At 45.1% G+C, this 72,089-nt stretch overlaps 1 protein-coding gene across 1 annotated transcript; it reads left to right on the top strand.

Annotated features, from left to right (window-relative positions):
* Positions 1-51,431: 51,431 nt before the first annotated feature.
* Positions 51,432-54,302, top strand: LOC119363177 (U-box domain-containing protein 4-like). The gene is made up of 2 exons (XM_037628488.1): positions 51,432-52,939; positions 53,702-54,302. The coding sequence occupies exons 1-2, from the start codon at positions 51,659-51,661 to the stop codon at positions 53,795-53,797; spliced, it is 1,377 nt and encodes a 458-aa protein (XP_037484385.1). The 5' UTR covers positions 51,432-51,658; the 3' UTR covers positions 53,798-54,302.
* Positions 54,303-72,089: the final 17,787 nt, after the last annotated feature.

Below are 72,089 nucleotides of genomic sequence, written 5' to 3'. Positions count from 1 at the left end.
GACAGAGACGAAGTTCTTCTGGTCGTTGAGGAATTTGTTCTGACTGAGGAATTAGGAATTCGCCGGTGCGGATTGCCTACAAAGTGAGGAACATGATAGCCCTGAGGAATTTGAGAGCCAAATTTCCGACCGTTGCTGTGCTACGCGCCAGCTGTCCCAAAATATCTTATCCACATAACGGTCATATCATTGAAGGGCATTTATGTCTTATCATGTCGGGCTGCTCCCTTGGCTATAAATAGCCGCCCCCTACAACCACTAGCTGGTTGGCTGCTCCGAGAGAAACTAACACTTGTCATTTGAGAGCAACCCATCCTCCGAGGACTTTGAGCGAAAATCATCGAGTGAGGAAAAACCCAAACCCAAACACCCACAAACCCAAAGTGATTGAGCATCACTGAAGAGATTGATCCTGCGTGGATCCGACGCTTGTTACCTTTGAAGACTGTGCTTCTTCCAGATGGTTAGGCGTCATGGTCTAGAGCATCCAAGAGGAATTGTGGATCGCCGAGTGACCGAAGTCTGTGAAGGTTTGGAAGTCGCATGAAGACTTACCACGAGTGATTGGACGAGGTCTGTGTGACCTTAGTTCAAGGAGAATACGGTGAGGACTTGGTGTCCTGAGCTGCATGCTCAGCGACTGGGTGTCCGGGACTGTGTGTCCTCGAGTTTAAATACTCAGCCGCTCCAACCAGACGTACAACTGAGACAGGAGTTGGAACTGGTCTACCAAATCATTGTCTTCACCAACCTTACTGGTTCTATTTCCTCAACTCTTTCATTTCTTCATTACTGTGTTGAGTGATTGTTCATATCTGTGTTTGAAGACTTTGACTGAAGACTTTCTCAATTTCCTCAGTTCAATTTCTTCAGTCTGTTTGTCTTCATCTTGTGTTATCATGTGTTTATGCTTTCTGTACTCTGTGTTTGTCTTCATTTCATCATGATGTCTACGTGTGTATTCTGTCATGCTTACTTCTGAGTACTTATTCCGCTGCAAGTAGTTTTTCGCTAAGGAATTTCCTCACCGACAAATTCCTCAGTGAAGATTTCATAAAAATCGCCTATTCACCCCCCCCCTCTAGTCGATATAATGCACTTTCACTTATGTGCAGTTCTATCTCCAGCGTGGTGTCCTCCATATGGTTCAGAGTGACACTTGCATAGGATCTGTTCCTGTTCATGCTCAGGTACACAACGTCTAATAACACCATCTACTCCTTCTTTATAAAGGTGTGGGTCATCCCAGAAGTAATGTCTTAAATCATAAAAGAACTTTTTCTTTTGTTGGTATGTGAAACTAGGTGGTATAAATTTAGCAACAATGTAATTGTCATAATCAGCATACCATGGAGCAGTACGAGAAGCATTAATGACCGCTAATTGTTCATTAGGAAAGCTATCATCAATAGGTAGTGGGTCATCAAGAACATTCTCTAACATAGACAAGTTGTGTGTAACGGGGTTCTCAGCTCCCTTTATATCAATAATATGCAAATCAAATTCTTGAAGCAAGAGAACCCATCTAATAAGTCTAGGTTTAGCATCTTTCTTTTCCATAAGATATTTAATAGCAGCATGATCAGTGTGAATAGTAACTTTAGAATCAACAATATAAGGTCTGAACTTATCACAAGCAAATACAACTGCTAAGAATTCTTTTTCACTGGTAGCATAATTTCTTTGAGCAGTGTCTAGAGTTTTACTAGCATACTGGATAACATTTAATTTCTTATCAACTCTTTGCCCTAGAACAACACCTAAAGCATAATCACTAGCATCACACATAATTTCAAAGGGTAAATTCCAATCAGGTGGCTGAACAATAGGTGCAGTGATCAAAGCTTTCTTAAGTATTTCAAATGCTTTTACACAATCATCATCAAAGACAAAAGGAATATTTTTTTTGCAATAGATTAGTCAGAGGCCTAGAGATTTTAGAAAAGTCCTTAATGAACCTCCTATAAAAACTGGCATGACAAGGAAACTTCGTATACCTTTAATGTCATTGGGACACGGCATATGTGAATAGCATCAACTTTAGCTTTATCAACTTCAATACCTCTTTCAGATATTTTATGCCCCAAGACAATGCCTTCATTAACCATAAAGTGACACTTTTCCCAATTCAAGACGAGACTAGTGTCTTCACATCTCTGCAAAACTCGATCAAGGTTGCTCAAGCAATCATCAAAAGAGGATCCATAAACGGAGAAGTCATCCATGAATACCTCACAAATCTTTTCACAGAAGTCAGAGAATATAGCCATCATGCATCTTTGAAAGGTAGCAGGTGCATTACATAAACCAAAAGGCATGTGTCTATAAGCAAAGGTACCGAAAGGGCAAGTAAAAGTAGTCCTTGATTGATCGTCCGCTGACACAGGTATTTGAGAGAAACCAGAATAACCATCTAGAAAGCAAAAATGTGTATGTTTGGATAACCTTTCTAGCATTTGATCAATAAAAGGTAAAGGGTAATGATCTTTCTTAGTAGCTTTATTTAATTTATGAAAATCAATTACCATCCTATAACCTGTAATAATTCTTTGCGGAATCAATTCATCTTTATCATTAGGAACAACAGTAATACCTCCCTTCTTAGGGACACAATGGACAGGACTTACCTAATCACTATCAGCAATGGGATAAATTATACCTGCCTCAACGAAATTTAGCAAAATTAAACTCATGAGACATATCTCCCAAGCCAATCGTAACAACATCCTTTTTGCAATCTATCCTAGCATTGACAGTATTCAAGAAGGGTCTACCAAATATAATGGGACAAAAGCTATCTTGTGGGGAACCAAGAACAAGAAAATCAGCAGGATATTTAACTTTCCCACACAAGACTTAACATATCTAACAATCCCAAATGGTGTAATAGTATCTCTATTGGCAAGCTTAATGGTAACATCAATATCTTCTATTTCAGCAGGTGCGATATCATGCATAATTTCTTCATATAAGGAAAAAGGTATTGCACTAGCACTAGCACCCATATCACATAAGCCATGATAACAATGATCTCCTATTTTAAAAGAAATAACAGGCATGCCTACAACAGGTCTATGTTTCTTAGCATCAGGTCTAGCAATTCTAGCAGCTGCATCACAGAAATAAATAACATGCCCATCAATATTATCAGCCAAGAGATCTTTAACCATAGCAATACTAGGCTCAACTTTAATTTTCTCAGGAGGTGTATATGTTCTAGTATTACTCTTACGAACCACAGTTGAAGCTTTAGCATGATCCTTTGTCCTAACAGGGAAAGGTGGTTTCTCAACATAAGTAGTAGGAACAATAGGATCATTATAAGTGATAGTCTTTTCTTCAACTTTAATAGGTGTTGGTACTTTTACTTCAGTGGGAGGATTATATTTAAACCACTTCTCCTTAGGGAGGTCAACATGAGTAGCAAATGATTCACAGAAGGAAGCTACTATCTCAGAGTCAAGTCCATATTTAGCGCTAAATCCACGAAAAGCATCGATATCCATAAAAGATTTAACACAATCAAACTTAGGTGTCATACCTGACTCCTTACCATCGTCAGAACCCCAATCTTCGGAGTTGCGTTTAATTCTTTCCAATAAGTCCCACTTGAATTCAATAGTCTTCAGCATATAAGAACCAGCATAGGAAGTATCGAGCATGGTGCGATCATTGAGAGAAAGCCGAGCATAAATTTTTTGAATAATCATATCTCTTAAGAGCTCATGATTGGGGCATGAATATAACATTGACTTAAGCCTCCCCCAAGCTTGAGCGATGCTTTCTCCTTCGCGAGGCCAAAATTATATATGTAATTACGATCATGATGAACAAGATGCATATGATAGAACTTCTGGTGAAATTCCAGTTTCAATCGTTTATAGTTCCAGGATCCCGTATCATCACATAGCCTATACCATGTCAATGCATCTCCCTTCAAAGATAAAGGGAAGACCTTCCTCTTAACAACATCATCGGGAATACCTGCAAGCTTAAATAATCCACAAACTTCATCCACATAGATAAGGTGTAAATCGGGATGCAATGTTCCATCTCCTGCAAAGTGATTAGCTAGCAGTTTCTCTATCATACCCGAAGGAATTTCAAAGTAAACATTTTCAGTAGGTTCAGTAGGTTGAGGAGCAACTCTTTGCTCTACTGGTCGGCGTGAAGATGCCCGGACAAGCCCCTCAAAGGATTAGTTTCCGTAGTAACAAGTGACAGAAAATTTCAGCACACTATATAAATGTTTCCTTACCAAGTTCCACTCACCAAAGGCGCTTCACTCCCCGGCAATGACACCAGAAAAGAGTCTTGATGACCCACAAGTATAGGGGCTCTATCGTAGTCCTTTAGATAAGTAAGAGTGTCGAACCCAATGAGGAGCAGAAGGAAATGACAAGCGGTTTTTGACGAAGTCATGTACCTAGGGTAGGGTCATGGACCTGTCCAAGGTACCCTCCCCAAGGACATCTTTATAGGAAGCTGCCTTCCAGTCGACCAAGAGGGATTCCACTCGACGGAATCGAAAACACTCGACCATGAAGACTCACTCGACCACTAGGAGATCAAGAGCCACTCTGTATCCAAACGGTCTGTAATTAAGTAGTCTTTATGGCCATGATGACACTTTATGTAAGGCGTTACAGGTAACGCCTGGCCTTAATGTACTTTAAACCCTACGCTGCGTGGGCTGGCTGGGGTCCTGGCAGACACTATATAAGACACCCCCTCCACTGGCAGAAGGGTTCGCACCCCGGTAACTCATACGCTTATAATCCAGTCGACCGCCTCCGGGCTCCGAGATGTAGGGCTGTTACTTCCTCCGAGAAGGGCCTGAACTCGCAAATCCCTTGCGCATACAACTACTCCATAGCTAGGATCTTGCCTCTCCATACCTACCCCCATTCTACTGTCAATCTTAGTACCACGACAGTTGGCGCCCACCTTGGGGCAGGTGTCTTAGCGACTTATTGGAGAAGTTGCATTTGTTCCGATCGCCTTCATCATGGTTTCTGGCAGAGTTCTGGTCGAGGGCCGCGAGATCCGTCTCGGCGCGCTCACGTTCATCGCCGACGACTCCGCTTGGCTCCAGGAGGCTCCGCTCGACATCGATGCACTTCCCGTCTGCGGGGCAACGCACTTTCGTGCGTGTGTTCGCGGCGTCCTGCTGCGGCAACCATCGGCTCCGTATCGGTCGACTCCTGTGTCGTCCTTCCTCCCTGTCTCCCGCCAGCGCAAGCGCTCTGGTCGGTCGAGGCTCCAGCGGTGGGTGAGACACGCAGTGGCTCGCCAATCGGCCACCACCCAAGTCGCGGCAATCGAGCCCGACGAATCTCTCTACGGCCTGTTCGATCTGTCGATTGGCTTCGTAGAGACTGCATCCGAGTGCGACAACAGTGATCCAGCGGCGGAGGTTCTGATGGTCAATGGGCCTCATAGTCCTCCCGGCTTCCCCCGCACTGACGGGATGGACGGTGGAGGCGACCCCGCTCAGGTCCACGAGGAATATCAACCCGAGCTACTCACTTCTCTACAAAGGGAAGATCTTCGCCGCTGGAACATGGATGCTCTGCATACTCCCATCACAGGAGAAACTCCCGAGGCTCGTGCTTTGGAGGAGGCGTGTTTGGCCAACTTGGCTGATCGCACTCGACTGGAGAACCTCCAGCGAGCACTCAACGAACGCGCGCGGCAACGAGTACCCGACTCCAGTCGACGTTAACTCTTTCTGCAACCAACTCAGGTATATCGAACCCCGATTCAGAATCTAGCAGCTACAGCCCGCATAGCAGAGTCAATCCAGCCCTCTCAGTCGGAGGCTGGCAGAGGCTTGATGTAGATCCGAGATTTGCTCCGGGCAGCAGGAGATCAGAATTCAGCTGTGTCACAGTCATGCAATAGGATTCACAGTCGATCTGTCGCTGCGAATACGGTCCAGTCGGCTCATGGCCCAAGATCGCCTCTGCGGCGTGAGGGACGTGGAGGTCGACGTGACCAGTATGATGACTGATTCGATCGTGATGATCGGCGTCGAGTGCCCACTCCTCACCCAAGGGGTGGGTCTTACGCCCCTCGGCAGCAAGATGACAGGCGCCAGCTCAGTGTTGGACTGAGAGCTCCGGTCAATCCTAGGGAGCCAGGCTTTGACGCGAGATCCATCATCGTGCAAGGTTTGGTCGACCGGAATAGAGCTCATCGAGAAGGCCACGACAGAGATGCGCCCACCAGCAGCCGAGTCCATGTTTCAGGTCCAGAATGTTTTAGCAGAGCCATCAGAGCCGTGGTGATTCCTCCCAACTTCAGGTTGGCGACTGGAGTAAGTAAGTTCACTAGTGAGTCCAAGCCCGAAACCTGGCTCGAAGACTATCGAGTGGCTGTATAGATTGGCGGTGGCAATGATGAGGTGGCCATGAAACACCTACCACTCATGTTGGAGGGTTCGGCCAGGGCCTGGTTGAATCAGTTAGCTCCTAGCAGCATTTACACTTGGGAAGATCTTTCCCGAGTGTTCGTCAGGACATTTGAGGGAACTTGCAAGCGACCAGCAGGACTGACAGAGCTGTAGGTCTACGTGCAAAAGTCGAATGAGACCCTGAGAGATTACATCCAGAGATGGATCACCTTGCATCATACCGTGGAGAATGTATCTGATCATCAAGCAGTCTGTGCCTTCAAGGATGGTGTTAAGAACAGAGAGTTGAGTTTGAAGTTTGGTTGGACCGGGGATACGACCCTGAGTCGAATGATAGAGATTGCCACCAAATACACCAATGGTGAAAAAGAGGATCGACTCTAGAGTGGCAAGTACAAGCCGAGTCAGTCGGAAAAAGGAAACTCCAGTCGGAAGCAGAAGCGGAAAGCCGAGCCAGCTGCTCCTGGAGAGGCTCTTACCGTGACTCAGGGCAAATTCAAAGGGAAGCCCAAAGGATCGTGGAATCCCAAGAAGGTAAAGGATAAGGAAGGAAACGACGTGATGGATCTGCCGTGTCACATCCACACGAAGAAAGACGAAGAGGGTAACTTCATCTACCCGAAACATACCACTCGCCAGTGCCGACTCTTAATCCAGCAGTTTCAAGGAAAACAGCCCAAGGACAAGGAAAAGGAGTCGGACAAGGCTGAGGACAAAGAGGACAGTGATGAAGGATACCCTCATGTCAATTCCACCCTGATGATTTTTGCTGATGTGGAGAGCAAAAGTTGATTGAAAGTTATCAACCGTGAGGTAAATATGGTCGCTCCAGCGACACCAAGCTATCTGAGATGGTCTCAGACTGCCATTACGTTCGACCAGTCCGATCATCCGACTCACATAGCCACCCCTGGGAGGCAAGCTTTGGTGGTCGACCCAGTCGTCGAAGGCACTCGACTGACTAAGGTGCTGATGGATGGTGGCAGTGGACTGAATATATTGTATGCGGAGACGCTAAAGGGAATGGCCATTCCGATGTCCAGACTCAGCTCCAGCAACATGAGTTTTCATGGAGTCATTCCTGGAAAGAAGGCTGAGTCACTCGGCCAAATAGCTCTAGATGTGGTGTTCAGCGACTCGAAGCATTTCCACAAAGAGAAGCTGACATTTGAAGTTGTGGATTTCCAAAGCGCTTATCACGCTATTTTGGGGAGGCCAGCTTATGCACGGTTCATGGCTCGACCATGTTACGTGTACCTGAAACTGAAGATGCCTGGCCCCAAAGGTGTGATCACCATCACTGGCAATCAGAAAAAGGCAGAAGAGTGTTTTCAGAAAGGCTTAAAGATTGCCGATTCCCAGATAACAGTGGTAGAGCTGGAGGAATATAAGAAAAATGCAGATCCGAGTGATTTATTGCGGGCCAAGAAGCCCGCCACAGAGTCAGCGTTCCAGTCGTCTGGTGAGACGAAGCCCGTTCACATTCACCCGACCGACCCCAGCGCGGCTTCGGCTCATATTTCCACAACACTTGACTCTAAATAGGAAGAAGCGCTCATCCAGTTCCTCCGTGAGAACTGGGACATCTTTGCATGGAAGCCTGCTGACATGCCGGGTGTTCCCAGGGGGCTGGCTGAGCATCGTTTACGGGTCAACCCAAAAGCAAAACCCGTCAAAGAACATCTTCGACGGTGCGCCGTACAGAAGAGAAAGGCCATTGGTGAGGAGGTGGCTCAGCTCCTGGCAGCAGAGTTTATCCGAGAGATATACCACTCCGAGTGGCTCGCCAATGTGGTTATGGTCCCCAAGAAGGACAAGTCACTTCGCATGTGCATTGATTTCAAACATATCAATCAGGCCTGCCTGAAAGATCATTTTCCTCTCCCTCGCATCGACCAAATTGTCGACTCGACTGCGGGATTTGAGAGATTGTCTTTTTTAGACGCCTATTCCGGGTACCATCAGATCCGTCTGTATGGACCTGACAAGATCAAAACAGCTTTCATCACTCCATTCGGGTGCTTCTGCTATGTCACCATGCCATTCGGTCTCAAGAACGCCGGAGCCACGTTCATGAGGATGATTCAAAAGTGTTTACTCACTCAAATCAGTCGGAACGTGGAAGCGTACATGGATGATATTGTGGTCAAGTCACGAAAGGGTTCCGACCTGCTGACTGACCTTGCTGAAACATTTGCCAATCTCAGGAGGTATGATATCAAGCTTAATCCATCAAAGTGCACATTCGGAGTTCCTGGTGGAAAGTTACTCGGTTTTCTCGTTTCAGAACGAGGAATCGACGCTAACCCAGAAAAAGTTGGCACCATACTCCGAATGAAACGCCCTGTGCGTGTGCACGATGTCCAGAAACTTACTGGATGCTTGGTCGCGTTAAGTCGATTCATCTCTCTCCTCGGTGAAAAGGCATTGCCTCTTTACCGACTGATGAAGAAGTCAGACAAGTTCGAGTGGACCCCAGAAGCTGATGCAACGTTTGCCGAGCTAAAAGCTCTGCTCTCCACCCAGCCGGTGCTTGCTGCGCCAATCAGCAAAGAGCCTTTGTTGCTTTACATTGCAGCCATAGGACAAGTGGTCAGTACAGTACTTACGGTCGAGCGGGAAGAAGAAGGGAAAGCCTTCGAAGTTCAGCGCCCAGTGTACTATCTTTCCGAAGTTTTGACCCCATCGAAGCAAAGATACCCTCATTATCAGAAGCTTGTGTATGGGATCAACATGACCATGAAGAAGGTTGCTCATTATTTCTCTGATCATTCCATTACAGTCGTCAGCGACGCCCTACTGTCAGAGATTCTGCACAAGAGAGATGCAACTGGTCGAGTGGCTAAATGGGCGATTGAACTCCTTCCCCTTGATATCAAGTTTGAGGCAAAGAAAGCCATTAAGTCCCAAGCAATAGCAGATTTCCTTGCCGAGTGGATTGAACAACAGCAGCTGACTCAAGTTCACTCAAAACACTGGAGCATGTTCTTTGACGGCTCTAAGATGTTAAATGGTTCCGGTGCTGGGGTAGTTTTGGTTTCCCCCAGAGGAGATAAGCTCAGATATGTGGTCCAGATTCACTTTGATTCCTCCAATAATGAAGTAGAATACGAGGCACTTTTATATGGATTGCGCATGGCCATTTCACTCGGCGTCCGTCGCCTTATGGTTTATGGCGACTCAGATTTGGTGGTCAATCAGGTGATGAAGGAGTGGGACGTTAGAAGCCCAGCCATGACTGGATACTGCAATGCAGTGAGAAAGCTTGAAAAGAAATTCGAAGGGTTAGAGCTCCATCATACACCCCGACTGAAGAACCAAGCGGCTCATGATTTGGCGAAGTTAGGTTCCAAGAGAGAAGCCATTCCCGGTGATGTGTTCCTGGAGCATATCCATACCACATCAGTTAAGGAAGATCCTTTTACCGAAGAAGCTCCGCAGCCTAAAAGTGTCACGGATCCGACTGTAGTCGAAGTTCCAGCAGTGGTCGACCTGATCGTAGAAGTGTTGGTGATCACTCCCGATTGGACAGTGCCGTATATCGATCTTAAGGAAAGAACTCCCAGAGGATGAAGAAGAGGCTCGACAGATCATCCGCCGATCTAAAGCCTTTACCGTGTTAAGGGGACAGTTGTACAGAGAAAGCGCGACTGGAGTTGGTCAGAAATGCATAACGCCAGAAGAAGGTCGAATAATCCTTGACGACATCCACTCGGGGACCTGTGGCCATCATGCGTCCTCTCGGACCATTGTAGCCAAAGCATACCGAGCCGGATTTTACTGGCCAAGAGAGAATGAAATGGCAAAGGAGATAGTCGACAAGTGTGAAGGATGTCAATTTTACTCCAATATGTCACACAAGCCCGCCTCAGCCTTAAAGACCATACCACTCGTCTGGCCTTTCGCTGTATGGGGATTGGATATGGTTGGACCTCTGAGAACAGGCAGAAGCGGTTTCACCCATGTGCTGGTAGCAGTCGACAAGTTCACCAAGTGGATTGAGGCTAAACCCATCAAGAATCTTGATGCCGGCACTGCTGTCAGCTTCATCAGAGAGTTAATTTTCAGATAAGGAGTCCCACACAGCATCATCACTGACAACGGGTCAAACTTTAATTCCGAGGAATTCAGAGCGTTCTGCACATCTCAGGGCACACGAGTCGACTATGCTTCAGTCGCTCACCCTCAGTCGAATGGACAGGCAGAACGAGCAAATGGCTTGATTCTCAAAGGGTTGAAACCCCGATTGATGCGTGATCTCAAGCATGCAGCTGGTGCATGGGTGGACGAGCTTCCATCAGTGCTTTGGGGATTAAGGACCACACCTAACCGGTCGACTGGGAGAACTCCGTTCTTCTTGGTCTACGGAGCTGAAGCGGTCTTGCCGAGTGACCTGCTTCACAACGCTCCCCGAGTCGAGCTCTACACCGAAGCTGAAGCAGAACAAGCCCGGCAGGACGCAGTCGACCTTCTAGAGGAAGAAAGGGAGATGGCCTTGATCCGATCGACCATTTACCAGCAGGACTTGCGTCGCTTCCACGCCAAAAACGTGAGGAGTCGAGCCTTCCAGGAAGGAGATTTGGTTCTCCGAGTGGATCAGCAGAAACCACACAAGCTCGCTCCTTCTTGGGAAGGCCCCTTCTGTTGGGAACGTAGTACTTTCAAAAAAATTCCTACGCACACGCAAGATCATGGTGATGGCATAGCAACGAGAGGGGAGAGTGTTGTCCACGTCCCCTCGTAGACCGTAAGCGGAAGCGTTAGCACAACGCGGTTGATGTAGTCGTACGTCTTCACGATCCGACCGATCCAAGCACCGAACATACGGCACCTCCAAGTTCAGCACACATTCAGCTCGCTGACGATCCCCAGGCTCCGATCCAGCAAAGCTTCGGGGATGAGTTCCTTCAGCATGACGGCGTGGTGACGATGATAATGTTCTACCGGCGCAGAGCTTCACCTAAACTCCGCGACGATATGACCGAGGTGGAATATGGTGGAGGGGGGCACCGCACACGGCTAAGGAACGATCCGTAAATCAACTTGTGTGTTCTAGGGTGCCCCCCTGCCCCCGTATATAAAGGAGCAAGGGGGAGGGGGCGGCCGGCCTAGGAGGAGGCGCGCCAAGGGGAGTCCTACTCCCACCGGGAGTAGAACTCCCTCCTTCCTTGTTGGAGTAGGAGAAGGGGGAAAGAGGGGGAGAGGAGGAAGGAAAAGGGGGCCGCACCCCTTGTCCAATTCGGACCAGAGGGGGGCTGCGCGCCTCCTTCCTTTAGGCCTCTTTCCTCTATTCCCGTATGGCCCAATAAGGCCCATATACTCCCCGGCGAATTCCCGTAACTCTTCGGTACTCCGAAAAATACCCGAATCACTCGGAACCTTTCCGAACTCCGAATATAGTCGTCCAATATATCGATCTTTACATCTCGACCATTTCGAGACTCCTCGTCATGTCCCCGATCTCATCCGGGACTCCGAACTCCTTCGGTACATCAAAACTTATAAACTCATAATATAACTGTCATCGAAACCTTAAGTGTGCGGACCCTACGGGTTCGAGAACTATGTAGACATGACCTAGAACTATTCTCGGTCAATAACCAATAGTGGAACCTGGATGCCCATATTGGTTCCTACATATTCTATGAAGATCTTTATCGGTCAAACCGCATAACAACATACGTTGTTCCATTTGTCATCGGTATGTTACTTGCCCGAGATTTGATCGTCGGTATCCAATACCTAGTTCAATCTCGTTACCGGCAAGTCTCTTTACTCGTTCCGTAATACATCATCCCGCAACTAACTCATTAGTTACAATGCTTGCAAGGGTTTAAGTGATGTGCATTACCGAGAGGGCCCAGAGATACCTCTCCGACAATTGGAGTGACAAAACCTAATCTTGAAATACGCCAACTCAACATGTACCTTTGGAGACACCTGTAGTACTCCTTTATAATCACCCAGTTACGTTGTGACGTTTGGTAGCACCCAAAGTGCTCCTCCGGTAAACGGGAGTTGCATAATCTCATAGTTACATGAACATGTATAAGTCATGAAGAAAGCAATAGCAACATACTAAACGATCAAGTGCTAGGCTAACGGAATGGGTCATGTCAATCACATCATTCTCCTAATGATGTGATCCCGTTAATTAAATGACAACTCTTTTGTCCATGGCTAGGAAACATAACCATCTTTGATTAATGAGCTAGTCAAGTAGAGGCATACTAGTGACGTTATGTTTGTCTATGTATTCACACATGTATCATGTTTCCGGTTAATACAATTCTAGCATGAATAATAAACATTTATCATGAAATAAGGAAATAAATAATAACTTTATTATTGCCTCTAGGGCATATTTCCTTCAGTCTCCCACTTGCACTAGAGTCAATAATCTAGTTCACATCACCATGTGATTTAACACCAATATTCATATCTGTATATGATTAACACTCATAGTTCACATCGTCATGTGACAAACACCCAAAGGGTTTACTAGAGTCAATAATCTAGTTCACATCGCTTATGTGATTAACACCCAAAGAGTACTAAGGTGTGATCATGTTTTGCTCGTGAGAGAAGCTTAGTCAACGGGTCCGTCACATTTAGAGCCGTATGTATTTTGCAAATATTCTATGTCTACAATGCTCTGTACGAAGCTACTTTAGCTAATTGCTCCCACTTTCAATATGTATCCAGATTGAGACTTAGAGTCATCTGGATTGGTGTAAAAGCTTGTATCGCTGTAACTTTTTACGACGGGCTCTTTTATCACCTCCATAATCGAGAAACATCTCCTTAGTCCTCACTAAGGATATTCTTGACCGCTGTCCATTGATCTACTCTTAGATCAAAATTGTATTCCTTTGTCAATACTCAGAGCAAGGTATACAATAGGTCTGGTTCACAGCATAGCATACTTTATAGAACATATGACTGAGGCATAGGGAATGACTTTTCATTCTTCTTTCTATTTTCTGCCATGGTCGGGTCTTGAGTCTTACTCAACTTCACACCTTGCAACACAGGCAAGAACTCCTTCTTTGACTGTTCCATTTTGAACTATTTCAAAATTTATCAAGGTATTCATTGAAAAATCTTATCAAGCATCTTGATCTATCTATATAGATCTTGATGCTCAATGTGTAAGTAGCTTCACCGAGGTCTTGCTTTGAAAAACTCTTTATTCAAGTATCCTTTCATGCTATCCAGAATTTCTATATCATTTCCAATCAACAATATGTCATCCACATATAATATTAGAAATGCTACAGAGCTCCCACTCACTTTCTTGTAAATACAGGCTTCTCAAAAAGTCTGTATAAAACCATATGCTTTGATCAACTCATCAAAGCGTTCCAACTCCGAGATGCTTGCACCAGTCCATAAATGGATCGCTGGAGCATGCACACTTTGTTAGCACCTTTAGGATTGACAAAACCTTTTGGTTGCATCATATACAACTCTTCTTTAATAAATCCATTAAGGAATGTAGTTTTTGACATCCATTTGCCAGATTTCATAAATTGTGGCAATTGCTAACATGATTCGGACAGACTTAAGCATCGCTACAGTTGAGAAAATCTCATTGTAGTCAACACCTTGAACTTGTCAAAAACCTTTTTGCGACAAGTCGAGCTTTGTAGATAGTAACACTACTATTAATGTCCGTCTTCCTCTTGAAGATCCATTTATTTTCTATGGTTTGCCAATCATTGGGCAAGTCCACCAAAGTCCACACTTTGTTCTCATACATGGATCCTATCTCAGATTTCATGGCCTCCAGCCATTTTGCGGAATCTGGGCTCATCATCGCTTCCTCATAGTTCGTGGGTTTATCATGGTCTAGTAACATGACTTTCAAAACAGGATTACCGTACCACTCTGGTGCGGACCGTACTCTGGAAGACCTACAAGGTTCTGTAGTAACTTGATCTGAAGTTTCATGATTATCATCATTAGCTTCCTCACTAATTGGTGTAGGAATCACTGGAATTGATTTCAGTGATGAACTATTTTCCAATTAGGGAGAAGGTACAGTTACCTCATCAAGTTCTACTTTCCTCCCACTCACTTGTTTCGAGAGAAAGTCCTTCTCTAGAAATGATCCATTCTTAGCAACGAATGTTTTGCCTTCGGATCTGTGATAGAAGGTGTACCCAACAGTTTCCTTTGGGTATTCTATGAAGACGCACTTCTCCGATTTGGGTTCGAGCTTATCAAGTTGAAAACCTTTTTCATATAAGCATTGCAACTCCAAACTTTAAGAAATGACAGCTTAGGTTTACTGCTAAACCATAGTTCATACGGTGTCGTCTCAACGGATTTCGATGGTGCCCTATTAAACGTGAATGCAGCTGTCTCTAATGCATAACCCCAAAATGATAGTGGTAAACTGATAAGAGATATCATAGATCGCACCATATCTAGTAAAGTATGATTACGATGTTCGGACACACCATTACATTGTGGTGTTCCAGGTGGCGTGAGTTTGTGAAACTATTCCACATTGTTTTAATTGAAGACCAAACTCGTAACTCAAATATTCTCCTCCACGATCAGATCGTAGAAACTTTATTTTCTTGTTACGATGATTTTCAACTTCAATCTGAAATTCTTTGAACCTTTCAAATGTTTCAGATTTATGTTTCATTAAGTAGATATACCCATATCTGCTCAAATCATCTGTGAAGGTCAGAAAATAACGATACCCGCCACGAGCCTTAATACTCATTGGTCTGCATACGTCAGTATGTATTATTTCCAACAAGTTTGTTGCTCGTTCCATTGTTCCAAAGAACGAAGTTTTAGTCATCTCGCCCAAAGGCACGGTTCGCAAGCATCAAATGATTCATAACCAAGTGATTCCGAAAATCCATCTTTATGGAGTTTCTTCATGCGCTTTACACCGATATGACCCAAACGGCAGTGCCACAAATAAGTTGCACCATCATTATTAACTTTGCATCTTTTGGCATCAATATTATGAATATGTGTATCACTACGATCGAGATCCAACAAACTATTTTCATTGGGTGTATGACCATTGAAGGTTTTATTCATGTAAACAGAACAACAATTATTCTCTGACTTTAAATGAATAACCATATTGCAATAAACATGATCAAATCATATTCATGCTCAACGCAAACGCTAAATAACATTTATTTAGGTTTAACACTAATCCCGAAAGTATAGGGAGTGTGCGATGATGATCATATCAATCTTGGAACTATTTCCAACACTCATCGTCACTTCCCCTTCAACTAGTCTCTGTTTATTCTGTAACTCCTGTTTCGAGTTACTAATCATTGCAACTGAACAAGTATCAAATACTCAAGGGCTACTATAAACACTAGTAAGGCACACATTAATAACCTGTATATCAAATATACCCTTGTTCACTTTGCCATCCTTCTTATCCACCAAATATTCAGGGCATTTCCGCTTCCAGTGACCATTTTCTTTGTAGTGTAAGCACTCAGTTTCAGGCTTTGGTCCAGCTTGGAGCTTCTTCGCGGGAGTGACAACTTGCTTGTCATTCTACTTGAAGTTCCCTTTCTTTCCCTTTGCCCTTTTCTTGAAACTAGTGGTCTTGTCAATCATCAACACTTGATGCTCTTTCTTGATTTCTACCTTCGTCGATTTCAACATCACGAAGAGCTCGGGAATCATTTTCGTCATCCCTTGCATACTATAGTTCATCACAAAGTTCTACTAACTTTGTGATGGTGACTAGAGAATTATGTCAATCACTATCTTATCTGGAAGATTAACTCCCACTTGATTCAAGCGATTGAAGTACCCAGACAATCTGAGCACATGCTCACTAGTTGAGCGATTCTCCTCCATCTTTTAGCTATAGAACTTGTTTGAGACTTCATATCTCTCAACTCGGGTATTTGCTTGAAATATTAACTTCAATTCCTGGAACATCTCATATGGTCCATGACGTTCAAAATGTCTTTGAAGTCCCGATTCTAAGCCGTTAGCATGGTGCACTAAACTATCAAGTAGTCATCATAATGAGCTTAGCCAAATGTTCATAACGTCTGCATCTACTCCTGCAATAGGTCTGTCACCTAGCGGTGCATTAAGAACATAATTCTTCTATGCAGCAATGAGGATAAACCTCAGATCACGGATCCAATCCGCATCATTGCTACTAACATCTTTCAACACAGTTTCTCTAGGAACATATCAAAATAAACATATGAAAGCAACAACGCAAGCTATTGATCTTACAACATAATTTGCAAAATACTACCAGGACTAAGTTCATGATAAATTTAAGTTCAATTAATCATATTACTTAAGAACTCCCACTTAGACAGACATCTCTCTAGTCATCTAAGTGATCACGTGATCCAAATCAACTAAACCATAACCGATCATCACATGAGATGGATTAGTTTTCAATGGTGAACATCACTATGTTGATCATATCTACTATATGATTCACGCTCGACCTTTCGGTCTCCGTGTTCCGAGGCCATATCTGCATATGCTAGGCTGGTCAAGTTTAACCTGAGTATTCCGCGTGTGCAAAACTGGCTTGCACCCGTTGTAGATGGACGTAGAGCTTATCACACCCGATCATCACGTGGTGTCTGGGCACGACGAACTTTGGCAACGGTGCATACTCAGGGAGAACACTTCTTGATAATTTTAGTGAGAGATCATCTTAAAATGCTACCGTCAATCAAAGCAAGATAAGATGCATAAAGGATAAACATCGCATGCAATCAATATAAGTGATATGATATGGCCATCATCATCTTGTGCTTGTGATCTCCATCTCCGAAGCACCGTCGTGATCACCATCGTCACCGGCGCGACACCTTGATCTCCATCGTAGCATCGTTGTCGTTACGCCATCTATTGCTTCTACGACTATCACTACTGCTTAGTGATAAAGTAAAGCAATTACAGGGCGTTTGCATTTCATACAATAAAGCGACAACCATATGGCTCCTGCCAGTTGCCGATAACTTCGGTTACAAAACATGATCATCTCATACAATAAAATATAGCATCACGTATTGACCATATCACATCACAACATGCCCTGCAAAAACAAGTTAGACATCCTCTACTTTGTTGTTGCAAGTTTTACGTGGCTGCTACGGGCTTAGCAAGAACCATTCTTACCTACGCATCAAAAACCACAACGATAGTTCGTCAAGTTGGTGCTGTTTTAACCTTCGCAAGGACCGGGCGTAGCCATGCTCGATTCAGCTAAAGTGAGAGAGACAGACACCCGCCAGCCACCTTTAAGCACGAGTGCTCGTAACGGTGAGACCAGTCTAGCGCAAGCGTACGCGTAATGTCAGTCCGGGCCGCTTCATCTCACAATACCGCCGAACCAAAGTATGACATGCTGGTAAGCAGTATGACTTGTATCGCCCACAACTCACTTGTGTTCTACTCGTGCATATAACATCAACGCATGAAACCTGGCTCGGATGCCACTGTTGGGGAACGTAGTAATTTCAAAAAATTTCCTACGCACACGCAAGATCATGGTGATGGCATAGCAACGAGAGGGGAGAGTGTTGTCCACGTACCCTCGTAGACTGTAAGCGGAAGCGTTAGCACAACGCGGTTGATGTAGTCGTACGTCTTCACGATCCGACCGATCCAACCACCGAACGTACGGCACCTCCGAGTTCAGCACACGTTCAGCTCGATGACGATCCCCGGGCTCCGATCCAGCAAAGCTTCGGGGATGAGTTCCGTCAGCACGACGGCGTGGTGACGATGATGATGTTCTACCGGCGCAGGGCTTCGCCTAAACTCCGCGATGATATGACCGAGGTGGAATATGGTGGAGGGGGGCACCGCACACGGCTAAGGAACGATCCGTAAATCAACTTGTGTGTTCTAGGGTGCCCTCCTGCCCCCGTATATAAAGGAGCAAGGGGGAAGGGGCGGCCGGCCTAGGAGGAGGCGCGCCAAGGGGAGTCCTACTCCCACCGGGAGTAGAACTCCCTCCTTCCTTGTTGGAGTAGGAGAAGGGGGAAAGAGGGGGAGAGGAGGAAGGAAAAGGGGGCCGCACCCCTTGTCCAATTCGGACCAGAGGGGGACTGCGCGCCTCCTTCCTTTCGGCCTCTTTCCTCTATTCCCGTATGGCCCAATAAGGCCCATATACTCCCCGGCGAATTCCCGTAACTCTTCGGTACTCCGAAAAATACCCGAATCACTCGGAACCTTTCCGAACTCCGAATATAGTCGTCCAATATATCGATCTTTACATCTCGACCATTTCGAGACTCCTCGTCATGTCCCGATCTCATCCGGGACTCCGAACTCCTTCCGTACATCAAAACTCATAAACTCATAATATAACTGTCATCGAAACCTTAAGCGTGCGGACCCTACGGGTTCGAGAACTATGTAGACATGACCTAGAACTATTCTCGGTCAATAACCAATAGCCGAACCTGGATGCCTATATTGGTTCCTACATATTCTATGAAGATCTTTATCGGTCAAACCGCATAACAATATACGTTGTTCCCTTTGTCATCGGTATGTTACTTGCCCGAGATTTGATCGTCGGTATCCAATACCTAGTTCAATCTCGTTACCGACAAGTCTCTTTAATCGTTCCGTAATACATCATCCCGCAACTAACTCATTAGTTAAAATGCTTGCAATGATTTAAGTGATGTGCATTACCGAGAGGGCCCAGAGATACCTCTCCGACAATCGGAGTGACAAAACCTAATCTTGAAATACGCCAACTCAACATGTACCTTTGGAGACACCTGTAGTACTCCTTTATAATCACCCAGTTACGTTGTGACGTTTGGTAGCACCCAAAGTGTTCCTCCGGTAAACGGGAGTTGCATAATCTCATAGTTACAGGAACATGTATAAGTCATAAAGAAAGCAATAGCAACACACTAAATGATCAAGTGCTAGGCTAACGGAATGGGTCATGTCAATCACATCATTCTCCTAATGATGTGATCCCGTTAATCAAATGACAACTCTTTTGTCCATGGCTAGGAAACATAACCATCTTTGATTAATGAGCTAGTCAAGTAGAGGCATACTAGTGACGTTATGTTTGTCTATGTATTCACACATGTATCATGTTTCCGGTTAATACAATTCTAGCATGAATAATAAACATTTATCATGAAATAAGGAAATAAATAATAACTTTATTATTGCCTCTAGGGCATATTTCCTTCACCTTCATCGTCACCAAGGTTCTCCACAATGGAGCATACCGTCTTTACAATGTCGAGCACCAGATCGACGAGCCCCAAGCTTGGAACGCGGAGCTGCTCCGCCCCTTTTACACTTAAGTATGCACTCGGAAATGTAATAAAAGTACTTCTGTAGTTCATTTTTCAAAGACAATAGTGTTATAATTTTCCTAGTGATTGTTGTTACTTTTGTTGGTTCAATAAAATCCCCCCCAGTGGGTGGCTTAGCTGCGAATCCATTTCACCTAAGTTTGTAAAAATCCTACCGAGTGGTGAGCCAGCCTCTCACTCGGAGGCTTAGCTACGAATCCGTTTCGCCTAAGTTCAATAAAATCCTACCAAGTGGCGAGCCAGCCTCCCACTTGGGGGCTTAGCTACAGTCCAAGTACTCGCCTAAGTTTAAATAAAATCCTACCGAGTGGTGAGCCAGCCTCCCACTCGGAGGCTTAGCTGCAGTCCAAGTACTCACCTATGTTTCAACGAAATCCTACCGAGTGGTGAGCCAGCCTCCCACTCGGGGGCTTAGCTGCAGCATAGCGCTCGCCTAAGTTCAAGTATAACGTGCGCTCCGGAAGGAAGATGAGGTGCAGGTCGACTGCTGCCCTCCTCTTCTGAGCTACGCCACAAGTATAATGTGCTCTCCGCAAAGAGGACGAGGTACCGGTCGACTGCTGCCCTCCTCTTCCCAGCTACGCCACAAGTATAATGTGCTCTCCGCAAAGAGGATGAGGTACAGGTCGACTGCCACTTCTCCTTCCGAGCTACGCCACAAGTATAATGTGCGCTCCGTAAGGAAGACGAGGTGCAGGTCGATTGATGCCTTCTTCTTCAGAGGTACGCCGCAAATATCCTTCCGAGTGGAGAGCAGACCTCCCACTCGGAGGCTTAGCTGCAGCCCAGTGCTCGCCTAAGTTTTTTGAAAATCCTACTGAGTGGAGAGCAGACCTCCCACTCGGGGGCTTAGCTGCAGCCCAGTGCTCGCCTAAGTTTTTAAAAATCCTACCGAGTGGAGAGCAGACCTCCCACTCGGGGGCTTAGCTGCAGCCCAGTGCTCGCCTAAGTTTTTGAAAATCCTACCGAGTGGAGAGCAGACCTCCCACTCGGGGGCTTAGCTGCAGCCCAGTGCTCGCCTAACTTTTTTAAAATCCTACCGAGTGGAGAGCAGACCTCCCACTCGGGGGCTTAGCTGCAGCCCAGTGCTCGCCTAAGTTTTTGAAAATCCTACCGAGTGGAGAGCAGACCTCCCACTCCGAGGCTTAGATGCAGCCCAATGCTCGCCTAAGTTTTTGAAAATCCTACCGAGTGGAGAGCAGACCTCCCACTCGGGGGCTTAGCTGCAGCCCAGTGCTCGCCTAAGGGTGTTGAGGAACAAGTCAATTGCAATAAGTGCTTCATCCTAGCCTGCAAAAGACACCTCAAACCAGATGCAAACATATTCAACGTCGAATCCAAGTTCAGATAATGTCTTACGGAACCATAAGTGCTCAGGCACTAAGCCCATTAAAGTTTATCGGTTACAAAAACCACTCGGCATACCGAGGCAAATTTAAAGTATCAAGCATAGAAGTTTTTTACCCCTCCTGTGGAGGGCTGTAAGGTTCAACGAATTCGTCTAGGTCGATTCCATCTGCGATCCGAGTGGCAGCGGCGATGAAAGTCTCATGAAGGATCGGAAATCATGCTTCTTGGTATTGGCCACCTTGAGGGCCGCTAGCTTGTCCTCTCGCGCTTCCTTGCAGTGAACACGGGCCAGAGATAGAGCAACGTCCGCACCACACCTGGCAGAAGACTTCTTCCGTTCTTGCACTCGACTTGGAACATCGTTCAGTCGAGTCATTAGAGACTCGAGGTCATTCTGAAGTGTTTCTCCTGGCCAGAGTGTTGTGTCGATGCGGGAAGTTGCGACCTTCAGCCTTGTGAGATAATCGACAACAGCAGCAACGCGAGACTCAAGTCGGAGCACATTCATGGCGGCTTCGTCCTTCACAGGAGAGTTGATGGGATCTAGGCTCGTCTCCAGTCGACCAGTCTCCTCTTCAAAATTCTGGCAGAACTCTGCAGACACAACCCCAAAGTTAAGACAGCAGTTTGATGGCAAGATCATAATAAAAAGTTTTGTCTGGTACAAAGGATTACCTTCGAGCATGAGGAATAGCTTCTTAGCGAGTCCTCCCAAATAAGCCTCCAGATCATTCTTCTTTCCCGCCAACTCACTGGCCTTGTCACTCAAAGCAATCTTGTCATTCTTCAGTCGACTAACCTCCTTGTTGGCCGCATCAAGAGCAGCTTTCAGATTGGTATTTTCCTCTTCAAGCTTGGTGATTGAAGCCAGCTTTTCTTCTGTGAGCTTGGTTTTTTCTGAAGCTGCTTTCTGCACTTCAGCGAGGTCAAGATCCTTCTTCTTTAGAGAATCCCTCAGTTTATCTGCAAAATCACAGTGAGATCAGACTCAGGAAAGAATAGGAAACAAAGGCAGTCATCAAGGTTCTCACCAAACATACCTTTTGCCTCCTCCTTTGCTTTCGTGAAGTTCTCCTGCACAAGTTTCAGATCAAGTTCGAGCTGGATATGCTTGTTCTCCAACTCAGTATAACGAGCTGTAAGCTCGCAAGATTTCTGCGAAGAACCAATCGACAGATGTCAAAGATAGGTCACTTCCGAGTGACTAAGGAAAAATCGTAGCACTTCTAAGACTACAGCCGAATATAAACATTCGACCGTAGTCTCGGGGACTACACCCAGTGGGTGCACTCAGCGTGCCCCCACTAGTTCTATCAGTTAGAGTCGATCAGTCGACCAAAAAAGAAAGAAAGGCTAATCACCAGCAGATAGCCACAAAAAAAAGAGAGAGATGTTAGGTGTTCTCCAGACTGTAGTCGACTGCCAGCAGTTGACCACAGTCTCGGGGACTACACCCAGTGGGTGCACTCAACGTGCCCCCACCGGTCTATGATTCCATTTGACCTGATCGAGTAAAGAAAAAGCTTAAGACATAAAGACTATGGTCGACTGCCAGCAGTCCACCATAGCCTTGGGGACTACACCCAGTGGGTGCACTCAGCGTGCCCCCACCAATCCAGAATTTCAATCGGCGCACCCAGTGGGTGTACGACAGACACTAAGATTTTCAGGTATCATATCCTAACAGAACAGGCGGTGATCGACTAACCTGAACATTGCTCTGAAGAGCTGAACTGGTGTCATAAGCCGCCTGACTGGCATCTCGGATCGCCTTCACTTGCTCCATCATGACCCCTGCCTGGCGTATTGCTTCTTTAGCAGCGCTTGCTTGGTCTTCTGGGACGTGGTGGGTCGAGAAAAGTGAAGGCTAAGCAGCACTCGACGACGAAGGGCGAGCACTCGTCAGCGGCACCGCAAAGGATACAGTAGGCCGAGTGACGCTGTCCCCCTCCACAACCAACGTCTTGGGTGCTGACACGTCCTGAGTCGCCTTGCCAGCAGACACTTTCCTATTCCTCCTCTGCCTCAGTGGTTCCTCGTCATCGTCATCAGGAAGGTCAATAACGATGTTAGGTGGAGCTATAGAAAAGAGTCAAAGTTAAAGACAAAGATCCAACCGACTGAAGACGGAACTACAAAGGTCGTACCAGGTTTTGAAGTGACAGCATCTTCCATTTCATGGTCTTCAGGTCTGGTCGAGGTATCAGAAGTAGCAGCACTACAGTTTCAGAATTCAGCCAATCAGCTAACGAATCGACCAAGAGTAAATCCATGAGAAACAAAGAGACGCAAGTTATGTCATTACCCAGAAATAGTGGGAATCACCATCTTCATCTTCGGCAAGGCCTTCATCGGCTTTGATGGGGCCACTCGAGATTGCTTCGGCGCTTTTTCAGTCGGCACCGGAGAGGTCGTCCGAGGACGCTTGGTCGACTGAACAACAGGCGCGACTCCTTTGCCATGCTCGACTGCAGGATCATGGACAAGTTTGGATCTCCTCTCGGAACGAGGAGGCACGACTTTCTCCTCCTCTTCCGCCTCCTCTTCCTCGTCGGAGCCAGCATCTTCATCACCCTCATCGCCATCCGATTCCCACTCTTCTTGACTTTCACCTCCACTTCCTTCCTCCTCCTCAGTCGGTGCCTGCGCCCCGTTGGGCATCGAATACAACTCAGTGGTAGCCTGGAAGACAACAAAACAAGACAAGAGTCAATCAACCGATTTGCAGTGAAATAGAATGAATGAAACAGGATCACAACCAAGGATAGGTGTTCATACCATGTCTGGATCGAAAGACTGGTCGAGCGGCGGGATCCTCCTAGCCCCACGAGGGTTGTCCTTGTTCCCCGTGATGGCAGTCATCCACCTCTCCAGTATGGCATCATCGACCTCCTCTGGGTGGACCCGAGTGGTGTCCATGGTACCAGAGTACAGCCACATCGGGTGACCTCGGTATTGGAGTGGCTGAATGCACCGTCGAAGAAAAACCTCCAAAAGATCCATGCCAGTGACCCCGTCGCGGATGAGTTGAACTACACGCTCCATCAACATTTTAACCTGAGCTTTTTCCTACAGAAGTACCTTCAGGGAAGATGGCTTGTTCACTCGGTCCATGGAGAATGGAGGGAGACCAGTCGACTGCCCCGGCGTCGACTCGTCTTGGCAGTAGAACCAGGTCGACTGCCACCCTCTAACCGACTCAGGAAGGGTCATGGCTGGAAAAGCACTCTTACTCCTCGTTTGGATCCCAAGACCCCCACACATCTGGATTACCTTGGTCCTCTCATCATCCGGACTCGCCTTTTTCACCGTCTGAGAGCGACAAGTGAATATGTGCTTAAAAAGACCCCAGTGCGGCCGACAACCCAGGAAGTTTTCGCACAAAGACACGAAAGCGGCGAGATAGGCAATGGAATTGGGAGTGAAGTGGTGGAGTTGTGCCCCAAAGAAGTTCAGAAACCCTCGGAAGAAAAGATTTGGCGGCAAAGAGAATCCGCGATCTACGTGAGTGGCTAAGAGGACACACTCACCCTCTTGTGGCTGCGGTTGCTACTCCGTCCCCGGAAGTCTTGCTTACCCATGGGAGATCAGTCCCTCATTGGCCAGATCGTCGAGATCCCTCTGGGTGATGGTCGAGCGGATCCAGTCTCCTTGGACCCAGCCTTGCGGTAGGCGGGACCGCGACGAAGATCCGCCCCGACTGGTCGCTCTCCCCTTCGCTTTCGCTATCGCTGTCGCCTTCTTCGCCCGCTCCAAGGCTGCCATCTTCTCCTTCACCATCGTCGCCGGCAAGGCGCGCGAGGAATAGTTGGGCGGAGATAAAAGCGGGCGCAGCAGGCAAAGTTGAGGAAGGGGGAGAGGAGAATGGAGATGCACTGTTCAAAAACCCCCGTCTGACGCTTTATATAAGGTCACTTCCGAGTGACTGACCGGTAGGCCCGGACGATCCTGTCAAATCCCGAAACAGTCGCGCACGTGATACGTGGCGAAAAAGGTGGCGCAGAAATCGAGGCATCTCTGCCTTATCCCATCCGAGTACCGCGGTCTTCTCTGCTTCGCGCGCTTCCAAAATTCGGATCCCGCTAAATACGTCAACAACAGAGCAACTTGTCAGACGGTAGATTTCCTACGATCCGTCGTTCGGAAATCCACCAAGTTCAAAAGTTCACTCGACAGAGGGAAAGAATGGATCAAGGCGACTGAAAGAAAAGTTGATGCCATCGCTAAAAAAAGTCATTGATCCAGAATGTGACATACTCAGAACACGGAAAACAGGTCGGAAAGATTATCAACTCCTTCCTCACTCAAACCTCGATCCATTCGGGGGCTAATGATGAAGTCATGTACCTAGGGTAGGGTCATGGACCTGTCCAAGGTACCCTCCCCAAGGACATCTTTATAGGAAGCTGCCTTCCAATCGACCAAGAGGGATTCCACTCGACGGACTCGAAGACACTCGACCATGAAGACTCACTCGACCACTAGGAGAGCAAGAGCCACTTTGTATCCAAACAGTCTGTAATTAAGTAGTCTTTATGGCCATGATGACACTTTATGTAAGGCGTTACAGGTAACGCCTGGCCTTAATGTACTTTAAACCCTCCGCTGCATGGGCTGGCTGGGGTCCTGGCAGACACTATATAAGCCACCCCCCTCCACTGGCAGAAGGGTTCGCACCCCGGTAACTCATACGCTTATAATCCAGTCGACCGCCTCTGGGCTCCGAGACGTAGGGCTGTTACTTCCTCCGAGAAGGGCCTGAACTCGTAAATCCCTTGCGTATACAACTACTCCATAGCTAGGATCTTGCCTCTCCATACCTACCCACATTCTACTGTCAGTCTTAGTACCACAACAGTTTTCAGTAAGGTATTCTCTGCAAGCACTGAAATTGTAGGTAACAGATAGTTTTGTGATAAGATGATTTGTAATGGGTAACAAGCAATAAAGGTAAATAAAGTGCAGTAAGGTGGCCCAATCCTTTTTGTAGCAAAGGACAAGCCTGGACAATTTCTTATAATAAAAAAAGCACTCCCGAGGACACATGGGAATTATCGTCAAGCTAGTTTTAATCACTCTCATATGATTCGCGTTCGGTACTTTGATAATTTGATATGTGGGTGGACCGGTGCTTGGGTACTGCCCTTTCTTGGACAAGCATCCCACTTATGATTAACCCCTATTTCAAGCATTCGCAACTACAAAAGAATTATTAAGGTAAACCTAACCATAGCATGAAACATATGGATCCAAATCAGCCCCTTACGAAGCAACGCATAAACTAGGGTTTAAGCTTTTGTCACTCTAGCAACCCATCATCTACTTATTAGTTCCCAATGCCTTCCTCTAGGCCCAAATAATGGTGAAGTGTCATGTAGTCGATGTTCACATAACACCACTAGAGGAGAGACAACATACATCTCATCAAAATATCGAACGGATACTAAATTCACATGACTACTAATAGCAAGACTTCACCCATGTCCTCAGGAACAAATGTAACTACTCACAAAGCATATTCATGTTCATGATCAGAGGGATATTAATATGCATTAAGGATCTGAACATATGATCTTCCACCAATTAAACCAATTAGCATCAACTACAAGGAGTAATCAACACTACTAGCAACCCATAGGTACCAATTTGTGGTTTTGATACAAGATTGGATACAAGAGATGAACTAGGATTTTGAGAGGAGATGGTGCTGGTGAAGATGTTGATGGAAATTGACCCCCTCCCGATGAGAGGATCGTTGGTGATGACGATGGTGATGATTTTCCCCTCCTGGAGGGAAGTTCCCCGGCAGAACAGCTCCGCCGGAGCCCTAGATTGGTTCCACCAAGGTTACGCCTCGTGGCGGCGGAGTTTCGTCCCGTAAGCTTGCTTATGATTTTTTTTCCAGGGTAAGAGACTTCATATAGCAGAAGATGGGCACCGGAGGGCTACTAGGGGGCCCACGAGACAGGGGGCGCGCCCAATAGGGGTGGGCGCGCCCCCACCCTCGTGGCCAGGGTGTGGGCCTCCTCTGGTACTTTCTTTGCTCAATAATTTTTATTAATTTCAAAAATGACTTTCGTGGAGTTTCAGGACTTTTGGAGCTATGCAGAATAGGTTTCCAATATTTGCTCCTTTTCCAGCCCAGAATTCCAGCTGTCGGCATTCTCCCTCTTCATGATAAACCTTGTAAAATCAGAGACAATAGCCATAAGTATTGTGATATAACGTGTAATAATAGCCCATAATGCAATAAATATCAATATAAAAGCATGATGCAAAATGGACGTATCACTAACAGATTGGAGCTTTGGTGTGTAGCTCTCAGCGCCATGTTGTCTTAGCAAATATGATTGATCTGTTGTTAGACCTCCTCAATTTCTAAAATGTGGTTTATAGTAGAATTGGAGTCACATGATGTGTCTCGAAGTGTCATAGAAATTAATATATGTTAGTGGTTCAATATATCAGCATGTCACCAACGCATGGTTCCCTAAATAAATTAACTCTCATATACACTAAGTTGTACTCTCACTTTTCTCCTTTCTTTTTTTCCTCGTTGTCATATGCCATTTTTGGCTCATGTAATCTCCATGTAACTATATTTCAAACCCCTTCTATCTGAATACAAAAGGCACACAATTATCTTGCGTGTTCTTGAAAAAAATAGTTGATCCATTCACAACTTGCCACTACCATTGAGAATTATGACGTTGATACACATACTTCTTCACATAATATGTGCCTCTTCTAGCTGTATGACAGTCATTATGCATGACAGTTAGTTAGGTTCACCAAAATCATATGACTATCCTACAAAGCTTTAATGGTTACCCTACTGATATAAATACTAAGTGATTCACATTCAACCAGTTATCAATCCCAGGGATGCTGAGAAATAAAAGGCGGATAGATATCCTCATGCCTATATTTCATAGGGTATGAGATATTGGAGTATACCAAAAAGTTATTAGAGACATGGAGTAGAAAAAGGTGCCATGCCCATCCAGTTTATTTACATGGCCTTCTTCCTAGCAACAATGACTACTCTGAATCAAGCGCACTACACACAGAAGGAGCAAGGCGACCGATCTCCGGTGGCTAAGGAAGCAACAATCACGTCCTCTACACAGTTGCTGGAAAGACATAGGGATCGTTGTCCTCATCCCACACTGCCACCATTCCCCAAATTCCTAATCTTCATTGGCAAACCAAACACCCGCCCACTACCGGCGTCGCCTTCTCCTTGGTAGTAACCCTCATCACAGCTGCAACAAACTGTCTACAACACCTATATACGGTGTTCTCGTGTTTGCACTACTTCACTGGCGCCAGTGAAGCTCCTCCGAGAACATGCTGCACTAACTTTTGACTGCTTGTGAATGGCAGCTCGAGTGCATGTCTTTGCCATGTACTCACTGAAAAATTATAAGTGGTGCAAGTACAATTGATCCACTGCGGATGTTCACACTTCCCCTGACGTGTTGTAGCATATTCCCACTACAATTGGTTTACTACTTCCGTACATAAACTCTTTTTTTGGCTCAAGTCAAAACGTCGACTACTGCTATATCACTACTACTATTTACCTATGGTGTGTTAAACTAATGTTAATGATTTGATCACAGTTGAACCACTACCACCACTACATCTGTCTGAAGCAATCCGGGAACCTTAACCTCCAAAAAAACTCGACCGATTAATACAAGATGTTCCGTTTCAACAAAAAATGTGCTGCCTAAGTTGACCATATGCTTAATCTGTATGCAAGGAGTGAAATGTTTGTACTAGTACTATAACTGTCCGCGAAGAAGAGTCCGCCTACAGCTACCTAATGCATAAGCTGTACTAGAGTAAACAACTTCTTCGCTATGTGTACTTCTATCTGATTATAATATCATATATTTTTGCTTTTGTCGTACATACAAATTCTTAATCAAGTCCGGAGCATACAAATCAAATTAGATAAGAATAAAATTATAAAATGAACAATATTTATATATAGATGATGATCAAGGTTGGATCTTGGATGCAAATATTTTCTTTGACACCACCATAGCACAATCTAGTAACTCCACTGATGCCTTTCTGTCTCGAAACATTCAGTTTTCTCTCATTCTTGTGTTTTCATCAATTACCATCATTACTTGGAAAACATCTCTTCACAATGCCTATAGCAAGATAGGTAGGTAAGGCGCAACTTAATAGTATTATGCACAATTGCATTTTATGTATCATGGACCCCCTCAGTGATGTCATGCTTCCGTTCTCTCAAAAGCAAAAGTTTGCACTGACGTTAAACAAAGGTTGTGATTGATTAACAGAAGTGATGTTGCTCCTTTGCCCACCTGGGCTATAGCTCAACTTGCACATTACAGCCTTGCCATGCTTGCCTCGGCTAGTCTTTAGGTTACCAACAGTCGAGCAACCTTCTAAGGCCAGCCTTTGTGTCATACACTCTGACATCTAATATGAAAGAAGCTACTCCCTTTGATCCAAATTAATTGATGTGATATCCATACAACATCTATATAATGTTGTATAGAGGCTGCGTCAATTAATTCAGATCGGAGGAAGCTAGAAGAAATAACACAACTGTCCACTGAGCTCGCCGGCACCAAGCTAGTGAGGGAGTAGATTAAATTGCCGGGGACAAGGGGGGCGAGCAGGGGTTATTAGAACGTGCTAACTAATTAGTTACACCCGCCAGAAAAGAATCTCCACAATATATTGCTTTCAAAAAGAAAAGCTACAATATATTCAATTACGCTAACTCTATATAATTTATGAAATTTGAACATTTTAAAATATATTAACAAATGCGTATATATTTTCTAAAGCACGAATATTTTCTGAAATTCCGAACAATCTTTTTAAATGAGAACGGGCCTCAATTTGTAGAAAAATAAAAAATGTCAATGCTTGAAAAATTGAAAACACTCTTTAAAAAAATTCTCAGACATTTATTTTTTGGTACAATTATCAAAAATGGGAACATTTTTAAAAATTCCAAATAATATTTGCAAACATGGATGGTTTTTGGAAATCCTGAACAATTTTTGAAAACACATTTTTTAGTTCCCTTTTATTTAATGAAATCAAGAATATTTTTTAATTTATGAACAAATTTTTAAAATGGTATCATTTTTAAAAATTCAAATAATATTTGGAAACATGAACATTTTTTAAATCCCAAAAACTTTCAAAAACGTGGGAATTTTTTGAAATGAAAATAGGAACATTTTAGAAATTCAGATAAATATTTGAAAATGCAAATATATTTTTTAAAATCCCAAACATTTTTTGAGAGCATGAACATTGTTTGAAATTCCAAATATTTTTGAATTTTTCTAAAAAGGCGCTTTTGCAAAAACAACAAAAATCAAAGGAAAAAATACTAGAAAAAAGTCATGAAGAAAACAAAGTAGGAAAAAAGGATAAATTGGACAAGAACTTTATAGAAGGTTCCCAAAACGGGACAGAACCCTTTAGATCCACAAAACCGGGATCGTGTGTCGTCTAACATGGGCTGGTCGAGCTGGCTGGAACTATTCAAAGCCCCAACAATTTAACGTAAAGCACGTCAAATAGGGATTGCACAAACCCTATTTAGTGCCTTAAGTATCGGTTAGAGCATCTACAAGTGGACTAGACAAATTTAGTCCCTCAAACATTCACGGGCGTATCCATTTTGAGCCCCTATTAATTTGTGCATGCATTCATGACCCTCCACTTTTTTCTTTATGTGTCCAACCACATGCATGTGCTTGATGGGGATGAAGAGGAAGAAAGAAATAAAAAATCAAGAAAAAGAAAAGGTGGTCCGCGGTGGCCAAATCCTGTGTGGCAATTGACCACACACGACTAGGCATGATCCTCGTATTGCCCCCATATAAGGACTTTGTATGAAAGTTTGCGGATAGCCCTGACATATGAGAACAAATTCAGGGGGTGGGGTCGTTGGGTCAACTTTTTTCTTCTCTCTTCTATTCGGTCATTAGTCGGAGCGTACGCCCAGTCAATTTGAGGAGCCCCACTGTAGATGCTCTTATAGTTCTTCTGGTAACCTGCGCGCACATACCCTCCACCCTGGGCTTGACACATTTTATTTTCTTTCATTTTGGAATGCAAATTTGCCTCATTCCGCAACGCACACATCCTGCGTGAATTCGGCAGCCCATGAAAGCAGTTGTTGTTTGTTTTTTTCAAAATGTTCCCAGCCAGTTTTTGAAGCTTCTGGGCGTTTTTTTCGTTCTCTATTCATTTTTCTTTTTTCTTCTTTGGTTTCGCGAACTCTTTTTAAAAATGTGTGGCAGCAGCTCGGGAAGAGCTCGATGCGGCAGCAGCTCGGGGCTGATCTTGACGTTGGAGGTCGGGACTTGGCCGGCAGCAGGGCATCACGGAGGAGCAGGAGAAAGGGAGGCACAGAGGCAAGAAGGCGCGGTGGCGGCGGTTTCGGGCCGGATCGAGGAGGAGGGCGGCGAGGGGATCGGGCGCAGGGAGCTCGTCTCCCTGGCTCGATGCGTGTGTGTGTGGCGGCGGGCAGAGGGAACGAGAGGGAGAGATATGCGTGGGGGCTGGGATCGGTCGGGGCTAGGGTTAACAGTGGTTTAGGTGGGCTTAAGGGGAATTGGGCCGGCCTGGGCTGCGGGCTAGAGTTGGTGGGTTGCTCTCTCTTCCAAAAACAGAAGAGAAATAATAGAAGGAAATAAAAGGAGAGAAAACAAGATGTTAGAGAAGCAATTTGGGAAAGGAGTTAATTTTCTTGGGCTCATCGAAAAGGTCTTGATCCAGAAAAATTGCAAAGATACATGTCGAAGGGACTGAATACAACCTCATTTGAATTACATTCAAAAGAGTTTAAATAGGAAGTGGAAGTTTGGAAGGTCCAAAAATGTTCGGAATTTTGGTGGAGCTCCGGAAAATGATGAAAGAAATTATGGGCAAGGTTGGAGACCAAGAATTGAGATAACAACGGCATGGGATATTTTGCAAGTGCGTTATGGTTAATTCCAAATGAACGGAATAATTTTATTATAGCTCCCTAATAATAGTAGGAGACTTTGAATATGTTTTAAAGAGAAATCACCATGTGAATATCCCTCGATTTAAATAGATCAACGATCTATGCAATTTATTAGTTGAGTTGAGATGCAAAGATTAATGACATGATGGCATGATGACAAGATGCAATGCAAAAATAAAAGAGCAAGCACAAAAGAAACACACAGTGATCGCGAAAATATGGAAGTCTTCTGGAGCGTCGGTCTCGGGGCGTTACAACACTCCACCACTACAAGAGGATCTCGTCCCTAGATCTAGGATGGCACCGGAGAGAAACGGAAGAGGAAGAGAAGAGGTAAAACTAAGTTGCTTCTTCGACAAATAAGTGAAACCAAAGAACCTTGAGAGGTTGAACAAATTGAAAGAAAGAATACAATGGAGATGAACGGGATTGCACACACTCCATTAACAAAGAGGAACAAGGAACATTATGAGAACCATGGAGGTTGCAAAGCTATGAATGACAGGTACAATGGACAAGAAGGAATTAGAACCACTCTGGTTGAAACGAGATAAACAAGGAACAAGGAAGATCAAATTCGGACAACACTCCGGTTGAAAAGAGATGCAAGGCTTGATAAGATGAAAAGAACTTGAATAAGAACACAACACTCCGGTTAAATGGATAAGCAAGAAAATAACATGATCTTGACAAAACGAGATGATGGGTCAACGAGATCAACATCACAATGCCTCCGGAAGAAAGAATAGAAGATAGATCATTGGAATAACAGAATGGAGAAGAAAATGCCAAGCACCCTTCCAAGAAGGTTATAACGGAGTTGTTGGAAAACCAACAACAAAACGAATAAGTTTGTAGTGGGCTTATGGAAAACATCTCAAGACTATGAGGTGACAACCGGCCACTAATGGAAACCATTGATTTGATTGAGAGCACCAAAGAGATGAAAAACTTCTTCACCGAGATGAGAAGGAGAAAATTGGATCATTGATAAGCACCACAAATAGCTACATTCCTTAGGGAAGGCTTTAGGTGAAATATGACACAAGATAACTCCAACAAGGAGATTGATGGATTTAAAATACCTCAATCTTGACAACTTGAATAACCAAGGGAAATTTCAAGAGTGACATAACACCATCTCAAAAGATAAGGTAGAAAGAATTGCACTTTGGAATGCAAGATGAAGAATACTTGAACTCCCCAAAATAAAACATGTGTTGAGCACCATGTTTATCTTAGAGTATAGCTTGGCGGATCATAACTTTGAGAGAAATCTTGAAGAACAATTGAAGAATGAAAGGAATCCTTGACGACCCACCATGTAGAGCCTCCATGAAGAACTCCGGTAAAAGAAAAGATGAAGCATCTCTAACCGAGAAATGTGACATGATGAACAACTCTGGAAAGAAGAAACAAGATTACTTGGATGAAACAATAATAAGAATTACGTTATGCCTATCCTTCACCAGTTTAAATTGATGACAAGCAACTTATTTGGCATACTACTTATTCCCATTAAAAAAGGATTAAGAGAGATATAGCGTAAACTTGAGAAGGTCTTCATGAACCACCGGTAGGATTGAAAAGAGCGAATGAATTAATATGATAATCAAAGAAAAAAATCTTGAAAGAACCACCGTAAGAATTGAAAATGAAAGTAGCAAAGGCACAATTCACCAGGAAGAATTTGAAAACGATTGAAGATACTTGAAGGGATTTAGATACATGAGAACGAAGAGAATATGAACTGATTAGAGGATATTTGAACGATTCACCGGTAAGATTTGGAGAACGATAGCTACACGCTGAGAATGAAGAATTATGACATGATGGCCTTCGGAGGAAAGAAATAACTCATGAAATGCTCCGAATGGTAAGAAAAGAATTGTCACAATCAAAAAAACAATTATGAGGATGGCATGAAGCTGGAGCCACGAATCTCTGGAAGAACGGGTAAGTATTTAAGCGGAACTCTTCTTCGGTCTCCAAATGTTGAGAATGATGATGAGAACCACCATGAATTGTTGAGATACTCCGGGAGAATGAAAAACACAAAGGTTGAGCCAACAATGAAAAATAATTTGAAAGATCTTGGAGGAAGACATTTGACTGATGATAATTCATTCTTACGTCAAACTTTGCAATGAATTTGAGAATAACTCCAGAAAGAATTAGAAGAGTCAGGTAAGATCCTGAAAAAAACATGTGGTTTATGGCCCACTCAAAAGAAAACACCGTTGAAAAGATTGCTTGACAAGAGAGATTGCACCGGTTGAAATAAATGGCTTAAATGAGATAACAACCTCAAAGTAACTTGAACGGATTGAGAATGGAAACACAAATCTTCCTGAAAAAATCTTAAGCACTCCGGAACAAATGAATAGCGAGAAGTGAATGATTAAGAGATACACCGGCATAAGAAAGCACTTGAAATGAGAAAAAGAATATGATCAGCACCGAAAGCTTGAGTTAAATCCACCGGAAAAGAATACAAGAATGAAGAATGATGAACTTGAAGCTCGTGAGCATCTTCACGAGGATCACCAAATTAGAACATTGATTGAAAGGAGTGAATAGACTTCGCATGAATAAATGGATACTTGATTAGAATATATGAGTCCTTGAAGAAAAGGGTGGGAGGGCGGGAAAACAAAGGCAACTTAGGGAAGATGGAACAAACACCGTTGAGAAAACTTAAAATTGATCTCGCGAATGTTGAAATGATCGGATCCACTTGAAGAGAAGCACGCCGGTTGGAAAAGAATTAACATGACGACCTCGATGATCAAGAAGGATTAGTATTCAATAGGAATATGAGAACATCGTTTAGGAAAGGTATGGAATCAATACTTGACTTTGAAGCAACTCGAATACCACAAATAAAACAAAACAAAGGATTTGGCTTGCAGAATAAGCCGGAACAAACATATGATAGAGATTTCGTCCGAAGTTTTCGTGGTGGGGCCCACACGGGCTCGATCGTACAGCACCATCATGTACAAGGCAGTGCACATGACATACGAAGTGTCCCCGAATCGGCATAGCCAAGGATTCTTTAAGACACAACGAGACCACTGTAAAAAACGATCGTGGATAGGCGGACCACTAGACGTCGAACCCCAATCTCATATCATGCATCTGTCGGAAAGATATTCTAGGAGCTACTTGAATTCCCAACTACAAAACTCCCGAAACTTTCTGGTTATGCAATCTGGTGTTGGGGATACAGGGGAAGCAATATATATCTCACCCAAAACTAACAATCCCTACATCCAAGCTGTATCCATCCGTCAACACATAACCAAGAAACCTTCGGAAATCGTGTACCTCAACCTTTGAAAAGCATCCGTTATACGAGCTATGGCAATACTCCCGAACTCCCCAGTACTGGGTGGCGTCGAGGTTATCTCACCAACAACTGCATAAAAAGAGATTTTCGATGTCGGCAAAACTCAGGTATTCCAGAACTGCAATGAAAATTATGACGACAACACCTCGGAGCTCAACTCCCCGAGACACTGCCACAACCCCTAAATGTTAGGAGGCACCAAGAACAATGTTCTCGTCATAAGAATATCGGAACGATCCCAAGATACCCGCGTGATCCTAAAAAAAATTTAGTGAAATTTGAGGCGAGGAAAGACAAAACATCTACGTCAGGGGGCCTCACCAGAGCGACGAAGGGGCTGAGGAGTAAAAAGAATCCTACTCTCCGATATATATAATCCTAAGACTCAAAACAATTTTGTTCTAGACTCAACAACATCAGTGATTCGATCAAGCAGGGGGCTCCTAAGTCGGGGATGGCTCTGATTACCAACTTGTAACACCCACGATGCGGCTATATCTCCCACGTGTCGAAGCACGACTTAGAGGCATAACCGCATTGTGGTTTTGTCGCAAGAAGGGTCATCTTCACACAATCCCATGTAATGAACAAGACTGGGATAAAGAGTTGGCTTACAATCGCCACTTCACACAAGTACTTAAATAAATCATACATCATTCAGAGTATACACATAGTCCGACTACGGACGAAGACAAAAGAAAACAAGATAACCCAACTGCTAGATCCCCGATCGTCCCAACTGGGCTCCACTACTGATCAACAAGAAACAACACATAGCAACAACTAAGATCTTCGTTGAGCTCCCATCTGAGCTAGGTAGCATCCTCTGCACTGGTATCATCGGCACCTGCAACTGTTGTGATAGTATCTGGTGAGTCACGAGGACTCAGCAATCTCGAAACCCGCGAGATCAAGACTATTTAAGCTTATAGGAAGGATGGGGTAATGAGGTGGAGCTGCAGCAAGCACTAAGCAAATATGGTGGCTAACATACGCAAATGAGAGCGAGAAGAGGAGCAAAGGAACGGTCGTCAACTAGAAATGATCAAGAGGTGATCCTGAACTCCTACTTACGTCAAACATAACCCAAAAACGTGTTCACTTCCCGGACTCCGCCGAGAAGAGACCATCACGGCTACACACGTGGTTGATGCGTTTTAATTCGGATCTGGTGTCAAGTTATCTACAACCGTACATTAACAAATTCCCATCTGCCACATAACCGCGGGCACGGCTCTCGAAAGTTTATACCCTGCAGGGGTGTCCCAACTTAGCCCATCACAAGCTCTCACGGTCAACGAAGGATATTCCTTCTCCCAGGAAGACCCGATCAGTCTCGGAATCCCGCTATACAAGACATTTCGACAATGGTAAAACAAGACCAGCAAGACCACCCGACTGTGCCGACAAATCCTGATAGGAGCTGCACATATCTCGTTCTCAGGGCACACCGGATAAGCTAAGCGTACAGGTACCGACGTAATCCAAGTTGCCAAGGAATGGTCCCGCACGGTGCTCTAGTTTGGACCAACACTCGGAGGAGCACTGGCCCGGGGGGTAAAATAAAGATGACCCTTGAGTCTGCAGAACCCAAGGGAAAAAGGCTTAGGTGGCAAATGTTAAAACCAAGGTTGGGCCTTGTTGGAGGAGTTTTGTTCAAAGCAAACTGTCAAGGGGGTCCCATAAATCACCCACCCGCTTAAGGAACGCAAAATCAAGGAACATAACACCGGTATGACGGAAACTAGGGCGGCAAAAGTGGAACAAAACACCAGGCATAAGGCCGAGCCTTCCACCCTTTACCAAGTATATAGATGCATTAATTAAATAAGAGATATTGTGATATCCCAACATAATCCTGTCCAACATGGAGCAATCTTCAACTTCACCTGCAACTAGAAACGCTATAAGAGGGGCTGAGCAAAGCGGTAACATAGCCAAGCAATGGTTTGCTAGGAAGGGTGACAAAGGTTAGATGTTCATGGCAATTTGGGAGGCTTGGTAAACAAGTGATAGGTAGCGCAGCATAGCAATAGAATGAAGCTACTAGCAAGCAAAGATAGAAGTGATATCGAGGGTAATGGTCATCTTGCCTGAGATCCCGCAAGGAAGAAGAATGAGTCCATGAAGAAGACAAACGCACGAAGTCGCACGAATCCTCACAACTCCGAAACGAAACCGAAGCTAACGAGAGAAGCAAACCGGAAAGAAACAAACAACATGGTGAACACACAAGCATAAACATGTCATGATGCACAAACAAGTATGATGCATGTCCGGTTTAATGAGGCATGGCATGGCAAAGTGCAACAAATAATACTACAAATTAAGTGGAGCTCAATATGCAACGAGTTGCATATTGACGAAACACCACATTTCAATCATTTAGTTCGCTCTCGTTTAGGTACACAACAATATTAACTATGGTTAAACATGGCAAGAGGTGAAGCATAATTAAACTAACTATTTAGGCAAGTTTAAATGAGGCCGGAAACACAAACAACAATTCCGAAAAATCCCCATATGTCATTTAGCAATTTTAAAGCAAGCAACAATTTTTAAGCATTTAAATGTTGTTATCATGATGCGGATGACATGCACAAGTTATATGCAATTTTTATGAAAATGTTGACATAAGCATGTTATGAAGCATTTGGTCACTATGCGGAACAAAACGGGTGCCACGGCAACTACAACGGAAATGGTGCCACGGCAACATTCCGGTGATCCGACAACTCATTGAGATGTCGGTGCAAAAGAAAGTGGCGTGAGCGTCTCATGAAAAGATGGTGGGGTGCTCCCGGTTACCGGGTTCCCACGGGTCGACGGCATGGCAAACGAGGAGGAACGTGCATGAAGCAAACGGGCACGGTGCAAACATATGGTTCATCTCATACAACATGCATTCGTTCACGGGCATCGTCTCGGCGTTATACCTTCGAAGCGTGCATTTCGGGCGGATCGAGTTCGTAGTGGAAGTAGTCGTTCACGGGTCGTAGTGGGAAGTAGTTGTTCACGTTTCGTAGTCATACATGTCGGCGGTAGTGGAAGTAGTGGTACACGGCGACGGTAGTTGTACCCGTTACATAGATGTTCAGGTCGTCGGTAGAGGTACTTGGTGAAATCCACGGGTGTCATTAGTTGTACACGGGTCTTCGGCATCGAGGTACTTGGCGATTCCAGGATGTAGAGGTACACTTGTCGTAGACGTCCAGTGCATCCGTAGAGGTACTCGGCGCTCGGTGTGGTACTTGGCGATCCAAAAGAAATGCTCCTGTTCAAGGAGGTCTCGGTTTTGGCGATCTCATGGATGGTAGAGGCATGGTGCAGGGTCGACGGGAGCAGGAGGTGCACGGAGGCCTCGGTGTGCAAGGGGTCGTTGCGCCTTGGCGCAGATTGCAACCCACGGCAAAGCAGAGAGGAGGCGCAAAGGGCGTAGTCAATGCGGATGGGACGAGCAGCGAGGTAGGAGAAGCGGGGCTTGGACGCCGGCTGCAAGGAAGCAACCACCATGGGGACGGGGAGGAGCTCGGCTCCCCTTGGGCGTTGTAGGCTGCTGGTGGAGGAGACGCGCGGGCGAGGGGATGGATGGCGCCGGTGGAGATGCAGGTGTGGAGCCACCGGAGTTGGACAAGGAGGAGGCGACGACGGAGATGATGGGGAACGAGCGTCGGAAGAGCAGCGGCAGCACGGCACTGTCTGCATGGGAGGCGTCGGGAAGAGCTCGATGCGGCAGCAGCTCGGGGCTGATCTTGACGTTGGAGGCCGGGACTTGGCCGGCAGCAGGGCATCACGGAGGATCAGGAGAAGGGGAGGCGCAAAGGCAAGAAGGCACGGCGGCAGCGGTTTCGGGCCGGATCGAGGAGGAGGGCGGCGAGGGGATCGGGCGCAGGGAGCTCGTCTCCCTGGCTCGATGCGTGTGTGTGTGGCGGCGGGCAGAGGAAACGAGAGGGAGAGATATGTGTGGGGGCTAGGATCGGTCGGGGCTAGGGTTAACAGTGGTTTAGGTGGGCTTAAGGGGAATTGGGCCGGCCTGGGCTGCGGGCTAGAGTTGGTGGGTTGCTCTCTCTTCCAAAAACAGAAGAGAAATAATAGAAGGAAAGAAAAGGAGAGAAAACAATATGTTAGAGAAGCAATTTGGGAAAGGAGTTAATTTTCTTGGGCTCATCGAAAAGGTCTTGATCCAGAAAAATTGCAAAGATACGTGTCGAAGGGACTGAATACAACCTCATTTGAATTACATTCAAAAGAGTTTAAATAGGAAGTGGGAGTTTGGAAGGTCCAAAAATGTTCGGATTTTTGGTGGAGCTCCGGAAAATGATGAAAGAAATTATGGGCAAGGTTGGAGACCAAGAATTGAGATAACAACGGCATGGGATATTTTGCAAGTGCGTTGTGGTTAATTCCAAATGAACAGAATAATTTTATTATAGCTCCCTAATAATAGTAGGAGACTTTGAATATGTTTTAAAGAGAAATTACCATGTGAATATCCCTCGATTTAAATAGATCAACGATCTATGCAATTTATTAGTTGAGTTGAGATGCAAAGATTAATGACATGATGGCATGATGACAAGATGCAATGCAAAAATAAAAGAGCAAGCACAAAAGAAACACACGGTGATCGCGAAAATATGGAAGTCTTCTGGAGCGTCGGTCTCGGGGCGTTACAACACTCCACCACTACAAGAGGATCTCGTCCCGAGATCTAGGATGGCACCGGAGAGAAACGGAAGAGGAAGAGAAGAGGTAAAACTAAGTTGCTTCTTCGACAAATAAGTGAAATCAAAGAACCTCGAGAGGTTGAACAAATTGAAAGAAAGAATACAATGGAGATGAACGAGATTGCACACACTCCGTTAACAAAGAGGAACAAGGAACATTATGAGAACCATGGAGGTTGCAAAGCTATGAATGACAGGTACAATGGACAAGAAGGAATTAGAACCACTCTGGTTGAAATGAGATAAACAAGGAACAAGGAAGATCAAATTCAGACAACACTCCGGTTGAAAAGAGATGCAAGGCTTGATAAGATGAAAAGAACTTGAATGAGAACACAACACTCCAGTTAAATGGATAAGCAAGAAAATAACATGATCTTGACAAAACGAGATGATGGGTCAACGAGAGCAACATCACAATGCCTCCGGAAGAAAGAATAGAAGATAGATCATTGGAATAACAGAATGGAGAAGAAAATGCCAAGCACCTTTCCAAGAAGGTTATAACGGAGTTGTTGGAAAACCAACAACGAAACGAATAAGTTTGTAGTGGGCTTATGGAAAACATCTCAAGACTATGAGGTGACAACCGGCCACTAATGGAAACCATTGATTTGATTGAGAGCACCAAAAGATGAAAAACTTCTTCACCGAGATGAGAAGGAGAAAATTGGATCATTGATAAGCACCACAAATAGCTACATTCCTTAGGGAAGGCTTTAGGTGAAATATGACACAAGATAACTCCAACAAGGAGATTGATGGATTTAAAATACCTCAATCTTGACAACTTGAATAACCAAGGGAAATTGTCAAGAGTGACATAACACCATCTCAAAAGATAAGGTAGAAAGAATTGCACTTTGGAATGCAAGATGAAGAATACTTGAACTCCCCAAAATAAAACATGTGTTGAGCACCATGTTTATCTTAGAGTATAGCTTGGCGGATCATAACTTTGAGAGAAATCTTGAAGAACAATTGAAGAATTAAAGGAATCCTTGACGACCCACCATGTAGAGCCTCCATGAAGAACTCCGGTAAAAGAAAAGATGAAGCATCTCGAACCGAGAAATGTGACATGATGAACAACTCTGGAAAGAAGAAACAAGATTACTTGGATGAAACAATAATAAGAATTACGTTATGCCTATCCTTCACCAATTTAAATTGATGACAAGCAACGGATTTGGCATACTACTTATTCCCATTGAAAAAGGATTAAGAGAGATATAGCGTAAACTTGAGAAGGTCTTCATGAACCACCGGTAGGATTGAAAAGAGCGAATGAATTAATATGATAATCAAAGAAAAAAAATCTTGAAAGAACCACCGTAAGAATTGAAAATGAAAGTAGCAAAGGCACAATTCACCAGGAAGAATTTGAAAACGATTGAAGATACTTGAAGGGATTTAGATACATGAGAACGAAGAGAACACGAACTAATTAGAGGATATTTGAATGATTCACCGGTAAGATTTGGAGAACGATAGCTACACGCTGAGAATGAAGAATTATGACATGATGGCCTTCGGAGGAAAGAAATAGAAATAACTCATGAAATGCTCCGAATGGTAAGAAAAGAATTGTCACAATCAAAAAAACAATTATGAGGATGGCATGAAGCTAGAGCCACGAATCTCTGGAAGAACGGGTAAGGATTTAAGAGGAACTCTTCTTCGGTCTCCAAATGTTGAGAATGATGATGAGAACCACCATGAATTGTTGAGATACTCCGGGAGAATGAAAAACACAAAGGTTGAGCCAACAATGAAAAATAATTTGAAAGATCTTGGAGGAAGACATTTGACTGATGATAATTCATTCTTACGTCAAACTTTGTAATGAATTTGAGAATAACTCCAGAAAGAATTAGAAGAGTCAGGTAAGATCCTGAAAAAAAACATGTGGTTTATGGCCCACTCAAAAGAAAACACCGTTGAAAAGATTGCTTGACAAGAGAGATTGCACCGGTTGAAATAAATGGCTTAAATGAGATAACAACCTCAAAGTAACTTGAACGGATTGAGAATGGAAACACAAATCTTCCTGAAAAAATCTTAAGCACTCCGGAACAAATGAATAGCGAGAAGTGAATGATTAAGAGATACACCGGCATAAGAAAGCACTTGAAATGAGAAAAAGAATATGATCAACACGAAAGCTTGAGTTAAATCCACCGGAAAAGAATACAAGAATGAAGAATGATGAACTTGAAGCTCGTGAGCATCTTCACGAGAATCACCAAATTAGAACATTGATTGAAAGGAGTGAATAGACTTCGCATGAATAAATGGATACTTGATTAGAATATATGAGTCCTTGAAGAAAAGGGTGGGAGGGCGGGAAAACAAAGGCAACTTGGGGAAGATGGAACAAACACCGTTGAGAAAACTTAAAATTGATCTCGCGAATGTTGAAATGATCGGATCCACTTGAAGAGAAGCACGCCGGTTGGAAAAGAATTAACATGACGACCTCGATGATCAAGAAGGATTAGTATTCACATAGGAATATGAGAACACCGTTTAGGAAAGGTATGGAATCAACACTTGACTTCGAAGCAACTCGAATACCACAAATAAAACAAAACAAAGGATTTGGCTTGCAGAATAAGCCGGAACAAACATATGATAGAGATTTCGTCTGAAGTTTTTGTGGTGGGGCCCACACGGACTCGATCGTACAGCACCATCATGTACAAGGCAGTGCACATGACATACAAAGTGTCCCCGAATCGGCATAGCCAAGGTTCTTTAAGACACAACGAGACCACTGTAAAAAACGACCGTGGATAGGCGGACCACTAGACGTCGAACCCCAATCTCATATCATGCATCTGTCGGAAAGATATTCTAGGAGCTACTTGAATTCCCACCTATAAAACTCCCGAAACTTTCTGGTTATGCAATCTAGTGTTGGGGATACAGGGGAAGCAATATATATCTCACCCAAAACTAACAATCCCTACATCCAAGTTGTATCCATCCGTCAACACATAACCAAGAAACCTTCGCAAATCGTGTACCTCAACCTTCGAAAAGCATCCGTTATACGAGCTATGGCAATACTCCCGAACTCCCCAGTACTGGGTGGCGTCGAGGTTATCTCACCAACAACTGCATAAAAGAGATTTTCGATGTCGGCAAAACTCAGGTATTCCAGAACTGCAACGATAAAATTATGACGACAACACCTCGGAGCTCAACTCCCCGGGACACTGCCACAACCCCTAAATGTCAGGAGGCACCAAGAACAATGTTCTCGTCATAAGAATATCGGAACGATCCCAAGATACCCGCGTGATCCTAAAAAAAATTTAGTGAAATTTGAGGCGAGGAAAGACAAAACATCTACGTCAGGGGGCCTCACCAGAGCGACGAAGGGGCTGAGGAGTAAAAAGAATCCTACTGTCCGATATATATAATCCTAAGACTCAAAACATTTTTGTTCTAGACTCAACAACGTCAGCGATTCGATCAAGCAGGGGGTTCCTAAGTCGGGGATGGCTCTGATTACCAACTTGTAACACCCACGATGCGGCTATATCTCCCACGTGTCGAAGCACGACTTAGAGGCATAACTGCATTGTGGTTTTGTCACAAGAAGGGTCATCTTCACACAATCCCATGTAATGAACAAGACTGGGATAAAGAGTTGGCTTACAATCGCCACTTCACACAAGTACTTAAATAAATCATACATCATTCAGAGTATACACATAGTCCGACTACGGACGAAGACAAAAGAAAACAAGATAACCCAACTGCTAGATCCCCGATCGTCCCAACTGGGCTCCACTACTGATCAACAAGAAACAACACATAGCAACAACTAAGATCTTCGTTGAGCTCCCATCTGAGCTAGGTAGCATCCTCTGCACTGGTATCATCGGCACCTGCAACTGTTGTGATAGTATCTGGTGAGTCACGAGGACTTAGCAATCTCGAAACCCATGAGATCAAGACTATTTAAGCTTATAGGAAGGATGGGGTAATGAGGTGGAGTTGCAGCAAGCACTAAGCAAATATGGTGGCTAACATACGCAAATGAGAGCGAGAAGAGGAGCAAAGGAACGGTCGTCAACTAGAAATGATCAAGAGGTGATCCTGAACTCCTACTTACGTCAAACATAACCCAAAACCGTGTTCACTTCCCGGACTCCGCCGAGAAGAGACCATCACGGCTACACACGCGGTTGATGTGTTTTAATTCGGATCTGGTGTCAAGTTATCTACAACCGGACATTAACAAATTCCCATCTGCCACATAACCGCGGGCACGGCTCTCGAAAGTTTATACCCTGCAGGGGTGTCCCAACTTAGCCCATCATAAGCTCTCACGGTCAACGAAGGATATTCCTTCTCCCAGGAAGACCCGATCAGTCTCGGAATCCCGGTTTACAAGACATTTTGACAATGGTAAAACAAGACCAGCAAGACCACCCGACTGTGCCGACAAATCCCGATAGGAGCTGCACATATCTCGTTCTCAGGGCACACCGGATAAGCTAAGCGTACAGGTACCGACGTAATCCAAGTTGCCAAGGAATGGTCCCGCACGGTGCTCTAGTTTGGACCAACACTCGGAGGAGCACTGGCCCCGGGGGGTAAAATAAAGATGACCCTTGAGTCTGCAGAACCCAAGGGAAAAAGGCTTAGGTGGCAAATGTTAAAACCAAGGTTGGGCCTTGCTGGAGGAGTTTTATTCAAAGCGAACTGTCAAGGGGGTCCCATAAATCACCCAACCGCGTAAGGAACGCAAAATCAAGGAACATAACACTGGTATGACGGAAACTAGGGCGGCAAAAGTGGAACAAAACACCAGGCATAAGGCCGAGCCTTCCACCCTTTACCAAGTATATACATGCATTAATTAAATAAGAGATATTGTGATATCCCAACATAATCCTGTCCAACATGGAGCAATCTTCAACTTCACCTGCAACTAGCAACGCTATAAGAGGGGCTGAGCAAAGCGGTAACATAGCCAAGCAATGGTTTGCTAGGAAGGGTGACAAAGGTTAGAGGTTCATGGCAATTTGGGAGGCTTGGTAAACAAGTGATAGGTAGCGCAGCATAGCAATAGAACGAAGCTACTAGCAAGCAAAGATAGAAGTGATATCGAGGATAATGGTCATCTTGCCTGAGATCCCGCAAGGAAGAAGAACGAGTCCATGAAGAAGACAAACGCACGAAGTCGCACGAATCCTCACAACTCCGAAACGAAACCGAAGCTAACGAGAGAAGCAAACTGGAAAGAAACAAACAACATGGTGAACACACAAGCATAAACATGTCATGATGCACAAACAAGTATGATGCATGTCCGGTTTAATGAGGCATGGCATGGCAAAGTGCAACAAATAATACTACAAATTAAGTGGAGCTCAATATGCAACGAGTTGCATATTGACGAAACACCACATTTCAATCATTTAGTTCGCTCTCGTTTAGGTACACAACAATATTAACTATGGTTAAACATGGCAAGAGGTGAAGCTTAATTAAACTAACTATTTAGGCAAGTTTAAATGAGGCCGGAAACACAAACAACAATTCCGAAAAATCCCCATATGTCATTTAGCAATTTTAAAGCAAGCAACAATTTTTAAGCATTTAAATGTTGTTATCATGATGCGGATGACATGCACAAGTTATATGCAATTTTTATGAAAATGTTGACATAAGCATGTTATGAAGCATTTGGTCACTATGGCGGAACAAAACGGGTGTCACGGCAACTACAACGGAAATGGTGCCACGGCAACATTCCGGTGATCCGACAACTCATTGAGATGTCGGTGCAAAAGAAAGTGGCGTGAGCGTCTCATGAAAAGATGGTGGGGTGCTCCCGGTTACCGGGTTCCCACGGGTCGACAACATGGCAAACGAGGAGGAACGTGCATGAAGCAAACGGGCACGATGCAAACATATGGTTCATCTCATACAACATGCATTCGTTCACGGGCATCGTCTCGGCATTATACCTTCGAAGCGTGCATTTCGGGCGGATCGAGTTCGTAGTGGAAGTAGTCGTTCACGGGTCGTAGTGGGAAGTAGTTGTTCACGTTTCGTAGTCGTACATGTCGGCGGTAGTGGAAGTAGTGGTACACGGCGACGGTAGTTGTACCCGTTACGTAGATGTTCAGGTCATCGGTAGAGGTACTTGGTGAAATCCACTGGTGTCATTAGTTGTACACGGGTCTTCGGCGTCGAGGTACTTGGCGATTCCAGGATGTAGAGGTACACTTGTCGTAGACGTCCAGTGCATCCGTAGAGGTACTCGACGCTCGGTGCGGTACTTGGCGATCCAAAAGAAATGCTCCTGTTCAAGGAGGTCTCAGTTTTGGCGATCTCATGGATGGCAGAGGCATGGTGCAGGGTCGACGGGAGCAGGAGGTGCACGGAGGCCTCGGTGTGCAGGGGGTCGCTGCGCCTTGGCGCAGACTGCAGCCCACGGCAAAGCAGAGAGGAGGCGCAAAGGGCGTAGTCAATGCGGCTGGGACGAGCAGCGAGGTAGGAGAAGCGGGGCTTGGACGCCGGCTGCAAGGAAGCAACCACCATGGGGACGGGGAGGAGCTCGGCTCCCCTTGGGCGTTGTAGGCTGCTGGTGGAGGAGACGCACGGGCGAGGGGATGGATGGCGCCGGTGGAGATGCAGGTGTGGAGCCACCGGAGTTGGACAAGGAGGAGGCGACGACGGAGATGATGGGGAACGAGCGTCGGAAGAGCAGCGGCAGCACGACACTGTCTTCATGGGAGGCGTCGGGAAGAGCTCGATGCGGCAGCAGCTCGGGGCTGATCTTGACGTTGGAGGCCGGGACTTGGCCGGCAGCAGGGCATCGCGGAGGAGCAGGAGAAGGGGAGGCGCAGAGGCAAGAAGGCGCGGCGGCGGCGGTTTCGGGCCGGATCGAGGAGGAGGGCGGCGAGGGGATCGGGCGCAGGGAGCTCGTCTCCCTGGCTCGATGCGTGTGTGTGTGCCGGCGGGCAGAGGGAACGAGAGGGAGAGATATGCGTGGGGGCTGGGATCGGTCGGGGCTAGGGTTAACAGTGGTTTAGGTGGGCTTAAGGGGAATTGGGCCGGCCTGGGCTGCGGGCTAGAGTTGGTGGGTTGCTCTCTCTTCCAAAAACAGAAGAGAAATAATAGAAGGAAAGAAAAGGAGAGAAAACAAGATGTTAGAGAAGCAATTTGGGAAAGGAGTTAATTTTCTTGGGCTCATCGAAAAGGTCTTGATCCAGAAAAATTGCAAAGATACGTGTCGAAGGGACTGAATACAACCTCATTTGAATTACATTCAAAAGAGTTTAAATAGGAAGTGGGAGTTTGGAAGGTCCAAAAATGTTCGGATTTTTGGTGGAGCTCCGGAAAATGATGAAAGAAATTATGGGCAAGGTTGGAGACCAAGAATTGAGATAACAACGGCATGGGATATTTTGCAAGTGCGTTGTGGTTAATTCCAAATGAACGGAATAATTTTATTATAGCTCCCTAATAATAGTAGGAGACTTTGAATATGTTTTAAAGAGAAATCACCATGTGCATATCCCTCAATTTAAATAGATCAACGATCTATGCAATTTATTAGTTGAGTTGAGATGCAAATATTAATGACATGATGGCATGATGACAAGATGCAATGCAAAAATAAAAGAGCAAGCACAAAAGAAACACACGGTGATCGCGAAAATATGGAAGTCTTCTGAAGCGTCGGTCTCGGGGCGTTACAGCGCGTGAGCGCTGGCTTCTTTGCCTGGCACAGAAGGCACTGAGGAGGAGGGGAGCTCCTATGTGCCGCTTTTTGCGGCAAATTACTGGACGCACGCACAGGCGGATACCTGACCGGGCCGGCCCAAGCTAAGCGCGAGTCTGTTGACCTAAAAAAAATTCGCATACTGTAGAGATCAAACCCGGGACCTCAGGGCTAAGAGAGCACTTTGCTAGCCAGTAGACATAATCACTACAAATGATTAAACCGGTAGCTCAAATCTATAAGAACAAAAAAAACGCAGATCCAAACGTTTTTTCCTTTCTTCTGATTTCCTTTTTCAAGTTTTTGACTTTTTGCTCGAAATTCCAGAAAATGTACACAATACTGATTTTTCTCAAGAAATTAAATGTTTGTCTTCTCAGAAATTATTCGTATTTTTAAAAAAATCTTCATGAATTCCGAAATTGTTTATATTTATGGAAATCCGATTTAGTTTTTGAAAATAAAATGTTTTATGACACACAAATAGTTTTCAATTTTCTAAGCCTTTCCTTGGAAAAACTGAAACATTTTCTAAAAATATGAACATTTTTTTAAAATCACCAAAATATACAAACATTTTCTAAAAGCGGAAAAAATATTTTGAAAAATCTAAAGAAAATTAGAAAACGTGAACATTTTTTAAAAGTTCCAAAAAAATAGAAAATAGTAAAAAAAGAAATTTATGAATAAATTTTGAAAACAGGAACAATTTCAGAATAATTTTTTAAAATAGTAAAAATATATAATGCAAACGTTTTTTTAACTGCAGAACAATTATTGGAAACAGAATCATTTTTCAAAATTTGCGAACAACTTTTGAAAACATGAATATTTTTGGAAACACAAAATATTTTTTAAAATCGGAACATTTTTTGAATCTATAGAACAAATTTGAGAACATGATTTTTTTTGGAAACACGAACATTTTTTGAAAAAGAGAACATTTTTTAAAATGAAGTTTTTTGAAACTCCCAATCTTTGTAAAATGCAAACATTTTTTATAAATTTGTGGACAAATTTCGAAAAACACAAACATTTTTTGAAAATGAAAACAAGAAAGAAAATTTAAACAGAAAAAGACAAAAAAGAAATAGCAAAAATGGAAAAATTAAGAAGAAACTGAAAAAGAAAAAACCTGGTTCAAGAAGCTCCTAGAAGGTTCCCAAATCCGAAAAATACCAGCTAGGAACCTCCTGGAAGGTTCCCAAAACCGGGATGGCTGAAGCGCTAGGCGGGTCGGCCTAGATCATACCTCGCTGTCGAATCCCTTGTGCAAAAGCTCGACAAATGGATGCAACGTGCGACGTATAGAGTTTTCCGAGGAGGAGCTGTCTAGCGATTGCCTCCCTCCTCCCAACCCCTCAAACTTAAAATCTAGGAATACAGAAGCCACGTGAGAAGGCCCGTTCCTACTCCCGGGCCTCGCGCTACTCTCACGTGATCAGCGTCTGACCCTGCAAAGTCTATATATATGACCTAAGAGAGCTCCTCTGCAATTCCTATATGACGCTCCATGCGGCAGATTGCCGCTGAATCGTACAGGCATAGCTAGCGATGCTATAATTGGCCGGCCCATGTAGCGATAGCAGTTTACACATTGTTCCGGTCTTGGGAACCTTCCTTACCGGTTTATGGAACCTCCTAGAAGGTTCCTCAATGGGTTTGTTGTTTGTTGTTTCTTTAGTGTGTTTTTTGTTTTTGTTTTTTTAATACAAATTAAAAAAATCAAAATCTTCAAAAATTCTTTGGTATTTAAAAATCATTGTTTACAATGTTCCTAATCTAATCATCAAGACATCTGTAATAATCAGTAGTGGGCATGTATACTTGCTAATCTTAATTAATCCATAGCGTAGTATGCAAGGGAGTTGGCGAAGCAGGCCATCGACGCTTGGTTACGGGTTCAGAACGTATTTACTTAGACACCTAGACGCAGGAACACTATTCCCGGAGAACGGGATTAGGCTTTTTACGTCCAACGCAATTTGTTTGAACTTGTATACTTCCTTGTGTCACCCCCAGCATCTCTCGTGATCAGGCCTCCCTCCCTCCTCTCTTAGGCCCCTCCCAATGCTCCACCTTGTACAGGTGCTAAGCCTTTCACGTAGGCAAAAAATCTGATGTGGCAAGTTATTTAAGAGGAGAGAGACGAGTGTGGTGACCCCATAAAGAAACAATGCTAAGCGCGTGAACCTAGGCAAAACATTTAAAGGAAGAAAGCTCACCAATACATGAAGAGTTTTAGTTGCTAAATCATTAAATGAAGCAAGCTTAACAACCATAAGCTAAGCACCTATGCATTGGGGAGTATAGTTTTTAAGCTATTTAATGTGCTTAGCAACTCATCTAAGCACCCATGTATTGGGAGCAGCCTTACTGTCAGAATTCAGACCACGACATTTATGGCGTGTGTCGGCGATGCTCACTGCCTAGGTGCTACAATTGGGGTGGGGGAGGAGTTGGGAGGAGCAGAACCGACTGCCGGCAATAGTTGCACCCTATGCTTGCACGGTGACCGACCAAAATTTCGACCGGTCGATGGACGCCTGTTACTCAATATTATTTATTTGTTACTACAAAAATTGCCGAAAACTGCCATCCATTGGATATAGAATTGTGCGCCTCCGGAGGCGTTCGAACGCTCGCCAGATAGTTTTACCGTAAAAGAAAACTACACCATACATGTGTAACATCATTACATGATCCGTGCGTGCAGAAAAGGCATCATGCCGTGTGGTTAACAAAAGAACCGCCGATTAAAAAGAATACCCCGCCAGCGCCGGTCACGCCAGTGTTGCCACCGCGCCACACACCGTGGCCACCGCTGCCCCCGCCGTAACTTTTTCCGGGTGAAATTTTCAGGCTTTCACAGAGCTCCCCCCACAATCCAACCACAACACGCGCGCACCTGAACGCCCCCGTGATGATCCCTTTTGACCCCCCGAGTGGCTATTATTACAGCACTGCGAGGCGTGCAAAGCGTCCACCTCGCATCCAGCTGCGCGCCGCTGTCCTGCGTGCGCTGCCTGCCTGACTGACCGCTCCCCGGGGAAAAAGCCGCACCACGGCTAGACGGCTCAGATTTCACGGCCACACGTCCCCCGCCCGACATGCGGAGGGGAGGTGGAGCTCGAAGCCGGCCGTCCGTGTCGCACGATACGACGACGCCGTCGCGCCCAACGCGGCACGGGCGGGAACAAAACAAACGGAAAACAAGCGATTCCTTGCTTCCACAGCCACCAAAAGTAAAGTAAACCGGCGGTGGCCAGCCACTGCCCCTGCCCACTGGCCCTGGCGCTTTCCTCCCCGACTGCTGCCTTGTCCCCACGCCGCACACTGCCCCCACTGACAGCTCCGCGCAGGACCCCGCACGTCATCGGCCAGCGGCGCCACGCGACAAGTGCGGGAGGCGGGATGGGGTTTGCAGCAGAGCGTAGACACCTGGCCGTCGTCAACCCGGAGGCGGGGGCTACAAAGATCCACGGCGCACTACCGGCTCCCCATTCCGTCGTCCCCCGGTGCGCGCGTAGTGGGTGAACTGTGTCTGCGCACGGGCATCATCCTATACGTCTCTCTGTGACTCTGTAGTGGGTGTACACATTGGTAGGGGGGGTAGGACGTCTCCCAGCCCAACCACCAACACACCACACCACCCTCCCTTCATCATCACTCCGCCCCAGCAGAGGCCGTGCCTGCCAGCCATGGTCTCGCTCGCCGGCTCCCAGATCCTCTCGCCCAAGCAGAGGCCCTGCGCGCCGCGCCGCCCGGGCCACTCCATGCGCACCATCCGCTCCGCGCTGCTGCACCCGGACTCGCCCCCGGGGCCCAGCTCGCGCCTGCGCGCCGCCGACGAGGGGGACTCGGACATTGAGAACCTCACCGACTCCGTCATCGACTTCCGCCTCAGCGAGCTGGCGGCCACCGCGGGCCCCGCGCACCCGGCGGCCGTCGCCAAGTCCTCCTCCGCCAACGCGGCGGCCACGGAGATGCTCGAGCTGTCCCGCGACTTCTCCGACTACTCCAGCTTCAACTCCGACATCTCCGGGGAGCTCGAGCGGCTGGCCGCCGCGGCCGCCACGCCCAGATCCGACGCGCCGGACCTCGCCGCCGTGGATCTGAATGATCTCGAGTCCATGGATCTGTCGGCCGACGCGGCGCCGCTGGACCGCGTGGAGCCGTTCGTGCTGGCGTGCGTGCAGGCGCTGGGGCCCGACGCCGCCCCCGATGCGCGGCGCACGGCGGCGGCCAGGATAAGGCTGCTGGCCAAGCACCGTTCCGACATCCGCGAGCTGGTCGGCGTGTCCGGGGCGATCCCGGCGCTGGTGCCGCTGCTGCGGAGCACCGACCCGGTGGCGCAGGAGAACGCGGTGACGGCGCTGCTCAACCTGTCCCTGGAGGAGCGGAACCGTTCGGCCATCACGGCGGCTGGCGCCATCAAGCCGCTCGTCTACGCGCTGCGGACCGGGACAGCCTCCGCCAAGCAGAATGCCGCGTGCGCGCTGCTCAGCTTGTCGGGCATCGAGGAGAACCGTGCCACCATCGGCGCGTGTGGCGCCGTCGCGCCGCTCGTCGCGCTGCTCTCCGCGGGCTCCACCCGGGGAAAGAAGGACGCGCTCACCACGCTCTACCGTCTCTGCTCGGCGCGCCGGAACAAGGAGCGTGCCGTCAGCGCTGGAGCCGTCGTGCCGCTCGTGCACCTCATCGGCGAGCGCGGCACCGGGACGTCGGAGAAGGCAATGGTGGTCCTTGCCAGCCTCGCCAGCATAGCCGAGGGCCGCGACGCTGTGGTGGAAGCCGGTGGGATACCTGCACTGGTAGAGACCATCGAGGACGGCCCTGCGAGGGAGAAGGAGTTCGCCGTGGTGGCTCTGCTGCAGCTGTGCTCCGAGTGCTCCAGCAACCGTGCGCTCCTCGTTCGAGAAGGGGCCATCCCACCGCTTGTTGCGCTCTCACAGTCCGGCTCTGCTCGTGCCAAGCACAAGGTATATACGTTCTAATCCCCTTGCAAATCTTATGCTAAAATTGTATGTGATTTGCTTAATTTTATTCTAGTCATAACAATTGGCGATTATCAATGTTTAACTTGTCAGTCTAAGGTTTGAGCTTTTGATGCGACTGTCATTGTACTGAACAGTGCGCAACGAATTCGTCAGTTAGAGTTTGATTGAAGTCCGATTGACGGTACTGAAAAGTATATTAACTCTGGACCGGTAGAATGACAGCGTGCGTGTACTTGAGTTTTGGTAGATTTCTTCTACCTGGTCTTCAAAAAGACCCAAATCAACGCGTATTTCGTCATGTTAGTACTGATCAAGCAGGTGTTGACTTGTAGATTCAGTTCTCTTGGTCGAGATATGCACTTGTTTAATTTCACACTTCTTAAGTACAGTCCACAGTCCAAGATCTGCTAAACCTTGGAAGTACAGGAGGATGAGTGCGCTCTCCCCTACAGCTCAGAGAGGCCTCCAGGTCAAAACTACAGTTCTTTTGCTCGTAAACGATGCTCGGTGTCACTAGAAAACGAGGAAACTTAAAATTCCGTGCGAAACCATGTGCTTGAGATTTCCCACTGAAATCTCCCACTGAAACTTAAACTTTGCCACTAGAGTCTGTCTACTTTGTCATGAACTAGTCTGACAAAAAGAGGGATCTCACTCCATGCCTGCCTTGTATTTAATTTAGCTCAAGCTGAAAATCGTTCCTGAGTTCCAAGCCACTTATATGTTCAGTTGTGTGATTTGCAGGCCGAGACTTTGCTAGGTTACTTGCGTGAACAGCGACAAGGGGGCGGTGGCTGCCGAGCCGGACCAGGCGGCGCAGCTACGAGTATGGCTCGGTGACTCTTTGGTCATGCGACGCAGTCACGAGCTTGGCTAGGTAAATGCAGCACTGATATGGTGAAATGCAGAAAGTATGCTTGGTTTGTCTTTCACCTCGTCGTCTCTGTTCTTGATTCGGGCGTCGAGAACAGAGCAGCCCTATACGGATGGGGCGCGATGATCATGTGTAAATAACGGCCGGCTTTTGGCTCGGTTCTGTGAATATACATATGTGGTCTGCGACTGCGAGTGATGGAAGTTTAGATGGCTGGTCACTAACATCAGTTGGGAGGAGCATCCAGGTTATCTTAGGAGAGGACATGGATTGCTGCTCAGTTATGTGTGGTGTCGAGTTGTAGCTGTGTACAGGATGTATGTTAGGGTGGTAATATGGTAATGCCGGCTTGGCTTTGCGAGGTTATAGGGGAATGTTGGATAGCCAAACCATGTCTTTTTTTACTTGATGTTTGGAGTCCAAATCCCCCTTGTTCCGTTTTATGATCTAGCGTGACTTGTTTCGCCAAAATGTTTCCCGGTTTCTCCTGCTCCAGTTGGTCCGTTTCTACCGTTTTGTAGCTCAGGCACTCACACCATTTAACACTTACTACGACCTATGTAAACTAATATAAGACGTTTTTAAATCACTGATCTAAAATTTCTTATATTAGTTTACAGAGGGAGTGTTTACCTGATGTAACCCATATGGAAGCTGCTGCTCCCAGTGACTGGGTCACTGCAATAGCTGCGGTGTGGTCATGATCACTAACACAGCAATCGTGAACCAATGCATGCCAGTGTGGTATACCATGGTTGCACTCAAGAATTCATTCAACATTAAGCTGTCTGGCTGTCATAACTAGTGGGCCCCCCTTTGTGGCCGATCGACATAGGCTGTCTCGACTACTGGTTCCTGATGCAACACATGAACCAAAGATCAGGAATGCCAGCCGAACCTTGGCAGCAAGGGTTCGTGCAATGCTGGTGATAGGTTTCGGCTCCGAGGACAAGCTCCAGACCGGCGGTACGTCGCACAGCTATCATAATCTCGGGTCGCTGTCTTGGCTAGCTGGCCGAGTGACCCGTGTCTGAGTTGCCGCCTGTTCCTCGAAAGATGATTGGCGCTGTGTGTTTTCTAAGAAGAAATTTGATCCCGTGAGCATGGGCGCTACATTGATTTAGCGTCGGAGTACGACCCGCCTAACGGATCGGGATGGCGAAGTTCCGTGGACGCAGCACAGTTTGACGCTGTTGGCCTGCGTCCTCCGGTCTCCAGAGCTGACGAGCTCCTCGTGTTGCTGTTGTTTATAGCTGTTGCTTACTGGGACGTGACAGGGACGCTGATTCTATCCGCTTGATCGCTCGCCTTTTGCGGTGGAAATGTGTGTTCATATTTACCAACCCAGTGGCAGGCCATGTTTTGACCCTGGTTTCGTGGGTCTTTTATCTCTGTTTTTTGAGCCGGAACAGCTTACGTCCATAGCTTGGAGTTTTCAGAGGCGCAACTACCACTTGTGGTTTTGTGCTGGAGTCAGAAGAAACAGCGTGAGCAAGCCCTCTCGCAAACCGCTGCTGCTACGAAACGCATAATTGGTCGGATGGCCCGTGTGGTCAGTCAGCACAGCACATAGAAAATGCCTGAATACATTCCAAATTGGAGGTGCCGCCGACGGCTCGCCAACAAGGGTCGCGCATCCGCGTCAGTCAGCCGGCCGCCGGCCATAAAATATGCAGCCGGCGTTACCTACCTGGCGCTCATTCATCCTGTGATCTGTAAATAGAACACCCCCTCGCTCTTCTTTTCCGACCCAACACACTCACGCGGACTCGCTCGTTCGGCAGCTCGTGTCCTCGTCGTCGCGTGACAGGCGCTGTGCCGACGCCCAATTGCAGCACGAAACCTGAAGAAAGACAGAGAGAGACGCCGTGGCGGGGGGCTGGGCCGACGGAGATATTGTTCGGCGCGGTTGCGGACGCCGTGGACGCGCAGCGCCTGAACCGCCAAACTCTTCTTTGTTTTCATGTGGTGATGGCCGAAGCGATTGATGAATGAATGATGATGTCCCACCACGCATGGAGATGCCCCCATGCTGCTCCGTACGTAACGGCATCGGCCGGCCATGTGCGGACGCGAGGAGGTGCAGTTGCCTTGTACTACCGCACTTCTTCTCTGGGGTCAAGCGTTTTCACAGGGACCATGGATCTCGTACGTCCGGGACCTCCTTACCTACCAGTCTTCCGCCCACTAATCGAACCCCTGTTGAATGCACGGATCACTCCATTTCGCTGGTTGCTGTTCGCACACGAACACGTCACTGTACCCTCGGCGTCGAGCGCGATACGCAAGACACGTCGCCGAAGGAGGCTCACCGGAAGCGCGATACGCAAGACAATCCGGCGAGCTCTTTTGAAGATCCGAAACTCCACGCGACCGGGAGAGACCCTGTCTGGACGCACGGCGGTGATGGGCTGCCCTAGGTCGATTCGCCCGCCCCTATGACTTCGTAGATCGAAGCTCTTCGAAGTGAATAACTCCGATGAACGAGAAGCAGAAAACTAGGGTAGGAGATGAACCTTGTAGATGGGTTTTACGATTGTGTGTTGTGTTTCAATCGGCCGTCACCCCTCATGTATATAAGAGGCGGCTGGACTTCCCATGCAAGGAAAAGTTATAATTCACGTCCAAAACCCTAATTTGGGTTCCATTCGGACTGCTTAATCTGAACTTTCCAAAACTGTTCGGTCTAAAAATTGACTGCACTTTGTGGTTCATTTTTGGGGTAGTGAACGTCCTCAGATCAAAATCTTGTAAGAAGCAAATTTAACCTTTTCAACGAGACGAACAACTTTCATGTTGAACGTTTTTTTGATTCGAGGCCATCTTCAGGGCCGAATCGCTCGCGCAAAACGGACTGTCATTTGCGCTACCCATCAGACACCATGTCTGATGGGGCGAGCAAGTTTTTCCTCGTGATAGGGCCGTATTTAAATGGCTCTAATTTTTACATACAATCTCAAATTAAGATGACTTTTATATCCAAACCGACCGTTTTGACGAACGAAGAAAATTCGTGTACAAAGATTTCTCATTTGAGGCCGCCCTTGAGGCGTAATTGGCCAAACAGTGCTCTGGATACAAAATCTCAGTATTTCGAGCACCACTTCGGCCTTCGAGATGAGATCGGATGCCGATCGACCAAACTTCAAAGATGTTCGTGTCGACAATACCGAACTTTTTCATGTAGATCGCTTCTCGATTTGAGATCATCTTAACTGCATTTCGTACCATGCCAAAATCTAGTGTCAACACATGCCCCCATGTTTTTCGGCAAAGCTTGATTGCTGAAAAATAGTTTGCATCTGTTTGTTCTAAGGACGATGTCAACACTCCATCGACCATTTGTATTTCTCATGGCGATAATTATGTATCGGCCATGATTTATGCTAAGGGCGATAATTATTTATCGGCCATGTCTTTGCTTAGGGCGATAGTGTAAGATCGAAAGTATGTTTAGAGGGAGGGGGGGGGGTGATTGGACTACTTGACCAAATAAAAATCTAGCCTTTTCCCAATTTTAAGTCTTGGCATATTTTAGCAATTTAGCACTAGTCAAGCAAACAACCTACACATGCAATTCTAAGAGTATAGCAGCGGAATGTAAATCATTGCATATGAAGGTAAATGGGAGGAGTTTGGAGGGAGCAAACGCAATGTAGACACGGAGATTTTTGGCGTGGTTTCGATAGGTGGTGCTATCGTACATCCACGTTGATGGAGACTTCAACCCACGAAGGGTAACGGCTGCGTGAGTCCACGAGGGGCTCCACCCACGAAGGGTCCACGAATAAGCAACCTTGTCTATCCCACCATGGCCATTGCCCACGAAGGACTTGCCTCACTTGGGTAGATCTTCATGAAGTAGGCGATCTCCTTGCCCTTACAAACTCCTTGGTTCAACTCCACAATCTTGACGGAAGCTCCCAAGTGGCACCTAACCAATCTAGGAGACACCACTCTCCAAAAGGTAATAGATGGTGTGTTGATGATGAACTCCTTGCTATTGTGCTTCAAATGATAGTCTTCCCAACACTCGACTCTCTCTCACAGATTTGGACATGGTGGAAAGATGATTTGAGTGGAAAGCAACTTGGGGAAGGCTAGAGATCAAGATTCTTGTGGTTGGATTAGAATGTCTTGGTCTCAACACATGAGTAGGTGATTCTCTCTCAGAAAATGAGTAGTGGAAGTGTATGCACGTTCTGATAGCTCTCTCCACGAATGGAGAATGGGTGGAGGGGTATATACAGCCTCCACACAAAATCTAACCATTACACACAAATTCCCAATCTCGGTGAGACCGAATAGTGAAACTCGGTCAGACCGATTCAGTTCAAAATGTGAATGTTAGGCTTTTCGATGGGACCGACAACATCAAATCGGTGGGACCGATGTGCTAGGGTTAGGGCATAACTTGATCTCGGTAAGACCGATCACATGAACTCGGTGGGACCGATTTCAGTAGTAGGCAACTAGAGAGTTGGCCGGGCAAACTCGGTGGGACCGACCGCTCATTTCGGTGAGACCGGAACGTTACGAAAAGGAAACAAAGAGTTTGCATTGGGAACTTGGTGGGACCGATCGCTCATTTCGGTTAGACCGAAACGTTACGAAGGGAAACAAAGAGTTTGCAATACCATCTCGGTGAGACCGAGATCCCTATTGGTGAGACCGAACTGATTAGGGTTTGTAGCAGTGGCTATGTCAAATGAGCTTGGTGGCGTCGGATAGATCAAATCGGTGGGGACGAGTTTGACTTTAGGTTTAGGACATATGTGGAAATGAGAAAGTGGTTGAGGGCTTTTGGAGCATATCACTAAGCATTTTGAGCAAGTAAGCCATTAAGCAACACCTCATCCCCTTTTAATAGTATTGGCTTTTCCTATGGACTCAATGTGATCTTGGATCACTAAAATGAAAATGTAGAGTCTTGAGATTTTGCCAATATGTGTCCTTAGAATTTTGAGGGGTCCACATCTCTAGTCCATGCCATGCCAATCATTGAACTTCCTGAAATGATCATCTTGAAAGAGTATTAGTTCAATGAGCTATATGTTGTTAAGAATTACCAAAACCACCCAGGGATTAGTTGCACTTTCAATCTCCCCCTTTTTGGTAATTGATGACAACATATAGATCAAAGCTTCGACAAATGATAATAAGAATGAAATACATCATCGCTTTGAGAAGTATGTGATAAGCAAGAGCTCCTCCTAAATTTGTGCATTATTTAAAATTTGCTTTTGAATGCAAATGCACAATTAATTAGGATCATGGGTTACTCTTCCATGTCACATACATCTTGGTGGAGCGCTCAAAATGATAGAATATGGAATATGCACTCATCACCAAGACAAAGTGTGAATGATCATACATAAGAGATAGAGAATATTATCATCCAAGCACAAACATTTAAGTATGATATGAGCAAACACATGACCATACAAGTATCTCACACACATAACCATAAAGTATCATCCAAGCAAGCAAACAAATAAGTAGTGAATAAGTAGCAAAAGAGGCAAAAAGAAGCTCTCTCTCTCTCTCTCAGCCTATGATCCATACCCTTTCTCCCCCTTTGGCAACAAGTTACCAAAAAGCTTGAAAATGCATAGTGCTATGCGGCTCTCTAAGCTTGCTGTTTGGGAGGTGGCATGGAGAGGAGTCCTACAACAAATGCTTCTGAAGAGGTTGTAGGCGCTGGTGGAGTTGCAACTGGAGGGGCAACTGAAGCTGTGGCTGCAGGAGCTGAGGTTATAGCTCTAGTGTCTATCACTAGCACTGCTGCAGACCTTTGTCTTCTGGGCACCCTTTGATAAGCATCAGCGGTGGTCTTGTCACTCATCTCCTCAAGCTCTTCTTGGATCTTCTCCATAGAAGTCTGAATCTTTGTCACCTTGACATCCAAGTCATGAAGTTTTGTCTCAAAAATTCTTTCAAGACTCTCTTGATTCCGAGTTAGGGTGGCCAATCCTTTCTCAATCCTCAAAGTAGCCTGAATGAGATAGCCAAGTTGATCTTGTTTGGACTTGAGAAAAACTTGAGATGCCTCTTCATCATTTGGCATCTTGGCTGCCTTCTTTGCTTTTGCTTTTGCTCTCTTCTCCCGAACTGAAGTAGGATCTGAAGCATCCATAACAATTGTGTTGTTCTCACGGTCAGTTCTCAAGGGAAGGTGCTCTTTATCCAACAGATACACGCCTTTGCTCATCTTGGAGTTGATGAGCATCTGAATGTGTGGAGCATACCCATATGATCTCTTTTGGTCTGCTGCAGTTCTCTTGATGGTTTCAACTATGAAGCTCATCACCTTAAATTTTTGTGGCAAATCAAATAGTTGAAGCAAGTTGATGGAGTGACCTTTGATCATCCTATGATCAGCTTGGGGGTAGGCTTGGGCTTTGATGGAGCAGCCCCAGATTTGATGGCATCCCCCATCAGCTTCTGAGTCTTTGGTGCTGGTGCAACATCTTCTTCTTCATCTTCTTCCTCATCCTCAGCTGGGTCTCTTATCATAGAGGATCTGCCAATTACTCTGGCTATGGTCTTCTTGACCCTTTCCTTTCTCTTTTTGCCCTCACTAGCCTCCTTTGGTTCAAGAGTGAACTCAATGGTTTCCTGTGTTGAGGCTCTAGCTTTGGACATTGGCACTCTTTTGGCAGGAGCTTTCTTGTGCAGATCAGGCTTGGTTAAAGCTGCTGTGCCAAACTCTTTCTTGACAACTTTCTTTTTGGAGCTGATCTCCGCCTCAACAGCAACATAATCTTCATCCTCAGAATCTGAGTTTCTTTTCCTCCTCTGCCTAGTAGCAGCCTTAGGCAGGTTGCTTGGAGTACTTCTGCTTCCATCTTCATGGCTATCAGAGGGACTAGTGCCCTCACTCATGTTGACTTGTTCCTCAGACTTGTTCTAGCTATCACTTTGATCTGACATAGCTGGCACTGCAAGCTGACCCTATGAGTAGATATAGATGAGATAGAGTGGATGAGCATCACAAAGTGTAGAGTTTTTGCAAAACAATTGAGTCAAAAAACTTAGTTTTAGTTTTCTATATAAAGCATTTCGGAGTAACCGATTTGTTAAACTCGGTGACACCGAAGCAACATTCTCTGTCTAAACTAGTGATCTCGGTCAGACCGAGGCACAGTTCGGTGACACCAATATTGCTAGGGTTTCACAAAGTTCTGAACTCGGTCACAACGATTTGTAAGTTTTGGTCAGACCGAAAATCACAAGTGCAATGGCCTAAGCCAAATCAGTGAGACTGATTTCTACAACTCGGTCGGTCCGAGATGAGTTCGGCGGAAACCTAACCCTAAATTTTTGAACCAAATCTAAACTAAAGGAAGTTTTTGCTGGATAGGATAATCTCAAACTTGGCGAGAATCATGGCATTGCCTTTGTGCTAAGAATCGGAGTGAGAAAAGCACAAAGGATCAAACGCATACCCTAACTTGGCGATGAGCTCGCTACGATGACAACGGCGGTGGAGATTTCCATTGACTGCGGCTGAGACCAGTGGCAGGAGATCGCTGGCGACGAGGAGACGATCCAGAGACCTAAGTCGGCAGAGCAGGATACGCGCGGGCGAAGGGTTTTCGGAGGATTTTCCAAAATTTGACCCATGGGTATATATATCCTGACCCTGTCGGTGTGACCGAGTGGAATGACTCGGTGGCACCGAGATGCAGAATCGCAAGCGTTTACTGCAACTCAGTGTGACTGAATTGTTCAAATCGGTTGCACCGAGATTGAAAACCTAGATCAACTCAATGAACTCGGTATGACCAAAAGGAATGAATCGGTCAAACCGAAATGCATAGAGAGGTTTTGGAAGTTTAAGTCTATGACGAATTGGTGACTCCGAGTTCTCCTCACCCAGAGGGTTCGAATCCGACTTGATCAAACTTTGTGATGTAGCATGAATAGAGTTTGAGACGAGAAAAACATAGATAGATAGAGGGAGTTCTTAGGCATTCTTGTCCATCCATGTGGCAAAAGAAAAAGAGCTAAACAATCAAAGCAACAAATGGACGTCCTCGAATGAGAAAAATATGAAATCAACATGCTCACACAATAAAATGGCAAATTAAATATGTGGCAAAGCATGCACAATCACTCTAGCATCTATCAAGCAATTGGCGATGACTAGGTTATATATATATATATATATATATATATATATATATATATATGAGTATATTGACTTAGGAGTCAAATGAGAACATTTGATCATAGTTCATACTCACCGTTTAAGCACAAGTGGGGTTACGACTTTTGCATAAAGCATTGTTGTGTTCACACCATTAGAGTTGCTTTAGCACAATTCTTAGAGTAAAGCTCCCCTTAGATGTGATATTCCACCTAAGAGGGATGAACTAACCTTGGGTTTTGTCGATGATGACTTCATGTAGGTGTTGAAGATGTGGATGCTCATTGTTGATGTAGATCATTTGGAGCAATCCATTGGAGTGAGTTGCACTTTTAATACCTACATGGGTTAGTCCCACAAGGAACAAACAATGTTATCCGTAGACATAGAGTGAAGTACACACAAGATGATGTCCATGAAAACATTAGCTTATCTTGTCCCTTGTCTTACCAACAAGAGGGTTTGTGACTCCTTGAACTAGTGCAAGATGTGGAAGTTGTTTGCACTTGTTCTTGCCAAAATGAATATGAGTGAAGCATGTTGGTGGAGTCACCCTCAATAACTCTCTAGTTCTTCTTCTTAGGGATCCATATCAACTTGATGGGAATCCTAGGGGTTGTAGTCGTACTTGATGAAGTAGAACTTGATGTAGACTTGGGAACCCACTTGACCAAGGCCTTTGGAGCTTCTTCAAATGCATCAATCTCCTCTTGATGCTTGTCCTTGCCCTTTTGCTTGTGGTCTTGTGGTGGAAGATCATCTTGAGCTTGTGTCCCCTTGAAGGAAGTAGGATCATACTTCTCTTGTTGAGGAACAAACTTCTTCTTGGGGTATTGATCTTCTTCCCACTCAACTCCATTGGCATTGAACTTTCGTTCAAAACCAACACCTTGATTCTTCCGGTGCCTTCCTTGCTTGCGTACAATTTCCTCAAATTGTTTACTTCCGGCAAGGCTCTTGTAAACAACTATCTCTATAATTCCCTTCAATAAGCTATTTTCTTGCTCAAGTGTAACTTGGCTAAGAGTATCATTAGTGGAATCAAGAGAACTACTAGAAGCAACAATATTAGATTTTGCATGATTATTGTTACTACTAGAAGAAGAATCTTTCTTACTCTTGTTGTAGACTTTACTTGTGGCATTTAAGTAGACAAGAGTAAATGCTTGGCAATGTAAGAAGAACTTTTCTTACGAAGATCATCATTGATCGCCTTTAAGAACTGAGATTTTCAAAGCATAGTTTCTCATGAGTCTTTAAAAGCTCTCGATGATCTTCTAAGGTAGTTTCATGAGCTAACTTAAGAGTGTTTAGTTCTTTAGTTAGACGCTCAATCTCCTTCTTATCATCATCATTAGTTTTATCTTGATTAGCATGATTAATAGCAAGTTCATCATAGTTTTCATCACTAGAGTTGCCAACAAGTAAATCATCATCACCTAGCAAATCATCTTCATCACTATTGAAATCAACATACTTGGGGTGTGATACCTTGGGGCCTTTAGCCATGAAGCATCTTCAATTCCTTCATATGGTGACTCAAATATGTCATAGGAGTTGGTTGACACAAGTGCTAGACCGGCAACACCTTCATCATGAGTATATTCGTAGTCGGAGTGATAACTTCTCTCGGAGTGTTGGTCGGAGTCGGAACCAGATACCCATTCACAAACATGAGCTTGATGTCTTCGTTTTGTGTAGCTCCTTGATGACTTGTCCTTCCTTTCCGAATCCTTGCTTCTGCGAGAGGTTCTTCGTTTATAGCGATCATCTCTACTCCTTCTCTCTCTTGGAGGTGATTCTTCCCTTTTGCTTCTCCTTTTAGGTGAGTATTCTCTTCTTTTGTAGGGAGTCGTACACTCATTGGAGTAGTGTCCGGGTCTTCCACAATTGTAGCAATTTTGCTCATGACTAGAAGATCTTTTGTCATTGTAGGACCTTGACTTGGAACTCCTTTCTTTACTTCTACTCTTGTAGAACTTGTTGAAGTTTTTCACCATTAAGCTCAATTCTTAATTGAAGGCTTGTTTCTCACTTGATGATGTAGGAGCATCACATGAGGCTTTGTAAGCACCACTAGACTTATTGTGAAGTTCTTCTTTATCCTTGAGTGACATCTCATGAGCAGCAATTCTTCCAATGACTTCAGTTGGCTTGAGATCTTTGTAGTTTGGCATCATTTGGATCAAAGTGCACACGGTATCATATTTTCCATCCAAGGCTCTTAGGATCTTCTTGATGATGAATCTGTCAGTCATCTCTTCACTTCCTAAGCCGGCAATCTCTTTTGTGATGAGAGCAAGCCTAGAGTACATTTCAGCGACACCTTCACCATCCTTCATTTTGAACTTGTCAAGCTGACTTTGAAGCACATCCAACTTGGATTCCTTGACGGAGTCGGTACCTTCGTGCATATCAATAAAATTATCCCAAATTTCCTTTGCATTCTCAAGACGTCTAATTTTGTTGAATTATTCGGGGCACAATCCGTTGAAGAAGATATCGCAAGCTTGAGCATTGTATTGCAACATCTTCAATTCTTCTGCGGTAGCTTCACGATTTGGTTCTCTCCCATGAAATAATTCACCTTGCAAGCCAATACACACAATGGCCCAAACGGCGGGGTTATGTCCATGAATATGCATTTTCATCTTATGCTTCCAACTAGCAAAATTAGTACCATCAAAGTAAGGACCTCTAAGGTGGTAATTTCCCTCGCTAGACGCCATACTCTACAAGGTTGTGAAACCAAGGCTATGATTACCAAAGCTATGGAAATCAAGGCAAATGGAGACCAAAGCTCTGATACCACTTGTAGGATCGAAAGTATGTCTAGAGGGGGGGTGATTAGACTACTTGACCAAATAAAAGCCTTTTCCCAATTTTAAGTCTTGGCAGATTTTAGCAACTTAGCACTAGTCAAGAAAACAACCTACACATGCAATTCTAAGAGTATAGCAGCGGAATGTAAATCATTGCATATGAAGGTAAAGGGGAGGAGTTTGGAGGGAGCAAACACAATGTAGACATGGGGATTTTTGGCGTGGTTCCGATAGGTGGTGCTATCGTATATCACGTTGATGGAGACTTCAACCCACGAAGGGTAACGGCTGCGCGAGTCCACGGAGGGCTCCACCCACGAAGGGTCCACAAAGAAGCAACCTTGTCTATCCCACCATGGCCATCGCCCACGAAGGACTTGCCTCACTTGGGTAGATCATCACGAAGTAGGCGATCTCCTTGCCCTTACAAACTCCTTGGTTCAACTCCACAATCTTGACAGAGGCTCCCAAGTGACACCTAACCAATCTAGGAGACACCACTCTCCGAAAGGTAATAGATGGTGTGTTGATGATGAACTCCTTGCTTGTGTGCTTCAAATGATAGTCTCCCCAAGACTCAACTCTCTCTCATAGATTTGGATATGGTGTAAAGATGATTTGAGTGGAAAGCAACTTGGGGAAGGCTAGAGATCAAGATTCTTGTGGTTGGATTGGAATGTCTTGGGCTCAACACATGAGTAGGTGGTTCTCTCTCAGAAAATGAGTAGTGGAAGTGTAGGCACACTCTGATAGATCTCTCCATGAATGGAGAATGGGTGGAGGGGTATATATAGCCTCCACACAAAATCTAACAGGTACACACAAATTCCCAAGCTCAATGAGACCAAATAGTGAAAGACGGTCAGACCGATTCAGTTCAAAATGTGAATGTTAGGCTTTTCGGTGGGACCGACAACATCAACTCGATGGGATAGATGTGCTAGGGTTAGGGCATAACTTGATCTCGGTAATACCGATCACATGAACTCGGTGGGTCCGTCGAAGCTTCATCGTCTGCTCGGCAGTCTACCTTGTAGCCAACCAGACGTTTTGCCAGAAATGCTTCAAGTACCAAAAAGGAAGCGGCTAAAAAGGCTGCACCTGTGAGGAAGCGCGGCGGGAGAGCGAAGTGGAAAGAGAACGATTGCCTCTTACTTAAAGCACTCATCGCCCAGAACCAAATTAACAACAGGTTGTTCGAATCGGGGAGTAATATTATTTCTGACGGCATGGATGATGAAGAAATAGATTTGCAGCTTGCTAAAAACAAAGCAGATGTACTTGAAGCACGCAATTACGTCCATGGCTAGCCATTTCTTGTTGGTGAATACTTTGATGGGTGCAGCTCCAGTTGCCACGAGTTACATCAATATTGCATGGATCAAATGTCAGCAGGTCATCATGGTCTGCTAGTCCACTACAACAGAGATCATTTCCGACACGATGCTAGTTCCATCAATGTGAGTTTCGAGGACTTACATCTCTTCTTCAACTTCAACGAGCTCGATGCCACTTTTGTTAGATGCCTGATTTTGTAAACTTAACAAACTCTGATCAACTTCTCCATACAAGGCTGTAAATGATAAACAACTAACTGCATTTTATTCCTCTCAGGGGATTGAATGCGCACAGAAGAAAAAGGGAGAGTGTGTATTTCATAGATCCTACATTAGCAAATGGCACAACATTAGATGGTAAGGACCTACGAGACTAGGCCATTAACACGGTCGTTCGTATCTTCGAAAACACGCCCAATGCATAGTCATTTCTCTGGCCATATCATGAACGGTAAGTAAAGTAAATAACCACACATACACTGATTGTCTTTCAGATTTCGACATAATTCTTAAGTTCATGGCTTTCTTAATATGTAGCAATCACTGGATATTGGTATTCATTGCTCCAAACAAGAACACAGTTTACTACATGGATTCTCTCAGAGAGTCAACAAACGCTCAGGATTTGACGCATCTTCAGCAATTCATGGATAGGTATTGAATTCTATGATGTTGAAATTAATTTGCATCCATCTCTGGTTCAATAATTGATGTTGTCAAAATTCATCTTCATTTGTGGTATGCTCGCATTGTGGAAAACTAAACCAGGGAACCTGTTCAAGAGGGAACTACCTCTGCAGCACGAGATCGTTTCTCCGGTAACACACCGAAATCCGTTATTTTCGGAAAATTTATCCAATAGTCTACAAATACTTTTTCTTACGCTAGTCAAATGTTCAAGCTTCTAAATAAACCTCTGTCTATTTTTGTCCAAAGAAAAAATAATACATCTAACACCAGTTTGGTTGTTCCTAACAGGACAAATACATGACTAATTCTGTACTAAAAAAATTAGTGTCCTCAGCAATAAGCAGGGACCAACCTTTGTGGATACTATGTTTGCAGACACATGATCTCCATCTGCAAATCTGCTGATACTTGTGAAGATCCTCGCGAATTAGTACCAGTAAGTCTATCTTAATCAATATCTTCTACTCCACTCATATGCCACATTCTGATCTTAAAAATACTGCAGCTCATCTTAGAACCGAGGACCCCTGAACCGCTCCCCACTGGTGAATTGTTGATGGTTCGAAGATTTATCAACGACTTCTTCCTGAATCACTACATCAATCCCACTGGTGATAATGAAGATTTCAGCATGCGTTCTCCTGAAACATTGAGTAAGGGTTAGCCGCTAAACATATACGCATGGATCCATTGTTTTCCATCTGACGAGGTCTTCGTATTTCGTACACTATGATTAATTATGTAATGCATGTATGTGTGGACAAATCATTGGAATTTAGCTACCATATGTTCAATTGCAATTGTTGCAAAATTTGATGAATGTTCTCCCCGTGGACACTATTTGTTCAATTGAATATTGTGGCGAATTTGCTTTTTGCATGCCGATTCAAAATGGGATATTTTTGTTTTAACCTGGCAATTGCTCCGCACACGGTTCAACTAAATGAGTGTGTGCGATTCACATCGGTAAGCATCGTCAATCATAGCAGAACCGTCGGTGGTACACAACAGATCCCAAACGATTTGCAGCGCTACTACGTGTGCGTAGGGTCTCCATAACCGTTTGTGTTATCACGTTATCGCACACGAGAGCTTGGAGTAAACCGTGCCCAATGTAAAATACAATCCCAGTCGTCAATTTTTCAGGAAACGTGTGGGATCCCAAACGAAAAGCACACATCACTCTTGCCACAACCATCGGTGATACACAACAAATCACAAACCGTCTGCAACACTTGTATGTGTGCGAAGAGGCTCCTAAACCGTTTGTGATAGAACATTATCACACATAGTAATTGTTGGGAAACGTGTGCGATGGAGTCTTGCATGGCAGACGGGTTCCGTAGAAAACTCGTGTGCGATGGGGCACATATTGCACACAGTTCATATGTTGGCCCGTGTGCCTTACATACTATTTCCCAAATGGTTCATTATGACACACCATTTGGTTTCACTACGTCATTAGAAACATTTAATCACCGATCCCACATGTGCAAAAGAATTTAGTGTGTGCTGCATCGCACACGATTACATTTTGCAAGGCCTCTGGATCATGGCTCCATATTCTTGATGGTTTCTGGGTCATGTGGGAAGGACCCCCCTATTGCCCACACTCACTTGGCGACGGTTCCAAATACCGTCGCGGAAAGGGGTTAAAAACCGTGTGTATAGCACCTCGCTGTACCAGTATACTAACGAGACAAAGTTTATATCAATACCATGCTTGTCATCAATCCGATGCTCAACAATAAAATTAGCAACAATTGTGGCTTTCATGGATTTCAGGGATTCATAAGCCAAATCATATTCAACTAAAGCATAAGCCCACTTGCCAATTCTACCACCAAGCATTGGCCTATGCAACATGTATTTGATGACATCAGTTCAACAAGCTATAATGCAAGTACTAGGCACTAGATAATGTCTCAATTTTGTGCAAGCATAATATAAGCATAAGCATAATTTCTCAACAAATGTATACCTTGTCTCGGCGTCCAATAAGCATTGGCTCAAATAAGTAATAGCATGCTCCTTTCCTTCGGTCTCTTGAGTCAAAACAGCACCAATAACACCTTCCTCCGCTGCAATGTAAAGTCTAAATGGCTCCCTGTGCCTGGGCGCTTTCATAACAGGAGGAGTGCACAAATATTTATTAATCATATCAAATGCCTCTTGTTGTTTTGCCCCCCCAAGTAAAATCAACATCATTCTTTAACCGAAGGATAGGAGTCAATGCATCAACCTTTCCTGATAGATTGGCTGTGAATCTCCTCAAATAATTGACCTTGCCAAGGAATTTTTGCATATCTCTCTTGCATGTTGGAGCCTCTACTTTCTCTATAGCTTCTATGTTTTTGGGATCAATTTCCATGCCATCTTCATGAATAATGAAACCCCAAAACTTCCCAGCTGATACACCAAAAAGGCACACTTCAAAGGATTCATTTTAGCCCATTTTTCTTCATTCTTTCAAAAGCTAAGCGCAAATCAGCTAAATGAGATTCAAAAGCATCTGATTTGACAACAATATCATCAATATAAACCTCAAGTATAACACCAAGTAAATCATGAAAAATTAAATGCATAGCCCTTTGATACGTGGCACCGACATTTTTTAATCTGAAGGTCATCATTGTCCACTCAAATAAACCAAGGAAACCAGGACATCGAAAAGCCATTTTGGACATGTCCTCTTCGGCCATAAAAATCTGATTATACCCCGTATTACCATCAAGAAAGCTAATGACCTTATGTCCAGAAGCATCATTAATAAGCATATCGGCTATTGGCATGGAATACTCATCTTTAGGTGTAGCTCTATTCAAATATCTGAAATCAATGCAAACCCTCAACTTGCTGGAGCCTTTCTTCTCTACTGGCACAATGTTAGAAATCCACTCGACATACCTGCAAGGTCTAATAAAATTAGCTTTAAGCAAACGACCGACCTCTTCCTTGATCCGTTCATACATTTTTGGATTAAACTTTTTGGTCGATTGCTTGTATGGTCTAAAACAAGCCTTTATAGGTAACCGATGCTCCACTAGCTCTTGGCTTAAACCTGGCATCTCATGATATTCCCATGTAAAGCAACAAACATGTTCTTTCAACAGCTCGATCAACTTAGCTTTATGATCAGTTCTTAAATTTTCGTTTACAAATGTCGGCCTAGGAATTGAACCATCTCCTATATCTATCTCTTCTAATGGATCAACCGATGTAAAACCTTGTCCTAATTTATCCATATCATCTAACTCTTCTATGGACTCATACATATCGTTCTCATTGGACCGATATTCTACAAGACGCTTTTATAACCACTCTAAGTTAGGATCCACTTAAATACATCATACCTTGGAGCCGATTATCGCCAACCGGCTTTAAAGAAATGGACACAAACCATTTTTGTGGCGCTAAGAAAATCAAATTCTAATAAGTCGCACCCCGTTAAGCAAATAGCATCGGGATGTTGCCAATCCACCGATGCATCAGTCAAAGCAACACAAGCCGAATTATCCGCATGAATGACTTCTACTTCATCATCAACCCATTGAATTAAAAACTGGTGCATAGAAGATGGCACTCATTGGTTTGCATGAACCTAATCGCAGCCTAATATCACATTGTAGTTACCTTGCACCCCGGTGATACGTTTCCAACGTATCTATAATTTTTGATTGCTCCATGCTATATTATCTACTGTTTTAGGCAATATTGGGCTTTATTATCCACTTCTATATTATTTTTGGGACTAACCTATTAATCGGAGGCCCAACCCAGATTTGTTGTTTTATGCCTATTTTAGTGTTTCGAGGAAAAGGAATATCAGACGGAGTCAAAACGGAACGAAATCAACTGGAGAAGTTAATTTTGGAAGGAAACCAATCAGATGGGCTTGGAGTGCACGTCAGGGGACTCCCAGGCTGCCCATGAGGGTGGGGGGCCCGCCCCTCCCCCCTGGGCGCCCCCCCTACCTCGTGAGCCCCCGGAGGTCCACCGACGTACCCCCTGCACCCATATATACCTACGTACCCTAAAACTTCCAGAACAGAGATTGGATCTGAAGTTCCGCCTCCGCAAGCCTCTGTAGCCACAAAAAACCAATCGGGGCCCTCTCCGGCACCCTGCCGGAGGGGGACATCATCACCGGTGGCCATGGAGGAGTATCCCGGAGGGGTCTTCATCACCATGAAGGCCAAGGACCAGAAGGTGGAAGCCATGGAGGAAGAAGGACAAGGGGGAGAACCTCTCCTCCTCTCTTCCGGTGGTGCCGGAGTGCCATCGGGAGGGGAATCATCGCTACGGTGATCGTCTTCATCAACATCATCATCACCATCCTCATCTCTTTTATGCGGTCCACTCTCCCGCACCCCGCTGTAATCCCTACTTGAACATGGTGCTTTATGCCACATATTATGATCCAATGATGTGTTGCCATCCTATGATGTTTTGAGTAGATATCTTTTGTCTTTTGGTTGATTGATGATCTAGATTGGTATGAGTTGTATATTTTACTTTGGTGCTGTCCTATGGTGCCCTCCGTGTCGCGCAAGCGTGAGGGATTCCCGCTGTAGGGTGTTGCAATACGTCCATGATTCGCTTATAGTGGGTTGGTGAGTGACTAAAACACAAACCCGAGTAAGAGGGATTGTTGCGTATGGGAATAAAGAGGACTTGATGCTTTAATGCTATGGTTGGGTTTTACCTTAATGATCTTTAGTAGTTGCGGATGCTTGCTAGAGTTCCAATCATAAGTGCATATGATCCAAGTAGAGAAAGTATGTTAGCTTATGCCTCTCCCTCATATGAAACTGCAATAGTGATTACCGGTCATGTTAACAATTGCCTAGGTCAATTCCGCACACCGATCCACCATTATTCCACACTCGCTATTTATATTATTTAGTATTATATTCTAACTTGATGATAACAGCACCTAATTTTATATTTTAGCTCTCCGTTACCATGCAAAGTTATCCTCTCCATACCCACAACGTAGTTTTATTTCTCGTTGCTAGTTGGAAGCAAACGTTCGGTGCACGTAGAGTCGTATCAATGGCAGATAGGGCTTGAGAGAATATTGATCTTACCTTTAGCTCCTTGTGGGTTCGACATTCCATACTTATCACTTCCATCTTTGGAAAGTGCTACGATGATTCCTTGCACTTGGGGATTATCAAGCTCTTTTCTGGCGCCGTTGTCGGGGAGCAATAGCGTGGGGTTGATATTCTCGTGTGTGCTTGTTTACTTTCTTAAC

Source organism: Triticum dicoccoides, chromosome 2B (assembly GCF_002162155.2).
Source record: "Triticum dicoccoides isolate Atlit2015 ecotype Zavitan chromosome 2B, WEW_v2.0, whole genome shotgun sequence".
NCBI classification, from domain to species: Eukaryota; Viridiplantae; Streptophyta; class Magnoliopsida; order Poales; family Poaceae; genus Triticum; species Triticum dicoccoides.
Note: the sequence above shows the minus strand (reverse complement) of the source record. Positions and strands in the feature narration are given on the sequence as shown.

Bases quoted from the DNA above. Each gene is read 5' to 3' on its own strand.
- LOC119363177 (XM_037628488.1), top strand. From the start codon at position 51,659: ATGGTCTCGCTCGCCGGCTCCCAGATCCTCTCGCCCAAGCAGAGGCCC. The intron at 52,940-53,701 runs GTATATACGTTC...TGTGATTTGCAG, and splicing joins CTGCTCGTGCCAAGCACAAG to GCCGAGACTTTGCTAGGTTA.